General features: G+C 54.9%; 4 protein-coding genes and 1 pseudogene across 7 annotated transcripts; 3 read left to right on the top strand and 2 right to left on the bottom strand.

The window, feature by feature from the left end:
* Window positions 1-15,843: 15,843 nt before the first annotated feature.
* Window positions 15,844-23,794, top strand: LOC144941694 (leucine-rich repeat transmembrane neuronal protein 3 pseudogene; annotated as a pseudogene). Of its 2 annotated transcripts, XR_013639258.1 has the most exons (3): window positions 15,844-16,229; window positions 19,170-21,443; window positions 23,540-23,794. The product of XR_013639258.1 is annotated as a leucine-rich repeat transmembrane neuronal protein 3 pseudogene, transcript variant X2 (transcript). The 2 variants fall into 2 exon arrangements; XR_013639257.1 differs by lacking the exon at window positions 23,540-23,794 and having other exon boundaries at window positions 19,170-21,596.
* Window positions 23,795-25,548: 1,754 nt separating this feature from the next.
* Window positions 25,549-31,601, bottom strand: LOC144941872 (nucleophosmin-like). Its single transcript, XM_078868367.1, has 11 exons — window positions 31,434-31,601; window positions 30,656-30,741; window positions 29,818-29,937; window positions 29,189-29,282; window positions 28,203-28,321; window positions 28,032-28,060; window positions 27,827-27,863; window positions 27,014-27,073; window positions 26,627-26,716; window positions 26,356-26,430; window positions 25,549-25,796 (listed from the first exon to the last, which is right to left on the bottom strand). Exons 1-11 carry the CDS (start codon window positions 31,465-31,467, stop codon window positions 25,749-25,751), a joined length of 792 nt encoding a protein of 263 aa, XP_078724493.1. The 5' UTR covers window positions 31,468-31,601; the 3' UTR covers window positions 25,549-25,748.
* Window positions 31,602-31,764: 163 nt separating this feature from the next.
* LOC144941693 (glia maturation factor beta-like) lies at window positions 31,765-37,649 on the top strand. The gene is made up of 7 exons (XM_078868072.1): window positions 31,765-31,881; window positions 34,746-34,842; window positions 35,669-35,718; window positions 35,845-35,897; window positions 36,497-36,576; window positions 36,862-36,935; window positions 37,119-37,649. The coding sequence occupies exons 1-7, from the start codon at window positions 31,879-31,881 to the stop codon at window positions 37,188-37,190; spliced, it is 429 nt and encodes a 142-aa protein (XP_078724198.1). The 5' UTR covers window positions 31,765-31,878; the 3' UTR covers window positions 37,191-37,649.
* A 372-nt stretch (window positions 37,650-38,021) lies between these two features.
* LOC144941692 (protein cornichon homolog 1) lies at window positions 38,022-42,531 on the bottom strand. Its single transcript, XM_078868071.1, has 5 exons — window positions 42,375-42,531; window positions 41,286-41,354; window positions 40,126-40,238; window positions 39,399-39,542; window positions 38,022-39,160 (listed from the first exon to the last, which is right to left on the bottom strand). The coding sequence occupies exons 1-5, from the start codon at window positions 42,453-42,455 to the stop codon at window positions 39,133-39,135; spliced, it is 435 nt and encodes a 144-aa protein (XP_078724197.1). The 5' UTR covers window positions 42,456-42,531; the 3' UTR covers window positions 38,022-39,132.
* Window positions 42,532-45,792: 3,261 nt separating this feature from the next.
* LOC144941691 (WD repeat-containing protein 26-like) lies at window positions 45,793-68,637 on the top strand. Of its 2 annotated transcripts, none has more exons than XM_078868068.1 (14): window positions 45,793-46,417; window positions 52,907-53,006; window positions 54,615-54,671; window positions 54,857-54,993; window positions 58,294-58,412; window positions 59,657-59,813; window positions 60,083-60,221; window positions 60,524-60,664; window positions 61,236-61,355; window positions 61,517-61,662; window positions 62,047-62,125; window positions 63,041-63,170; window positions 63,777-64,004; window positions 65,450-68,637. In XM_078868068.1, the coding sequence occupies exons 1-14, from the start codon at window positions 46,233-46,235 to the stop codon at window positions 65,473-65,475; spliced, it is 1,764 nt and encodes a 587-aa protein (XP_078724194.1). In that variant the 5' UTR covers window positions 45,793-46,232; the 3' UTR covers window positions 65,476-68,637. The 2 variants fall into 2 exon arrangements, with proteins under 2 accessions (XP_078724194.1, XP_078724195.1); XM_078868069.1 differs by having other exon boundaries at window positions 45,795-46,417; window positions 58,294-58,391.
* The last annotated feature ends 356 nt before the right edge of the window (window positions 68,638-68,993 follow it).

The raw sequence follows: 68,993 nt of genomic DNA, 5'->3' as shown, positions 1-68,993 counted from the left end.
ATCATCACGATCTGGTTCGAGGTCTTCCCCCCTGATTTTCGGGTTGAAACACGTCTCGTTGGCCACGATGTCCGACGTTTCGCTCCGTGTGACGGGAGCTCTGGCGCGACGCTCCCAGCACGCGGAGCGAATCGTCGGACATCGTTCCCAGCGACAACCCCAAGACGTGGCAGCTGCACGGCCGCCGCTTGTGATTTGTGGGGCGCTTCCCCGCGCCAACCACCAGGGGGCGGCATTGCCCCTCGAGGATGGGAGACTCCGGACCCTCGTGATTCAATCCAGGCAATGCCTCCTACCCCCTCCCTGCTACGAACAATGCGCTCCGGGATCAAACAACGGCACGCAGGGTCGGGATATCGCACAACGGAGATCCTTGCAAGTACGAAGCGTAAAGTGACAAAACACGAGTGTATAAAGTGGGATCTGGATGTTAATTAGTGGATGTTAATTAGAAATGAATATGTCGGTACTACTTATTAATATATATATGTTATCTTCTTGGTTCTGTCGGTAAAATCACGTAGAAGGGAAATAATAAAATAATAATAATAATAATAAAACATAATAAAATAAAATTCTCACGACGTTTCGGCCACAACGCAAGCAGCCGTCCTCAGGTGAAGAACAGGGCTGTCGGAAAGACAGCGTCTGAATTTCATTTTATTATATTTTATTTTTATTATTTTATTATTTCCCTTCTACGTGACTTTACCGAAAGAACCAAGAAGATGAATCCCTGCAGTCACGAAAGCTTTAAATCGAAATATATGTTATCTGTTCATTCGTATCGAGATGGACGGAATCGTGGCACACGTGCAACATGATGAACCGACGCACTTTTAATCCAGATTGCACTTTTACTCATTCGGTGTTTCACTCATTCAGTGTTTTACTCATTCTTTTCAAAAGTCTCGATTGCAAACTAACTTCTTTAGAACTGCTGTTTGTGTTTAGCTTGTCCTACCTACCCCCGCACCTCCGATTAGCACGATTGGCTCCGACACAAGTCCAACATACGGTACGTACAACGCCCTCAATCACCACTCACCCCAACAGCAGAGTGCCCGTGGCTGGCACCTCTCTCGAAGAGGGTGAACGGGGCTCCACCACCTCCGCACAAAGGGGGGGGGGGACGTGGAGGGTGGTGGAAGGGGCGAAGACGCCGCGGCCGCCCGCGTCCCGAGCGGGGGATGACGAGGGATGGGAGGTGCCTCCACGTGGGACTCTCCCCACGAGTCCCAGACCGCGGGACATTTCGCATCAACATCAGTTGCGCGATGCGCTTCGCTTCTCTAGTCGGCACCTTCGAAAACCATCTTCTTGGTTCTTTCGGTAAAGTCACGTAGAAGGGAAATAATAAAATAATAAAAATAAAACATAATAAAATACCATTCTGAGAATTGTATTTTATTATGTTTTTACAATTCTGAGAATTGTATTTTATTATGTTTTATTTTTATCCTTTTATTATTTCCCTTCTACGTGACTTTACCGAAAGAACCAAGAAGATGAATCCGTGCAGTCACGAAAGCTTTAAATCTTCGAAAGCCATTCAAGTGGCTCGCTAAACTGGACGCCCCATTGCAATCAGCTCTTCCCGTTATACGACAGAAGACCAGGCCGGTGTGATTGTAAGAATCGCAATGTGTATTGATCGCGGTTGACTGAAAAAAAAGACGAAAGAGGGTGGAGCGGTGGCGCAGTGATTAGCGCACGACGTTGTGACCTCGGTTCTATTCCCAGCCACGGCTTACATCTAACTGTGGATTGCTAGCGGGTTGTGAATTCCGATTTAGTTAAAACGAACAATGTCTGTGTGTGCGAATGTGTTTGCCGGGAGCGGTGGCGTAGTGGTTAGCACACTCGTGTGCAACGGCCGTGGCGCGCGTGCACGTGTGCGCGTAAAGGTAGAGAAGGAGATTTAGCAGAGGAGGAGTCAGGGAGCACGGAGGTGGGGGAGGATGGTGGAGGGGTGGAAAGAAGTAGAAGGATGAAGGAGTAGGGTGGAGGGGAGGAGGAGGATGGAGGGGAGGCGGAGGATGGAGGGGAAGCGCCGCGTCTGCCGTCTCTGCTTGGGAGGGGATGAAGCGATTCGCCAAGGTCGGCGCGTCCGCGTGTCCCGTTCGTTCCCGGACCTCCCACACCCCACCCCCCAAACCTCCCACTCTGCACCCCCCTTTGATCCCCCGCTTCAGGGGTCGCGGGGCTGATTTGTGCTGCTGCTTGAGGTTTGGGATTTAATTGCTCCGCGTCCTGGCGGGAGGGGGCGAGAGGGAGCGAGGGTGAAGGAGTAATGGTGTGTGTACATTTAAGTGTGTGCAGGTGTGAGTGTGTGTGTCAATGTGCAGGTGTGCGTGTCAGTGTGTCGGTGTGTGCGTGTCAGTATAAAGGTGTGAGTGTGCGTGTCAGTGTGTAGGTGTGAGTGTGCGTGTCAGTGTATAGGTGTGAGTGTGCGTGTGTGTCAGTCAAGGCCGTAATTATAATATATATTGGGGGGGGGACACACCGCCCCCCCCCCCCCCAATATTCAAATATGCTCAAAATGTCCCCCCCAATATATTGGTATAAAATAAATTTCTGTTTATATGATTGTGGTTATGGTTGTACTTTATTAATCCCTAATCTCTGCCATTACATACAATGAAAAAAGAAAAGGTAAAAAAGAAAAAAAACAGAGCAATGTAATACAATACACTATTAGACGTTATTGTAAAAAATAAATAAAAAGTCCATCCCATGTGTTAGTGAATTGTAATAGTCTAGACAGGCAATGGCAGGAGATGAGTTTTCAAATTGAGATTGTTTTCTGGGGGGGGGGGCCCCCAGACCCCCTGGAAGATTTGGTCCCCCCCAATGTTGACTCCATAGCTACGGCCTTGGTGTCAGTGCGTGCGTGAGTGCGCGTGTCAGTGGATGGGTGAGTGCGCGTGTCCGTGTATCGGTGTGCGTGTCTGTGTATCGGTATGAGTGTGCGTGTCGGTGTATAGGTGTGAGTGTGCGTCTCCGTGTATCGATGTGAGTGTGCGTGTCGGTGTATATAGGTGTGAGTGTGTGTGTCAGTGCATGCATGCGTGAGTGTGCGTGTCGGTGTAAAAGTGTGAGCGTGTGAACTCTCCTGGAGCGCGTCGTGTTCACGTCACCGCCACTCAGTGCAGGATGAATGGAGACCTTTATTTAACCCACGTGACAGCCACTGGCTCAGAGCGGCTCCACGTGAGCGGCGGCGCGGGGGGCGGGTGAGAAGCAAAGCCGAGAGCGAGGGTGAGGGCTGTTGGAGGGCGAGAGAGTGCGCGTGTTGAACAGCGGGCGTGCGTAAAAGCGCAATAGGGAAGAGATTTAGAGGGACGGAGGAAGATGCATTGGGATGGAGAGGGAGAGAAGGGAGGAGATGGATATGGGCGGAGAGAGGGAAGGGAGGAGGAGGAAGATGTATAGGGGTCGAGAGAAGGTGGAGAGAGGCGGAGAGAGATGGAGCGAGGAGAGAGATGGATAGGGGTTGAGAGAGGTGGAGGAGAGCGGGGGAGAGGCGAGTGTGGCGGTCTCGCGCCCGTGGCCTTGGTTTGTTTTGGAGGCTTTGCCCCGCTCGCTGGAGCAGGATTGAGCCACGGCTCCCCCGCCACGGGCGACCTTCGCAACCCCTGGAGCATCCATTCCGCCGCGCTCAATCAACCCCCCCCCCTCCTTGCGCCTCAGCCTCCACCTCGCCCCACTCCCCCGCCCCCTTCCCCTTTATTTAAGCGGAGACCTTGGTCTCCGTGGAGATGAGAGAACAATCATCGCCATTCTCAATCAAACTGCTGCTCGCTCGCGGGAGGTATTCGCGTCTTCGCAGTAGAGAGGCCCCTGACCGCGGTTCACAATGGCCAGGTCGCGGTGGCGAGAACGGCTCCTCCATCCCCCACTTCCTTCCCTCCAAGGGCTGTGGTTCGTTATTTATGTGATTCATTCGCTCTCTGATTCATTCTCTCTGCGATAATTCGCTCGCCGATTATCTTGCGTCATTCGGTCCCCCCCCCCCCCCCCCCGTTATTCATTCCTGCTGTGGTCAATTTGTGTCTGCGATTCATTCCCGCTGTGATTCATTCCCTCTGCGATTCGCTCCCTCCCAGCGGGATACACCATCAATTTCCAGGGATTCATCAGTGCGGGTGGTGGTGGTGGGGGGCTGTGGTTAAGGGGGGGGGGTGCAGGGTGGGTGGGTGCAGGGGGGTGGTGTGCAGGGCGCGGGGGTGGCCGGGAGTGCCAATTCGAGTTACACGAAGGGTTAAGGGGTGGGGGGGGGCTAAATGAAGGGGAGCGGAGACTGAACCAACACTGGGACCGCCTTACCTCCCTTACCCCCCTCTCTGCAGCCCCCCGAACCCCCACGGCACGTGTCGCCCATCCGTCGCCGTGGTAACGGTCGGTCCGCGCCGCTAATGGGCCGGGTGACTGCGGGTTAATTTGATTTGGAGTCTGAGGCTGCACTCCCAATATTACCCGGCGCGGAGACACACACACATATAGGCAGAGAACACACAAAGACAAAGACCCCCCCCCCCCCCCCGTGTAGCCTCAACAGACTGTTGGGGCAAGTGCTGCTAGCGGCACGGCACACGAGGGGGTGGGTGGCCAGTAACCACGCCCGACCGCCTTTGTCTCCCCAGTGATGATGTTTACTACGCACCGCACCAAGTACTTATTTGAGGCTGAGTCGACCTAGGGAAGGCCCAGAATCGGTTCAGATAATCGTCACCGGTAGTCGTCGTGAGCGGGGATCGAATTCAGATCGACGAGTTCGAGTCCCAAGCGATCCCAATAACTAAACATCTACACACACACGTGTACACACACACGTGTACACACACACGTGTGTAATGCGGGCGTAAGCGACCTTCCGGATGTGACGTCACGGGGGGTGGAGTCATGTGACGTGGGTGGAAGGTTCGGGTCCTTAAGCGGGTAAACCGGAAGGGGAAGTCAGTCGGGGTGTGAGCGGAAAAGAGTGAGGCCACGCGGGCGGGTGAGAAGAGGGGGGGGGCACCGACGGCTATCGGGAGCCAACCCCGAAGACAAGAGGAAGCTGCGGAGTGGTGTGCAGCTGCAGAGGAGACAGCCAGAAGGGCTGCGTGTTAGAGGCAGCGGTGTGGCTGCCAGGAGGAGCTGCGGAGAGAGAGAGAGACAGCACGAGGCTGCCAGGAGGTGGAGAGAGAGGAGTTGCAGCGGGTACAGCCAAGGGGGGCTGTGTGAGAGAAACAGCAGCGGGGCTGCTGTTGTGGATCGGGCCGACATTGGGGTCAGCACCGTGGAGAAGCTACAGAGTAAAGACAGCCGTGTGGGTGTACAGCACGAACCGAATAAAGGACACTGAGCCAGACATCGTGGTCCAGTCGTTTATTACACTGGTGTCGGAAGTGCAACGGCATGTCGAAACAAGTGAGGAAGAAAGTTAATCCGGCGCCTGCATCGGCTTCTTCGTCCGACGACGACGAACTCCCTCCAACCTCGGATCCTGTTGGGGTGGTGGAGGAGAGCCCGGCTGAGGCGACCACGGGAACGGGAGTGGAGGATGTTGGCGCGGTGGCGGGTCCGTCGACATCATCAGACGCGGATCAACGATGGCAAGCGATGGCGGTACAACTGGAGGCACTTAAGGACGTCCTGGCGCATCTATGCCATCTCGTCGCGCCAGGGACGATGGATGATGCAATTGGTGCTCCGCGGGCCGCCACGTTGCCTGTCCTGCCGCCGCCATTGCCCACGCGGCAAGAGGCCGCCATTTTGCGCGCTCCGTGGCGCCAAACCGCCATCTTGGCCACGCCGCGGGCCGACGCCATTTTGAATTTGCCATCACAACCACCACCATTGGAAGACGGCGGGAAGAGGAGTCGGAGTCGCCACCTTACAACGGTTAAAGAATTTTCCGTCGGTGGGGACTGGAGCGCGTTCGCCTGCCGCTTCTTGGCGGCGGTACGCACGGCAAGATGGTCCGATGCGGAGGCTTTGGAGGTGTTGCCGACTCTCCTGGACGACGAATCTGTCCGATTCTTCCGTTCCATAACGACCGATAAGAAGGCAACTTTATGTGGTGTTTTTCAAGAAATGGCCGATGCTTATGAGCCACCAGATGATGCGCATCGGCGATTCGCTCAACGACAACGAGCACCAGAGGAGTCGCCCGTGGCGTTCAGGGGTGCGGTGCTGGAGCTGGCCATGGCAGCTTATCCTGAGACGCCACAGGACCTGCTCGAGCCTCTCATATTAGGGAAAATGTTGGAGCTGTCTCGGGATCTAGGGATCCCCATGCCTGTGTGTGGGCATGAGAAGCTAACTTCCCGGACGGCTGCTAAGTGTCTCGATGCGCAATTCAACCTCCGTCGCTGGAAACAAGTGACGGCGTGGACGGGGGGGCCCGTCAAAGAAGGGGATGCGCTGGGGTGGAACCCTGCGCAGGCTGTCTATGTTCCGGATGACCGGGGCCCTCAACAACTGACGGCCGCCTCCGCTCCATGGACGGGACGCGGCGGGCCGAGACCGCGCGCGGCGCTACCAGAACGGGGCCGTCAGGAGGCGAGGCCTGCGCTTCGGCGCAACGAGGCCGAATGTTTCCGCTGCGGGCGTAGGGGCCACTACGCCAGAGACTGCTGGGCCCGCTTCCCGGCTCCGCCGCAGCAGGAGGCCTCGGCACCGGTCAAGTCGGCTAAAGATCCTCCGAAACAGACAGGCCGGCCGTGACATTGCGGGGGACGAGGGGCCCTGCTCGGAGGACGCCTGCCAGGTCTGCGGGACCTTCGAGCCCTGCAGCCCTTCCGACCCAGCTGCGGGCACGGTCACAGGACAAGCCCAAGACTAACTCTTTAGGGACACGGGACGGCGATGGACTTCCAGCTGCGACAGGGGGATTACCCCCTGTCATTCCTCGACTTTCATCGCGTTCCCGTTCTGCGAGTGGGCCGCCGACCGTCCGGGACGGGCCGGCGACCCGCACACGTTCCAAATCGCTTACGTTTCGTTGATTGTTGCTGTCTTGTTATTTTTTTCTTACAGTTGTATTTATTGCATGCTTTTTGTACGTTCGTTGATGTTAATTGCGTTGTTGTTGTTGTTCTTGCTGTTACATTGTATGCTTAGTGTCCTTTAGGGGGGGAAGCTCGGTTCGCCGCATTACGATTTGCTATTGGTCAGCCGAGGTCGGCTGGGATTTTTCTACGGGGGAGGGTGGTGTAATGCGGGCGTAAGCGACCTTCCGGATGTGACGTCACGGGGGGTGGAGTCATGTGACGTGGGTGGAAGGTTCGGGTCCTTAAGCGGGTAAACCGGAAGGGGAAGTCAGTCGGGGTGTGAGCGGAAAAGAGTGAGGCCACGCGGGCGGGTGAGAAGAGGGGGGGGGCACCGACGGCTATCGGGAGCCAACCCCGAAGACAAGAGGAAGCTGCGGAGTGGTGTGCAGCTGCAGAGGAGACAGCCAGAAGGGCTGCGTGTTAGAGGCAGCGGTGTGGCTGCCAGGAGGAGCTGCGGAGAGAGAGAGAGACAGCACGAGGCTGCCAGGAGGTGGAGAGAGAGGAGTTGCAGCGGGTACAGCCAAGGGGGGCTGTGTGAGAGAAACAGCAGCGGGGCTGCTGTTGTGGATCGGGCCGACATTGGGGTCAGCACCGTGGAGAAGCTACAGAGTAAAGACAGCCGTGTGGGTGTACAGCACGAACCGAATAAAGGACACTGAGCCAGACATCGTGGTCCAGTCGTTTATTACACGTGTACACACACACACACAACAACAACAACAGCAGCCGCCAATCGTCACGAAGTGACAGTGACGCCACCACAGCGCTTTGTGGCAGGCTAGGTGCACTTTGAGGCCACGGGAAATGTCGAAGGCTCGCTGGCAGGAGGTCATGGAACAGACCCAGGTGCCATGGGTTGACCGATTGCGATGATTGGCAAGATGCACAACCTGTGCTCACCACTGTGCCATCTCGCTGCGTTTTAGCCCCACGGCGCCCCGCTCATTGTTGTGTTCACACGACCACGTGTACACACACACTGACACGTGTACACACACACTGACACGTGTACACACACAGACACGTGTACACACACACACACACTGACACGTGTACACACTGACACGTGTACACACACACACACTGACTAGTGCAAACACACACTGACATGTGTACACACACACACTGACTAGTGCAAACACACACTGACACGTGTACACACACACACTGACACGTGTACACACACACACCGACACGTGTACACACACACCCTGACTAGTGCAAACACACACTGACACGTGTACACACACACACTTACTAGTGCAAACACACACTGACACGTGTACACACACACTGACTAGTGCAAACACACACTGACACGTGTACACACACACACTGACACGTGTACACACACACACTGACTAGTGCAAACACACACTGACACGTGTACACACACACACACACTGACACGTGTACACACGCACACCCTGACTAGTGCAAACACACACAGTGACACGTGTACACACACTGATAAGGGTACACACACACGTGTACACACACACACTGACACGTGTAGACACACACAATAACACGCACACACATACTGACACGTGCACACACACGAACACGTGTACACAAAATGACACGTGTACACACACGCACATTAACACGTGTGCACACACCGACACATATACACACACACATACGAACACGTGCACACACTGCGAAGGGACGAGAATAATGAGCACGTGTGATCTATCACCGGGCGGTGGCAGAACGAGTGAGTGTGGGGGGTCTCTATGTGATGAGTGAGGAGGGGGGTATCTGTGTGATGAGTGGGGGTCTGTCTGTGATGAGTGAGAGTGGGGGTCTCTATGTGATTAGTGGGGGGTCTATGATGTGTGAGGGTGAAGGAGGTCTGTCTGTGATGAGTGAGAGTGGGGGGTCTCTGTGTGATTAGTGGGGGTCTCTGTGTGATGAGTGGGGGATCTATGATGTGTGAGGGAGGTCTGTCTATGATGAGTGAGAGTGGGGGGTCTCTGTGTGATGAGTGGGGATCTCTGTGTGATGCGTGGGGGGTCTATGATGTGTGAGGGGGGTCTGTCTATGATGAGTGAGAGTGGGGGGTCTCTGTGTGATGAGTAGGGGGTCTGTCTGTGGTGGGTGAAGGGGGTCTGTCTGTGATGAGTGAGAGTGGGGGATCTCTGTGTGATGAGTGGGGGATCTATGATGTGTTGGGGGTCTGTCTATGATGAGTGAGAGTGGTGGGTCTCTGTGTGATGAGTGGAGGCTCTGTCTGTGGTTGGTGAAGGGGGTCTGTCTATGATGAGTGAGAGTGGGGGGTCTCTGTGTGATGAGTGGAGGGTCTGTCTGTGGTGGGTGAGGGGGGTCTGTCTGTGATGAGTGAGAGTGGGGGGGTCTCTGTGTGATGCGTGGGGGGTCTGTCTGTGGTGGGTGAAGGGGGTCTGTCTGTGACGAGTGAGAGTGGGGGGGACTCTGTGTGATGAATGGAGGGTCTATGATGTGTGAGGGGGGTCTGTCTATGAGTGAGAGTGGGGGGGTCTCTGTGTGATGAGTGGAGGGTCTGTCTGTGGTGGGTGAGGGGGGTCTGTCTGTGATGAGTGAGAGTGGGGGGTCTCTGTATGATGAGTGGGGGTCTCTGTGTGATGAGTGGAGGGTCTATGATGTGTGAGGGGGGTCTGTCTATGAGTGAGAGTGGGGGGGGTCTCTGTGTGATGAGTGGGGGGTCTATGATGTGAGGGGGGTCTGTCTATGAGTGAGAGTGGGGGGGTCTCTGTGTGATGCGTGGGGGGTCTGTCTGTGGTGGGTGAAGGGGGTCTGTCTGTGACGAGTGAGAGTGGGGGTCTCTGTGTGATGAGTGGGGGATCTATGATGTGTTGGGGGGTCTGTCTATGATGAGTGAGAGTGGGGTCTCTGTGTGATGAATGGAGGGTCTGTCTGTGGTGGGTGAGGGGGGTCTGCCTATGATGAGTGAGAGTGGGGGGTCTCTGTGTGATGAGTGGGGGGTCTATGATGTGTGAGGGGGGTCTATCTATGAGTGAGAGTGGGGGGTCTCTGTGTGATGCGTGGGGGGTCTGTCTATGAGTGAGAGTGGGGGGTCTCTGTGTGATGCGTGGGGGTCTGTCTGTGGTGGGTGAGGGGGGTCTGCCTGTGACGAGTGAGAGTGGGGGGTCTCTGTGTGATTAGTGGGGAGTCTGTCTATGATGAGTGAGAGTGGCGGGGGGGTCCGTGTGCGATGAGTGAGAGTGGGGGGTCTCTGTGTGATTAGTGGGGAGTCTGTCTGTGGTGGGTGAAGGGGGTCTGTCTGTGACGAGTGAGAGTGGGGGGGACTCTGTGTGATGAATGGCGGGTCTATGATGTGTGAGGAGGGTCTGTCTATGAGTGAGAGTGGGGGGGGTCTCTGTGTGATGAGTGGAGGGTCTGTCTGTGGTGGGTGAGGGGGGTCTGTCTGTGATGAGTGAGAGTGGGGGGTCTCTGTATGATGAGTGGGGGTCTCTGTGTGATGAGTGGAGGGTCTATGATGTGTGAGGGGGGTCTGTCTATGAGTGAGAGTGGGGGGGGTCTCTGTGTGATGAGTGGGGGGTCTATGATGTGAGGGGGGTCTGTCTATGAGTGAGAGTGGGGGGGTCTCTGTGTGATGCGTGGGGGGTCTGTCTGTGGTGGGTGAAGGGGGTCTGTCTGTGACGAGTGAGAGTGGGGGTCTCTGTGTGATGAGTGGGGGATCTATGATGTGTTGGGGGGTCTGTCTATGATGAGTGAGAGTGGGGTCTCTGTGTGATGAATGGAGGGTCTGTCTGTGGTGGGTGAGGGGGGTCTGCCTATGATGAGTGAGAGTGGGGGGTCTCTGTGTGATGAGTGGGGGGTCTATGATGTGTGAGGGGGGTCTATCTATGAGTGAGAGTGGGGGGTCTCTGTGTGATGCGTGGGGGGTCTGTCTATGAGTGAGAGTGGGGGGTCTCTGTGTGATGCGTGGGGGTCTGTCTGTGGTGGGTGAGGGGGGTCTGCCTGTGACGAGTGAGAGTGGGGGGTCTCTGTGTGATTAGTGGGGAGTCTGTCTATGATGAGTGAGAGTGGCGGGGGGGTCCGTGTGCGATGAGTGAGAGTGGGGGGTCTCTGTGTGATTAGTGGGGAGTCTGTCTGTGATGAGTGAGTGAGGGGGGGGGGGGGTCTGTGCATCCCCCCTACCCCTTCTTCCGTTGCCCCCGTCTTTGCCTCCATCTGCTGCTGGGATCCATGCGTGGCCTCGGGAAATTAATCAGAATCGCGGCCTCTCTCTCACGCTCTCTCACACTCTCTCTCTCAGTATTTCTGTGGCTCTCTCTCTCTCATGCTCTTCCTCTTTTCTCTGCATTTCTCCATCACCACTCTCCCCCCCACCACCACCAATCTATCCACCCACCACCCCAGCTTCATCGCTCTCCGCCACTCTCGCCCATTAGTCGCTTCCTCGTCACTGCGCCCTCTCGTCACAGCGACTCGGCGTCGCACGTGGTGCACGTGATGCACCACGTGGCTTCCAGCAGCACGCGCCGTGCCGGCCCTGCGGCTGCCGCTGATGATAATGGCGATGCTAATGATGATCCTAATTAATTTATCAACGACAACGCTGATTCGTATATATTTTTTAATATATATATTTACCCCAGGAAGGCCACGCTGAGTCGCAAGATTATTTTCAGGAGGATCCTTGCATTGGGATGTTTGACCAACACCAGTGACATTGTGTGTGTTTAATAATAAATAATACCCCCCCCCCCATGTGACCCTTCAGTGAGCATGGGGGCCCTTAGCTCAGTGAGCGGCGGCGTTTGATGGATGGAGACGGGAGCGGGGCTCCTCATGCGTGTAACCCCCCTCCCAACACACACACACCCACATGTGACGATGTTTACACAGCGCACCAGGTACTCATTTAAGGCTGAGTCGACCTATGGGAAGCCCAGGGCCGGTCAGATAATCGTTACTGTTGTTCGCCGTGAGCGGGAATCGAACTCTGGTTGCCGGGTTCGTAGCGCATCGCGCTAAACGATGCACCCCAACACCACCACCACCCCACCACCACCACCCCCACCACCACCCCCACCCCCACCACCACCACCCCCACCACCCCCACCAGCAGTTTTTCACCCTCACACCCACCACAAAATCCCTCCACCACTGCGATATAATATATTATCACGATTCAATAGAATCGATTATGTTAAGTTGCGTTTATTTTGTCTGGTTCGTCCCATGGCATAGAGAGTTTGTGTTCGTGTGTAATGGGACACGTGGGGAGCGGTGGTGTAGTGGTTGGCGCGCTCCGCTACGAATCCGAGTTCGATTCCCGCTCACGGCCAACACCAGTCACGATAATCTGAACCGATCCTGGCCCTCTCCTAGGTCGACTCAGCCTCAAATGAGTACCTTTTTTAGTGTGTAAACATTGCCACTAGGGAGACAAAGGCGGTCGGGCGTGGTGCTGGTCACCCACTGTTATAAGGCTATATGGGAGATCGTTGTCTTTGTATCAGGGGACACAATGTGTGCACGTGCAGGACACGGAGCGCACTGCGCTACGATCCCGGCCACCCGAGTTCGATTCCCAGGTGTGGTGCTGGCCACTCAACCACCTCGCGTCCAATGCCGGCCTTCATATGTGCTGCTCGCTCACAGCACTTGCCCCGACAGTCTGTTAGGGGATGTTGGGGGATCTTTGCCTTTAATTCTAGATTTGAAGCTTTTGTGACTGCAAGGATTCATATTCTTAGGTTTTTTCGGTAAAGTCACGTAGGTAAAATATTAAAATTAATAAAATAAAAATAAAAATCACGACGTGACTTTACCGAAAAAACCTAAGAATATGAATATCTTTGCCTTTGTTCATCACTGCCCGGCACACCGTGAGCCCCCCAAGAGCTGAGCAGCAGCTGAGCCCACCTCCTCGTGACGCGATCCTCCCCCTCCCCCCACCGGCCAGTCGGAGGAATTAATAAATTAGAGATGATGGCGAGGGGGGCGGTAAAATAAATACTGCAGTGGAGTGGGTTCACGGAGCCTTATTAAATAATTTACTGCGCCCGCGGATTCAATCGCCTGGCAAAACAGGGGGAGAGGAGGGAGATGATGTAAATCAGAGAGAGGAGAAATGGAGGGGAGAGAGATGTGAAGAGAAGGGAGATGGAGATAGAGCAGAGGTGAGAAAGAGGAGATGGGGGGGGGAGCGGTGAGACGTGGAGAGAAAGAGGGAGAGGAGATCGCGGGAGGGCAGAGGTGAGAATGTGGAGATGGAGGGGAGAGAGACGATGTGGAGAGAGATTGGCAGTGGAGAGAGGTCATGGATCAGAGATGGCAGGTTGGGGGAGGGAGATGCGGAGAGATGGGGGAGATGAGAGATGGGGGAGGGAGGGGAGGAGAGCGGGGATAGATGGATGGAGAGGAGTCGGACCCGGCTCAGATCCGAGCCTGGATCTCGTGGTTCCACTTGGCACCTCGTGAGGCTCGGGAGGAGGTTGGGAAGGGGCCGGGATTTGAGCTCCGGCTCGCGGGGAGGGGGCGAGGTTCATCTCGTGCCGCGGGCGACGCTCGCGTGGTGATGGGGTCGAGCCCCTTTCATTCATAATTGACAGTGAGGCTGGGAGAGACAAAGACGGAAAGGCGGAGATGGGGAGAGCGGCCCTGTTCAGTCCTCAGGAGCAGCAGAGCAGAAGCAGCGCCCCCCCCCTCTCTAGCTCCACTGCGGGAGAGGCGAGGGGCGGGGTCCCCGCTGTCTCATTTATTTATCCGCTGCTCTTTCTCCTCGCCCGAGGTTTCATCCAAAGCCCCCCCCCCCCCCCCGGGCGTATGCCCACCCCCCCACCCCCCTCCCATTCGCCCTCACCTCATAGCTCCTCATCTCTCCAGCGCCCTCTTCCCACTCTCTCCTCCTCCACTCCTCTCTTCTCCGCGCTCTCCAGCGTAGTCTCCCTGCACTCTTCACTCCGTATGCTCATCTATTCTCGGCCCATTGCCCTGTCTCCTGTGCAGTCTATAGCCTATACTGCCAGTACTCTCCCCTCTGTACTCTCCACTCTGTACAATACTCTCTCTCTTCTGTATTCTCCCGTCTCTGTACTCTCATCTGTACAGATGCACTATCCCATCTGTACGTTCTTCTCTGTATAATCTCTTGTCTGTACGCTCCCGTCTGTACTCTCGCATTCATCTGGGTCACCGCCACACGCGCAATTAACGAGGAGGCGTCACCACGGCAACGACGTCTCCACGTGACGGGTCCTTACCCTCCGTCACCCATTGTTACGCCGTTAGCCGTGTTCATCTTAGTTACTCCCTGATACGCATAGCTCGTCCCCGTCACCCAATATAACAGGCGATAACTACGGGTAATCTAGACCATGATCGTTAAACGCCACAATCGGTGAACCAATAACCGTTATAAGAATCGATAACCGGGAATCGTGTCCAGGGGAATGTTAGTGGTGAATGTCAGCACCGATTGGCACGCGCAGACGTTCAAACTGCAAGGCGGCTTCAATTAGCGCATGGTCCACTCGCCCTCGTGTTTCAGGTGAAAGGCGCAGCCCTGCAATGTCTTACTCGCGTCACTGCTGGCGGAAGGGGCCTCCACTGGAGGCAGCTCTAGAGAGCCGTTCGCTAGAGGGAATCTGGCCTACTCTTCCACGCTGTCCATTCGTGTTGGAAGAGGTGGGCGTACCCACACGTTGCTCCACCACACGCGATCTGCCGCTCGACCAACTGCGATGAACCCGATGAACATTGCTGGGTGGACAACAATCAGTGAAACGTGCATTTTGAGCAGGGGTGGGGAACGTCCGGCCCGCGGGCCGTATGAGGCCCGCGAAATCATTTGGTGTGGCCCTGCCAAGGCAACCGCAGGCGGGACTCGAAATTAAATAAACCTAGGAGCAAACCTGGAAAAGCAGTTGCGAGTAGCAACATCATCAATACCAGCTAACATCACGCGCCTCGCCAAAGAGAAGCAGTTCCAGCCATCACATTAGGGGCGAGTTAATTAAATGTTTGACCAAATATAACAGGCACATTTTTAAGTTGATAATTTTGTATGGCCCGCGAATGATGTTATAAATATCCAAATGGCCCTTGGCAGAAAAAAGGTCAACCACCCCTGCTTTAGAGTATTTGGCTGCTATACATGTCCACACTATGATAAGCCACTTCGTTGAGCTATAATTTGTGGCCAGGTCTGAAAAATAGCTATAGCTTAGTGGGCCTTACCTGGTGAAATAAAAATAAATGGTTCAGTTTAATAGTTTTTATAACAGAGGCGAGGGGGAAGGGATTTAAGAAAAGTGCACGATTGTTTCAACTGCTCACCATCCCTCACCCACACACCACAGCACCCCTCACCCACCATCACATCCCTCATTCACACACCGAATAATCCCAATCACCCCCTCCCCTCGCGCTCCACGGTGATGAGTGCAGGTGTTGTTGTGATTGTGGAGGGTGGTTCATTCCGTGATGGTGAGCTGCAAGGGTAATCTCTGAGTTGATTTCAGAGTGTCCCTTAACGGCAGGTGCCCACAAATCGCGGGGAAGCCCTGCTGCACCCCCCATCCCACCCCCCACATCTCTCCCATTCCCCTGGCCGCATTTCCCGCGCCGTGGTTTTGCCTCTTTACGCGTGAAGTTTAATAAACGAGCCGCCTCCCTCCCTCCACCATCCGTCTCCCCCTCTCTCTCCCCCTCCCTCTCCATCACTCTCTCTCGAACGCGTCCTCCCCATAGCTCTCTCCCTCCCCCTTTATTCCCACCCTCCCCGTTCTCTGCCGCTCTCCCTCCCTCTCTCCTCCGTCTCCCCCTCTTTCCCCCCATCTCTCATCTCTCCGCCATCTCCCGCGCTCTCCCCCTCTCCTTCCTCCATCCCTCCCTCCCGCTCGCCCTCCCCATCTCCCCTCCCTCTCTTTCTCCCAATCTCCCTGCTCTCGCTGTGAGCGCCTCCACACGAGCGTTGGGCGTTTGGGCTGCGGGCGTGAGAGATCCGCTCCACGAATTCAATCCGCAGCCGGCTCCCTGATTATCGTATTCATTCCTTCCTTCATTGTTTATATTTATTTGCTGAGTCTTGTATTTGTTTTTCCATTCCTTCGTCGGCCCAGGTCCTGATCCATTCACAATTTCTCCGGGACGAGGGAAGCACTGAGAGGAGGAGACGCGCGCGATGGAAGGCGGCGCGCCGCGCACGGGAACCCGGGCGGTCCTCGCGAGGTGAGCGGGCGACTCTTCACCCCCCCCACCCCACCCGCCCCCAGGTCTCAGGTCTCAGGATCCCGGGAGCTCTCAGAGTCTCAAGGTCCGAGGGTCCGAAGGCCCGGGACTTGATGGCTTCAGCGTCTCAGGTTCTGGTAGTCCCGAGTCCCACAGTCTGGGGTTAACGGGACCCAGCCACTGGGGGTCTCAGGATCCAGTGTCTGACGGTCTCCGGGTTTGGGTGTCTCGGGGTATCGGTGTCTGGGAGGGGCCCGGGTTTCAGGATCGGAGGTCTTTAGGTTCTAGGGTTTGGGGAGGGGGTATCGGGGTTTGTGGGGGTACCAGCGTCTGAGGGTCTGGGGTTTTCGGGTCTATCGGTCCGTGGAGCCCAGGTTATGGGGGTACCTAGGTCCTTATCCCTGGTCGCGTTGAGACCCAAGCGGTAACGAAGATGAATGCTTGTGCAGAATGGTCGGATCTGGACCCTGATATTAAACGGGGATATCTCAGACTAGATGGGGGTCGTGGGTTTTACAGGGGGTCCACTTTATCCCCTTCTCCTGTCACCCTAGACCTTCCCAGCGGCGTTCGAGGGACGAGGAGGGTGGAGAGGTGAGGCGGTGTGGGCAAGGGAGGTGGAGTGAGAATTGCTGAGTATTGACACCGGGAGTGAAACCCAGGTGGTTTCCCTTACGGGGTGGACTCAACGTCGTGTTTAAACGAAGGGCGATGAGACGACTGGACCCATCCCCAGTATTCGTGTTGTCACGTGAATAACAGCCCACTCCGAACTCCATACCCACCATGAGCACAACGCCACTACCACCACCATCTCAACACTACCACCACAATGGCAACACCACCATTGCAAACCAGATTACCATCGCCACCACAACATCAACAACGATACCACCGCCAACCCCAATACGGCCACCACAACCCCAACAACGCCACCAACTCAACACAATCCCCACCATCCCACCACCGCAGCCCAGTGGCGAATCCAGGGTGGGAGGGGTGGGGAGCAATCACCCCCGTGAGACCCCAAACACTGGTGTACAATAGTGGTATTTAGCAGTACACACTTTTACATGGAATGTTTGCGCTGTGGGGCCCTACATAAAAAGCGTCATATTTCCGACCCCCTGCCACCACCGCCTACATCACGGCATCGTGGAAACGGGGACGCCCCCCCCACCAGCACCATTTACCACTCCTCCTGCCCCCCAATACCCCACCTCCCACGCAGACTCTGAGCTCTGATCTAAAACAACCCCCATGGCTCCGCGCCCAGGAGGAGGAGGGGTCCCCACCTCCTCCTCCCTCTCATCCTCCGTCTCGACCCCCCCCCCCTTTTCCCCCGCCCCCTTCTCCCCCCGCCCCCTTCTCCCCCCGCCCCCTTCTCCCCTCCCCACCACGTCCTCCACCACCGCCACATCCGTCTACATTTGGCTCGTTTATGGCGGCTCCGGAACATTTGTCTCTTTCTTGGAATTCAATTCTCAAATCAATTGAATTCTGCTCAAACATCGCGTGCGGAGAGGGCCGTGGGGCGGAGGCTCGCCCCCCAGCCCCCCCCGCCCCCCAGCCCCCCACCACCACCTTGCGCATCTCGCGGTGATTAGTGTCACGTGCCGCAGCGTCTGGCGGTAATTAGTCACGTGCCGGTGGTGTCCGACGGCGGTTAACGTCACGTGACGGCGGCTGATTAAAGGCTGTGATTAGTCACGTGGCGGTAATTAGGAACACGTGACGGGAGCTGCATGCTGATGGATTCCGGCTAAAATCGCGTGCGAGGCGAGAGCGGTGATGGTGGGGTCATGCTTGCTCCGCCTTTCCGAGTTATGCCCCAGCCAGCCTCACGCATTCTCGGTCTATCGAGACACTCGTCTCATCCGCAGTGTTCAACCACCACCACCAACAACACTGCAAGTCACAACAACACCCTCACTCATCCATCCATCCACTCAACCACACACCCACCCACTCCCTCAACGACTCACCCATTCACCCACCCACTCACTCACTCGCCCACCCCACTGAAGGTCACACAACACTCCTCTCTTTCTTCACGCGCACCGCTCCGCTTTGGAATCTCTTGCGGGGTTCACGAGGATCCAACGCTGAGAGTACCATCACCTCTCCCTCCCTCGTCTAATCACTCGGTTCTCATGCCGACACTCGACAATCTCTCCTCGATATTATTAGAACCTTCCTGCAGGTTCTTCTAATCTCCTGCTCCTCCTCTTCTCCGCCAATCCCGTCCCTTGCCCTCTTTCTCGACCCCTCATTCCCCCCCCCCCTTTCTCTCACGCGAAATCTCTCCCCCAGTCATTAGTCAATCCCCTGCTTTTCCCTTCCCAGCCGTGTCCCAGCTACCTTTCATTACTGACTCATGGTGTACCTACGTGTCCTGACGCCACCCCAACGTGTCCTTTCACAACCCTTACTCATGAATGAGCCTAATAGAGCCAATTGTAAGCAATTCCACACAATAAACAACCAATTGCAAGTGTCAAACGTTTCACCAATTCTTGGTCCATAACTCCTGATATGCGCAAGCACACGCCCTCGCATGCCCAGGGTAACCATCGTATTTGAGCACGACACTCATACTTGTCACAATCTGTCACCCCACACTTCACGGACTCGTGCCATTGCTTCACCGGACGCCTCCTGGCCCTGCCCCGTGCAACGGTGTCACCAACCCCACCACGTGGTCTCTGGAGAATTTAACCACTTGTTTTGGTTTCCATGTCGAGCGATCCATCGGGACGAGGATGCTGTGCAGACCTCGGAGCTGTCCCAGGTCTATCCTGTGCAGAGCAGTTCCTCGGCGTGGTACTCGGGGACCTGCCTCGTGGTGACATTCGTGTAGCTTAGGAAGGAGGCCTCTTATGGTCGGTGAACGCTTGGCAACTTCCGCTTTGACGTGGATCCGATGCAACTGCCGTGCAGGGCCCTCGGGGGGCAGTGAGGCGAGCAAGGGAGGGGCAGCCATGGGCCCGAGCTGGAGCCGCTGAGGGCCTCCGCCATGGGGCGCGGCACGGGGCCGCCCCTGTGGCTGGGCGCGCTGCTGGGTGCCGCGCTCTGCACTTCGGCGCGGGGCCCCGCGCGCCCTGCGTGCCCGCCAGGGTGCCGCTGCGACGGCCGCATCGTCTACTGCGAGTCACTGGGTCTGAGCGACCTCCCCGCCGACGCGTCCCCGCGGGCGCACGGCCTCTCGCTGCGCTACAACGCCCTGCGCGAGCTGGGAGACGGGGCCTTCGCGCGGTTCCGCCACCTCACCTGGCTCTACCTGGACCACAATCACGTGGGGCCCGTGGCCGCCGACGCCTTCCGTGGGATCCGCAAGCTCAAAGAGCTGATCCTGACCTCCAACCGCGTGTCGCGCCTCTCCAACTCCACCTTCTCGGTCGTGCCCAACCTGCGCAACTTGGACCTCTCCTACAACCGGCTGCGGCGCCTGGAGCCGCGCCTCTTCGGCGCCCTGCGGAAGCTGCAGACCCTGCACCTGCGCGCCAATGCCCTGCGCGCTCTACCGCCGCTGCTCTTCCGCGACTGTCGCAGCCTCGAGTTCCTGGACCTGGGCCACAACCGCCTGCGCAGCGTGTCGCGCCGCACGTTCGCGGGCCTCCCGCGCCTGGCCGAGCTGCATCTGGAGAATAACCGGCTGGTGCGCCTCAACCTGGCGCTCTTCTCGCGGCTGCTGGGCCTGCAGATGCTGTACGCGCAGTGGAACCGCGTGGCCGAGGTGATCCGCGGAGAGCCGCCCTGGGTGTGGAGCAGCCTGCGCAAGCTCGACCTGGCCGGAAACGAGCTCGTCGCGCTGAGCGCCGACACGCTGGCCGGGGTGCCCAACCTGCAGACCCTGCACCTGGACTCGAACCGCCTGCGCGTCCTTGGCGGCGAGGCTCTCGCCACCCTGCGCTCCCTGCGCACGATCACGGCCGCGGGGAACCGCTGGGAGTGTGAGCGGCCGCTGTGTCCCCTGGCCGAGTGGCTTTGGGAGACGCGGGGCCAATGGGAGGGCTCCGTGAAGTGCACGTCCCCGCAGCAGCTGGAGGGCACGACCGTGCTGGACGCCATGCACGGCCGCGCCGTGTGCAGTGCGCGGCCCGAGCCGCCCGCGCCGCCCGCGCCGCCGCGGCCTCGCGCTCCACCCGCGGCCCCGGAAGGAGGGGGGGCCGAGAGCAACCGCTCCGTGCTGCGGGCGCCCCCTCAGCCCCCTCCGCCACCGGAGCCCCCGGTGCCCCCGGCGGCTCCGAGCGCCACCCCCGGCTCGGAGGCCGACATGGAGCGGCTGCCCCTCCACAAGGTGGTGACCGGCTGCGCCGCGCTGCTTCTCTCCGTGGGCCTCATCCTGCTCGTCACGTACGCGTCGTGGCGCCGCTACCCCGACACGCTGCGCAGGCTGCAGGAGGCGCAGGTCCGCGGCCCCGAGCGGGCCGGCTGGGCCCGCGCGGGGCTGGTGGCCGGCCTCGGGAGCAGCCTGCGCGGCAGCGTCGTGGCCGCCGAGCCGCCCGGTATCCCCATGGAGTACTACGTGGACTTCAAGCTGCCCGGGGAGGCCGCGGCGGCCGAGCGGGCCCGCCTCGTGTTGCCCAACGGCCTCGCCGCGCCCCGCGGTCTCGGAGCCGACTCCCGGCAGTGCGAGGTGTGAGGGGCGAGGGGGTGGAGGTGATCCGTGGAGGTGATGTGTGAAGCCAAGGGGTGGTACGGTGTGCGGTGAGGGCGACGGGTGAGGAGTGGAGCTGAGGGGCGGTGTGAGGGGAGAGGTGTAAGGGAGAGAGGTGCGAGATGGGGTGGGAGGTGAGGAGCAGGTTCAGTGCTCTGCTGATGCGAGGGGGTGAAGTGTCAGGGGAGCGGCAGGGTCAGGGTGATGGCTCCTGTCCCCCACTACCACCACCACCACGCTGCCTGCTCCACGATACACCGCTCACTGACACCACCACCACACATCACAGCCGCTACTCGCCACCCTCGCCGTGCCGTTACGCACCGCTCGACACCGCCACCACCGCCACCACCACCTTGCCACCCTCCAACAGTGACGACCGCACCACGCGCCCTCTGCACGTCTCCCACTCCGCGCTCGCCGCGGGGCCACCTCCTCTCATGCCGAGTGACTTTCTACGGTCGACCCCCCCCCCCCCCGCCGGATTGAGGGGGTCTCTGTCCCACGGCGGTGTCCACTACTGAGCCATACGTCTCGTGCAGTTCCAACAACCAGTGAGTGCCACGTGTGCGCCATGCAAGTCGCTGGGGGTACAGCGGTGTGTGTGGGTGTGTATGGAGGGGGGGGGGTGCACCGAGCCTGGCACAAGCATCGTGATTACGTCACCGCCATTTAGTGGCCGACCGCGGTTGTTGGAGCTATAAGAGTTTGTGTATACGTGGGGGGGGGGGGGGGTATAGGGGCCTGTGTGTATGTGGGGGGGGGGATATAGGGGCCTGCGTGTATGTGGGGGGGGGTATAGGGGTCTGTGTGTATGTGGGGGGGGGGGGGTATAGGGGCCTGTGTGTATGTGGGGGGGGGGGGGTATAGGGGCCTGTGTGTATGTGGGGGGGGGTATAGGGGCCTGTCTGTATGTGAGTGGAGGGGGGGGGTATAGGGGCCTGTGTGTATGTGGGGGGGGGGGGGTATAGGGGCCTGTGTGTATGTGGGTGGGGGGGGTATAGGGGCCTGTGTGTATGTGAGTGGAGGGGGGGTATAGGGGCCTGTGTGTATGTGGGGGGGGGGGTATAGGGGCCTGTGTGTATGTGGGGGGGGGGTATAGGGGTCTGTGTGTATGGGTGGAGGGGGGTATAGGGTTTGTGTGTATGTGGGTGGAGGGGGGGTATAAGGGTCTGTGTGTATGTGGGTGGAGGGGGGGTGTAGGGGCCTGTGTGTGGGGGGGGGTATAGGGGTCTGTCTGTATGTGAGTGGAGGGGGGGGGTATAGGGGCCTGTGTGTATGTGGGTGTAGACCTCACGTTATCTTCCTGCTCGTTATCGGAATGCGACCCTCACCCGTAACGGGGCGCGTGTGAGGGGACCCCCTCCAGGGAGCGGTGAGGGGCCCCGTAGTCCTGCCCCCCCCCCCTTGTGCATTTGCCTCGTTTAACCGAAGTGCATCCTCGCTGTCTGAATCCCCCTTAAATAAATGGCGCGCTCTGCCTGGGTCACCGTGTCCCGTCTCCTTACGAGCCCCGCCATTCGGGTTGCAGGAGGCGACCAGACCCCAGACCGGGTCTCGAACCCTAACACCAAAGTCCGGGTTGGCTTGGGAGAGTGGTGTCTGTGATCTTGGTGTGGGTGGTCACTGGAGAGGGGTCGGGAGGTTGCGGAGTGGCCCAGTGTAGATCGGTGAGACGTTGGAGGAGCTATGGCCGTGAGTGGACAGCGTGGTTATGGTGGCGAGGGTAAGCTTCAATTTAATGGACCAATCTACGCATCGTGATATGCGTGGTGTTGATAGCGTTTGTGGGAGGATCAGGTGTGGTGGTTGCAGACTCCAGGATTCAGTTTTCTACTCGTCCTAAACAGCCTCGGCACCATACTCGACCAGAATTCCGTTTGATCGCCACGTGCAAAATCTAGTCGGGTCCTGCAATTTCTATATCGGCGCTCTACGACACATTCGGTCACTATTGAGTCGTGACATAGCCAACACGGTGGCATGTAGCATGGTATCGACAAGGCTCTTTTATTGCAACTCTCTACTTACGGGAAGTCTGGCAAAACAACACCAGCAAACCTGCATCGTGGACAATATTATTTGGCATCTTCAACGGGTACTGCAAGATCCGACCATGTCAGTCCGGTGCTCGTTGAGCCTGCATTGGCTTCAGGTTGCTGAACGAATACATTGTAAGGTCGCACTCATTACACACCAAGTGCTTACCACAAATTAACCTTGCTGATCTCGTCAAGGACTATAAACCATCGCTCAACTCCGGTCACCTTGCAGCAGCTTTTGGCCAACCATCAAACAGACGGTCACTGCATCGCGTGTTTTCAGATGCGTGTCTGTGGCCGTCTGGAACGCCCTCCCTTCTCATATTCGGAAGCCACTGGAGCTATGCACTTTTAAATCTAGATTGAAAACTCTACTTTAGAGCTGCTTTTTGTGTGCGAAAGATGGTCAACATACATGCATACATTGTGATATTAGTGTTTGTGCTATTGGTGGTGGTGCTATAGAGATGATGGCGTCGGGCTGGCTAACATGGTAACTCAGAAAAAATATCTCATTTAATATTCTGGGTCAATGGTAAACTGGAGTAGGTGACACGCGGCTCGTAACCAAGGCCATAGTGAGTGGCATACTGGACGTGGTGTGCCAGGTGCGGAGGTCCGTGGATTGTCAACCCGGAGAGGCTGGCCGGCTGGAACGCAAGCCGGGATAGCGACTCACGAGGTGTCGCCACGTGGGGATTTCCGAGCGTGGAGGCGGCGGTGCAGTGCGGGATCCTCGTTCCCGACCGCGCTGGGAGCGATCCTGGCTCTGGTGCCCGCACACGGTTCGGAACAACTCATTTGGCGACAAACCTACGGCCGGCGATGTGAGCGTGCCGAACACCCAGGTCTGAACACCACTTTCGCAGCCGGAACAAATTGTATTATTTAACAGGGGCTGTTTGAGGCTGTTACGTGAACAAGAGCCCAATCTGTCACTGCACAACTTGTTCAGAATTGAGGGGACGTGCCATGAAATATTAACTGCCACTTGCGCACGCCGTGTTCGCTGGCACATTTGGACGATGGAGAAACCTTCGTAAGGTCCCTCTATCGCCTCTCCCGCAGCGCCAGCGGTAAGCAGCGAGGAAACTGCTGAGCGATTCCATCCTTGCGTACGATAGCAGCCAAAATCTGTTCAGGAGCTGAGTGCCAATGTCGAGGTCTGCTATCCATGACGAGATGGCTTCAGCGGAGAAGTTTGTGTAATTTTGCTTAACCTCCAGACTACAGTAGGTCAAGGTATGGTCCATAGTTTGGGTTGCATGGCCACTCACACTGGTTTGTCTTTGATTTTCCATTTATGAAGATGTGGCACAAAGGCCAGTTGATGTTCCACCAGTGTGTTCGAGGATTGTCAATGCCAGGATGGTTGGTGCTCAAATGAGCCGTTTACTCGACGTCGGCGTTCACCATTCTTCCAGATCTGGGCGAGATTCTATTCCGGTGGCAGGGCGATTGCACAATGGGGATCAGGACCCGAGTAGACGGCGAGGTATACTGTTGAGATCTTGGTTGATGGGTAGGTGAGCGATGACGTTAGACGGAGGAATGTCAACGTTATACAGTGTGAAGTTTGGCATCCAGTCGCCAGTTCCTGTAGATTAATTTCAGAAATATTTCCATGGAATAACAATGGAGTATTTGATGTGCGCCATTCTTATCATGCACGGCCATCATGCAGGATGACAATTTCAATCTGCAGTAGCTTCAAATGAAGGGAAGATATTGCCATATAACCCCAATGGAGTTGTTTGGGGCAATTTTTTAAATATGTACGGAGAGGCCAACACAACGGCCTACTATTTTGAATGACATCACAGAATCTTTTATTGCCCACTGCAAAGCCGACGGCGCATTTTCTTAATACTTCCACAGCAATAACCAGGGTGGCCTCCCGCCAGATTTCAATCTGCAACGAGCTGAGCCATGTCATCTCTCCAGGTACGAGTGCGCTGCTGTCGAAATTGTCCACCACATTTGCACCGGTGAACAAAGGGGCTATCGGATGCTTGTAAGGTACAGGGAGTGGACAGTTCGCTCAAGCGCCTTGAGAGAATGTGGGCCTTGTACGAGCACCGCGAGCATTCCATTATTCGGTCCTGGCCAAAGGCTCTCGTTTGGACTCCAACGCACCAAACGTCGTTTGACAGAAGCAGTGTTCACCGTGGCCAGGCTGCTGCTCCCTGGCAAAGGCGTTTTAATGCAAAAACTTAAATTACTCAGGCGAGCACACCTCAGACCAATTATTGACGGAACCTGCTCAGCCACCCGCGTTCTGCATTCAGAGCGTGCCCTGACCGCCAGAGCCATCAGCCTTGCATGACATCCAATTACTCTCATCGCACACACCATTACCATCAAACACTTGTGTTTACCAGCACACCACGACAGTTGCATGTGCTTGCCAGCCATTTCCTCAGATCAGCAACTCACTGGCAGAGTTTGTGGGCTGGTTCATGGCAGTGCTGGAAGAACTCGACTGATCCGCAAAGCTGCAGCAACAGATTCTGGCATCCATGAAAGAACCCCCCCCCCACCTTTTCCTAGCCCAGCTCATAGGCCCCAGCTAATAAGCACCATCCACACTGGAAGCTGACACCACTGCCCAACATAGAACAGCAAAATGTAAATGTTTATTCACAAAAATGTTTATTCACAAAAATGTTTTGAAAAGCGCACAGATTATGGTGTGGAGCTTGCATGTTTCATAAAATTGGTTCTTGTCGGACGGATGGGTAACTGGCAGGTTGATGGCCGAGGAGCAAGGTGGCTCAAACAGCATTCGAACAGTAGTGGGTCCACTTGCTTGTCCTCCTATGCTGCTTTCAGGGTCTCGGTGAAGGCCCACAGCTCGCTCAGCACCTACAGGGGTCAAACATATGTTGGTCACTACCCCAAGAAGACTGATGGCACAGATGACCAAAGACCCAAAGGTTAACAGGACCTTCTAGACAGCAGATTAAAGCTCCACTGAGAAAGTGAATGGTGTTGTGGTCGTTATTGTCTATTTGACCATGGAAAGCCAGGGAAATCAAGCACATCCAGCTCACAGCACTCTCTCCCCACCTCCCCAAGCTCCAGTGCCTGGAATTCTAATGCACCAAGAAATATTCTTAGTTCTTTCGGTTAGTCACTATATAGAAAATAAAATTAAGCAAAAAACCACGACGTTTCGATTGCAACACAAGTGGTCTTTATCAAGCCTGATGAATACGGCTTGTGTTGCTTTTATTTTAAATTGTAATTTATTTTTTACATTAAATTATTTTTTATCTACATGACTTTACCGAAAAAAGCAAGAATATGAATTCCTGCAGTCACCAAAGTAAAAAAGCACCAAGAAATGTTTTAACATGTGCTGCATCCTGCACTTAATTAACTCAATTTCAAAGTCCCCTTGAGGTCAGACTTGCACTCTCACCTTTGGATCCTCAACCTTGTAGCTGCTCTTGATGAAGTTGGAGAATTTTTCTTTGGTCTTGGGCAAATTCACCCCCTGAGGGTGACAAACAGCCAATTAGGACGGTATCAGCTGCCATCCAGCCCTGGGACACTTCTCCCCAAAACTGCTCGTTTGTGATTTAACGTCGAGATCAAATTATAACTTGACCTTATTAACCCCAGTGACGGTGCACACTCAGGAATGAAGGTGCAGAGCACACACAAATATTGGCTGCTTTTGCAAACGTTACCTTCTGGACCTTCTCCTGCAGTGTGGCCTTGATATCAGCAACTGGCAAGGGGCCCTTGGGGGTTTTGGGTTTGGCAGCAGAATCTGGAGTCTGGGAAAAAAACCCCAAACACACATTAGACACAGCACACAACACACACACCTACCACTACATGCGCCCAAGCATACATTACACAGCATTGAACACATACTTATACACTAGCAGCTATACACCCAAGATTAAATATGAAAGCACAGCTATTTACAACCCACTAGCACATACATTTACATCCACACGGCTACTTATAAAGAATGTAACACCTGCGCAGCCCCTAGACAACTATCTCCACACACACACCCAGCACCACATACACGCGGCTCCACACACGCAGCCTGCTGAGATACACACCTTGGTCTGGCTTGGGGTGGACGGAGTGCCCCCATTCTGTCCGGTCTTCGGCGCTGCCTTCTATAGAGAACCAGAAGCGCAACGCAGCTCAGCCTTGGCGGCCACACATGCACACAATCATACCCACACAAGGACACCCCCCCCCCCAACCATGGCGACTATTGGGGCAAGTGTCGTTAGCCAGCACCCAATGAAGGCAAACGGTGCACAAGCGGCTGGTGTGGCTAGCCCCACACCCAGCCACCTTTGTCTCCCCAGCGGTTGACACCATACCAGGTACTTGCTTGAAGAGTCGACTTGGGGAGGCCCAGAACCACTTATATTATTCCTCACAGGTGTTTGCTTTGAGCAGGAATAAAACTCATCGCCAGGTTCGTAGTGCAATCATCACTGCACCACCACTCTGCACACTTATTCAAAGACCCCCAAATAAAGGATGAACAGACTGTTGACGCAGGTTCTGTTAGTGAGCACCTATAAAGACCATAACAGCACACCGGGGTGTGGGTCGTCAGCACCACGCCCAGCCACCTTTGTTTCCCCAGTGCAATGTTTTTACACATCACACAGGGTACTCATTTGCAACTGAGTCGACCTAGGGGAGACCCAGGACCAGTTCAGATAATCCTCACTGGTTTTTGCCACGAACAGAAATTGAACTCGGGTGGCCGGGGTTCACATCGCGGTGCGCAAACCTCTGCACTACCGCTCACCACACTAACACAGGTGCACAGATACACAGGTACACAGATACACAGGTACACAGTTACACAAGCGCACACAACACCAGCAATGCCTTCCCCTTGGCCTCACCTTGGTTGGCGTCACGGTCGCTAGTTTCTTGTCTTGCCTGGAAGAGAGGGAGAGATAATCTAAGTGGCAACGCACGAGCAACTCTTTCTTCAGCAGCAACTCAAGGAGCAGCTGACCCTCGTTAGGGCACCCCCGCCGAGCCCCCCCATCACCCCTCCAAATTCCCAAAAACGTTGACCCAACAAGTGTAAGTTATGACACGTACCCTTCATTGTCAAGCACCTTCATCTTTTTCTGCAACGATAAAAATGCCCGGAGATATCAGCTGTGAGTTGTGCATAACAGTCGCCATAGAGTTATTTTCAGAGTAAACCATAACACAGGAATGATTTGAGGTGACAGGGGGGGTGCGGAAGAGTTGGGGGGGGGCTCATACCTGCGTGCCCCCCACGGGTGATGCCTCATTAACACGTTTCCTGGCCGGCACCACGGCCTGTTCCTCCTCCTCCTCCTCCTCTTCGTCGCTCTCCATGTCAGAGAACATTTCCTCCGAGGCTGCACACACGAGGGAGGAGACGTTCGGTTCAAGGCCAGTACCATTCAGCACCACAAGGGAATAGTGGGGGACTGTGGACCCCCACAAACATGATGTTGAGGGGGTGCAACGAGTGACTTGTTTCACCCACAGCGTAATTTCTTAGAAAAACGATTCCTGGTGGCTAGTAAACTGGCATAGGTGACAACGACGGTCACTGCATCGCGTGTTCATGCACTTCGGCCGTCTGGATATTAGGAAGCCACTGGAGCCATGCACTTTTAAATCTAAATCGTAATTAATTTTTTTAGAACTGCTGGTTGTGGTTAGTTGTCCTTCCCCCACACCTCCAATTAGTACGGTTGGCTATATATGGTGCGAAAGACGTTCAACATACATACATGTGACTCGCTGCCAAAGCTATGGCGAGGGGTATACTGGATGCGGTGTGCCGCGTGAGGATGTAGTTTCCGGGTCGCTGGCCTAGACAGTCCCAGCTGAAATTTCAAGAACAACTCCCCGTGGAGAGGCGGCTAGGAGCCAAATGGTCTCAATGTGAATACGGAGGAGCGGCGGTGGTGCTGTTGACAGGGTTGTATTAACGTGCAGGACATGTGAGCGTCTGCTCGTTAAGAGGCAGCCAATTCACATTACGCGTGGCCCAAGCTGGGGTCCATGTTGCTCACGAGTTAAACCAGGCTGCCTCGAGCCCCAAAGCCCTCAGCTCTAGCTCCACAAAGCCACTTACTTAACGCCTGCAGCTTCACCACCCTCACCCCACCATACGCAACCCTTTTAGGATGTGGACCCGAGAGAAAAGACACCCCCCTGTGGCAGGACTCGTGTGCGACGAGGACCCCTGTGGGCCCTTGCGCAGGGATACTCACTGAGCACGTGCTGGCCACAGATGTGCACGGGGCCCGTGCCTGCCGTCAGGCGGAGGACCACGGGGGGGGCCAGCTCGAGCCCCGCGAGGGACAGCTGCACCGCACCACACACACATCAGCAACTCGTCAACGTCGCAACACCATGTCATAATCATCATAATTACCAATATGACAAAGCACATTCTCACAACCCACAACACATCACACGCAGCACGACATCATCACCATCCTTACTTCACCAACACCACAATACCAACACCATCACCAGGGTCACAGCATCAAACATCACCAACATCATCATCATTACATACGTCACCACAAATAATCATGCACATCCCACACAATCACCATCTCACCACATCATCAAACACATCACAATGCATTGAACACCCCACTGAAACATCAGTGTTTGTCGGCGATCACAGGAATACATTGCCTCACCATAGCTATCACCACACTAGCACTACAATAATACATCACCTCACCATATCTATGACCACACCACAAGACATCACATCACCACCATGACTATGACCAAACCAGCACCACAGGAATACATAATCTCAACACCATCACTATGACCACACCAGCAACACAATATCACATCACCGCCGTGGAGAAGCCCGTACCGAGGCCTGCACGGAGGGCTTGAGCGTGGCCACGGGCACCGTCGTCATCTTCCCCGAGTGGTCCAGCGCCACCAGGCTTACCGAGTGGAACTCGTCAGGAGCCCCTGCCCCCAGGCATACCTGAGCAGCAGGGTGGGTGGGGAGGAGGCACGCATGCGATGAGACTGCGCCCCGCTGGGGTCGCTGAGCAGTGATTGTGCGCGTGGTTGCCGTCATCACCCCCCACAGCATAACGGTTGTGCGAAATAATTACCCAAAAATATCGGCTTTAGAAAAAAAATATTTTGTGATAAAAATGTACGAGCTCTATTAGTCAGTTTGTGAATTCGCGTTATTTAGCACGACAATATACATGTTTTCATGAATCGGTAGACCCCTCGAGTGTCTCGGAGCAATTCTAGATTTGAAGCTTTCGTGACTGCAAGGATTCACTCTTAGGTTTTTTTCGGTAAAGTCACGTAGGGGAAATTAAATAAAAAAGAAATAATTCGGATTCTATAAATAAAATCATAAATCACGACGTTTCGGAGGCAACACAAGTCTCCGTCATCAGGTAGGACCGTCACAGCTGAATTTACCGTATTAAGTGAGTATTATTTCTATTATTTATATTATTTACTATTACCTACATGACTTTACCGAAAAAACTAAGAGTATGTCTCGGCGCAACCTCAGCTTTAGCCAGATGTCGACTCGACATGTCGACTCGACATCTGGCTCAAGCAAAAAAAAAAAGCTTCAGAGCTCATGAGATTTCTCCAGGTTAAATTAAAGTTTCTGGCCAAGTTCGCTTCGGTCGAGCGGTGCCTCCGGCGGGCGGCGTGGGTGCGCGCCGCACCGTGTGCAGCAGCAGGTTATGCTCCACATTCGGGTCCTCCTCCTCCTCGAACGAGAACTCCTTTTTTGCCGCCGTCAGCTCGCAGCCTGTGGGAACACGGTGGTGGGGGGGCACATAGCGTGGCTCAGTCACGGCGCTCCGGACAGCACCGAAGGGCGCGGAGCTACGAGGGATCCGGGGTGAGGGGAGGAGAAAGCGGCAGGGCCCACGAGGTGGGGGGACCACGAGGTGGGGAGAGACCCTGGAGGAACTCAAGACTGGGATTCACGGAGGGACTCGGGAAAGAAGACGTGGAGGGACCCGAGGGTGGGGTGGGTGGGGGGCGGACACGAGCGGGACTTAAAGGGGGGCCAGGGTGGAGAACCGAGGTTGGGGGGCACTAGGGGGATCCGGGAGGTGGGGAACACGGCACAGGATGGGGGGGGACCCCCAAAGCGCATGCCGGGGGGCAGCCAAGTGGGAACTTAAAGAGAACCCCCAGGGCCAAGACCACGTGCGCAGCAGCCGCCTCAGATTTCGGGTTTGTTACCCCACGAAGTCCTGGTTAAAGCAAAACATAAATCCACGCCCGACCGCCTTTGTCTTCCGAGTGTTGATTTTTATACAGCGCACCCAAACACAGTACTACTCAATTGAGTCCGAGTGGACCGAGGTAGTCAAGTACGACACGATCGCAGCCCCAAAAAATAGTCGGATTAGGGGGGGTGGGTGCCCCCAAATTCGGGCGGCCCCTCCTGTCCGTGCTAACGCAGCCTCGGGCCCGGGGGAAGGTACTCACCGAAGAGAAAACTCAAGTGCTTGGCGTCTGCCATCGTGAATCCCGGGTTGCTGAGGAGAACACGTGCGGAGCAGCTGCAGGGGAAGCGGCGACCACGTGTAAGAGACTCCCGGCTTGCAGCGCGGCGCCTTCCGGACAGCCCCGGCGAGGGGCGGGACCTCCGCAAACCCTCCCCGGAAGTTAGGGGGCGGGCCCCGGATTGCTGACGTCACTCGCCACGCGCGCTGACGTCACCCGTATTTTGTAGGCGGCGCGCGCAACTTCGAGTCGTGGTTTACGCCTCGTGACCGCGCGCTGATTGGCCCCGGTGGCTTTTTCGAGAGCAGCCAATCAAAGGAGGTGCGCGCCTTCGGGGATCCCGGGCTGATCCGCCGCGCATGCGCAGGAGGGGAATGAGGAGTGTGGAGGAAGCGGCGGCGGAGGCGGCAACGGCGCGAAACTCGTGATGGTGAGGGGGGGGCACAGGGGAAAGGGGGGCACAGGGGAAAGGGGGGCACAGGGGAAAGGGGGGCACAGGGGAAAGGGGGGCACAGGGGAAAGGGGGGGCACATGGGAAAGGGGGGACACAGGGGAGGGGGGGACACAGGGGAGGGGGGGACACAGGGGAGGGGGGGACACAGGGGAGGGGGGGACACGCGGGGGGAGGGACACATGGGAGGGGGGACACAAGGGAGGGGACAGGCACAGGGGAGGGGGGGCACAGGGGAGGGGGGCACAGGGGAGGGGGGGTACAGGGGAGGGGGGGTACAGGGGAGGGGGGGGTACAGGGGAGGGGGGGTACAGGGGAGGGGGGGGTACAGGGGAGGGGGGGGTACAGGGGAGGGGGGGGTACAGGGGAGGGGGGTACAGGGGAGGGGGGTACAGGGGAGGGGGGGTACAGGGGAGGGGGGGTACAGGGGAGGGGGGGCACAGGGGAGGGGGGGCACAGGGGAGGGGGGGCACAGGGGAGGGGGGGGCACAGGGGAGGGGGGGGCACAGGGGAGGGGGGTGCACAGGGGAGGGGGGTACAGGGGAGGGGGGGTACAGGGGAGGGGGGGCACAGGGGAGGGGGGCGCACAGGGGAGAGGGGCGCACAGGGGAGGGGGGGGCGCACAGGGGAGGGGGGGGGCACAGGGGAGGGGGGGCACAGGGGAGGGGGGGCACAGGGGAGGGGGGGCACAGGGGAGGGGGGGCACAGTGGAGGGGGGCACAGGGGAGGGTGGGGGCACAGGGGAGGGGGGGGCACAGGGGAGGGGGGGCACAGGGGAGGGGGGGCACAGGGGAGGGGGAGCACAGGGGAGGGGGGGCACAGGGGAGGGGGGGCACAGGGGAGGGGGAGCACAGGGGAGGGGGGGCACAGGGGAGGGGGGGTACAGGGGAGGGGGGGCACAGGGGAGGGGGGGGCACAGGGGAGGGGGGGGCACAGGGGAGGGTGGGGGCACAGGGGAGGGGGAGTACAGGGGAGGGGGGCACAGGGAAGGGGGGGGCACAGGCGAGGGGGGGGCACAGGGGAGGGTGGGGGCACAGGGGAGGGGGAGTACAGGGGAGGGGGGCACAGGGAAGGGGGGGGCACAGGCGAGGGGGTGCTGATTGTTTGGTTAATGCCTCGCCCCGGGGAGGCTCGGGATGGAGTAGTTACGGGCACCCGTGGAGCGAGGTGGGTCGAAGAGAGAATGAGGTGGGGGGAGTGCAGGGAGCTAGGTAGAGAGTGGTGGCTACGGTTGCGCGGACGCCCTAATTGTGTTTACTTACGTAGCGCACGCTACAGGATGATGAACACTGACCCTAACGGGATGACCACCCACGATGACCCAAGAGTGGCCATCTTGGCCACCGGTCGCCGCCGCCCCACTGGGTGGAGGTGAGCGGTGTTCAATCAGCCGTGCGTGATGATCGGTAGGAGGGAGGCGTCATCTGTGATCAAGAGTCCGCGAAGTGGTCACGCGACACGCGGCTTTGCTCACGGGGCGACTGAGCGGGTTGTACATCAACATCACCCCTGGTGCACTTGGCTGGTGACTGGGGAGACAAAGGCGGCTGAGCGTGGGGTGTTGGCCATACACCCTACCGCCCCCCGTGCGCCGTTCCGCCCTTCATAGATGCTCGCGAACAACACTTGCCCAACAGCCTGAACATGCAATACTTGTGATATTTGCGTATATTTGTATACGTGTGTGGAAAGCTGTCAGTGTGGGATGTGTGTGTAAAGGAGAGCCGACACAAGGTTGCAGGGGGTTCGTCTTTTAATCCTTTTCTCCCATCAACACCTGTCCCCAGCCGTCCCAATCTCGTTTCCGCTAAAGGCCCCTTCTTCCCGCCCGTTCTCCCCTTATATCTCCTTGATTACCCCTCCCACTAACCCTCTTATTGGTGGGAATCCTTCCCCTGACACCCCTACATGTGTATAAATGTATGCGGTCTAGGTGTGTGTTGCCTGTAAGTGTACGGTGGCTAGTAAAAATGGCACAAGTGAAAACTATGAAAAAATTGCACAACAAATAACCACCGGCGGTTAGGGTCAGTGTTCATCACATCTTTCATTCAGATGTGTACATGTACGTACGGTATGTTTAACCTATTTCGCACAGTACGTATCCAACGGCGCTAACTGTTCGTACAATACTTATCTGTTAATACAGTCCTGTTTTATGTTGCCATATTTTACAGTTTTTTTTTTATCTCAGTAAGTTCGCTGAATTGTCGACGAATTGTCCCCACAGTCTGTATAACGGTTGTTACGGTGTGTACCTTGTATGTATACATGGCATGGTAGGGAGCACGGCATCTCCCAGTCATTTCACAACACCCCTGGGTCTGTCCCGTGACCTATCAGCAGCGAGCCTTTATCACGTCACATGATAGCCTTAAAGTAAAGTGCACCTAGCCTGGCACACGTGCGGTGGTCACGGAACCATCACTGAAAGGCGAATTCCGGCTATAGACATCTGTGTATTTGTATGCATTGCAGGATGTCCACGTGCTTTCTACGTAGTGGGGAAAGATAGTGTCGTGATTAGCACGCTACGCTGTAAATCCAGCGACCCGAGTTCGATTCCCGTTCACGGTCAACATCGGTGACGAATATCTGAACCGGTCCTGGGTGTCCCCTAGGTCAACTAAGCCTTAAAATGATGAATGGTACAATGTGTAAACATTGCCACAAAAGCATCTGGGCATGGTGTTGGCCACCCGCTGACCTCATGCCGGCCTTCATATGTGTTCGCGAACAGCACTTTCCCCAAGTCTGTTAAAGGCTATACAGGAATATTTGTATCTTTTTATGGTATAGATGTGCGTGACTGTAAATGTGTGTATGTGTGTGTGTGTGTCCAGGCAGAATCCCTGGTTGTCTGCGATGTGGACCCTGAGCTGGAGGGAAAAATCCAGAAATTCCGTTTTCGCAAGGAAACCACCAATGGCGCCATCATCAGTACGTGCCTCGCCCATCCAGCTCCTCCCTGTCCGAGCGGCACTCTGTCTGGCTGCTTTACTGTCAATCGAGTCTGTCTCACTGCATATCCTTTGTCTTTCTGTCTGCACATGTATATTTCTGACTGCCTCTTAATTTGTCTGTTTGTCTCACTTTCTACAATTTTGTCATCTGCTCAAGTCTGCTATCATTCCAATGGAGAGGGTGTTAGTGTTAGGATTGTTGGGGAAACACCTGTGAAGGGGGTCTTCTTGTCCTGCTTCCCTGTGTTAGGCTGGGAGTGCTGCTGGCTGGAGGGAATGCCACTGGCTGGGTGGTGGTGGTAAATCGGCTGAACAATAACCTGTTCGCGCGCCAGTCCGCGTGGCGGTGATGCATGTTTGCGATAACGCGGTGGTCGGATGATGGAGCGTGGCGAGCAGTTGTGAAGGGATGGCCGCCGGGGGCTGTTAGACTCTAACGCCGTCACCACGACAGCAAATCCATTGACAAACGAGCGCAGTCAAGCGAGGTCATTAGTGGCTGGCCACCCCCTCCCACCATCTCCACCCCCTCCCCCACCACCCAAGGATCTCACGAGACCCCCGCCTGACCCCACATCCATCGGACCCCACACAGCCTCGCTCCGTATGTCGGTTACCGCTCACGGCGGCGGCAATGAGATATCGTCGCTGTCTTAACCCTCATTAGCGGTGTGAGTGGATATCTGTGTTGATTATTGAGTAGGTGATAACGAGATATCTCGATTCTTTACTGAGTCGATGGATAATAACGAGGTGTGTTGATTCGTTAGTGGATGATGACGACGTGTGTTGCTTTGTTCCAGTGAAGATTGACAAGGAGCGGAGGCTGGTGGTGCTGGATGAGGAGCATGAGGTGAGCGACACGGCCCGCACTGTGTCCCCACACCCCTCTCCATCCCTGTAATTGCAATTTGATGCCTCGACGGGTTATCACTGGGAGGGGGGGTTTACAGCCTCTCCTCTGCTGCACTGTCTGCAGGACATCACACCCGAAGACCTGAGGGAGGAGTTGCCAGAGCGGCAACCTCGATATCCTTCCAGGGCAAAGCCTTACAGACTGCTGGGTCACGTGCTGTTAGTGAGCACCTAAGGAGGCCAGTATGACCTGCATGGGGGTGATGTGGCCAGCACCAGGCCAGTTCGCCTCTGCCTCCCTTGTGCAGATGTTTACACGTCGCACGAGAGTGTTTAAGCCTGCCCCAAGCTAAGGGAGGCATAAGCATGGTTCTGATATAATTTGCCACCTGTGTTAACTGTGGCCAGTTCCATGTTCTTAGCGCAGTGCGCGAACCACTGCATCACAACTCTCAGCAGGACACGTTCACACACCTGCTCTCCCACACCCACTAATGTTCATTCGCAATCACCAATATTCTCTCATAAACACACACACCCAGTCTCCCATTCTTGCACATTTCCACGCACTCACACACCCACCTACACTCTCACACATCCACTGACCTACACACACCCCCACTCTATGACCCACACTTGTTCACTCACCCATACTATCTCATACACCCACTCGCTCGTTCACTCAGTGGTGCAGGACTGCTGCTAATGGGAACCCCGGTTTCATTTCGCTGGTGACACTGACGGACGAGTCATCCTTGACTGCGTCGCGACACATACCTTCTCTACAGCTACAAGTATCAGCACGATGACGGGCGTGTGTCTTACCCACTCTGCTTCATCTTCATCAGCCCCCAAGGTGAGCATGGCAGGCCCCACGCAGCCACATACACAGAGAACACAGCTCAACACACCACCACACAGCGGAACAGACCATACAGTGGGACACGTGCCACACACCACCACATACTGCACAGCATACACGGAGTGGAACACCCCAAAACACACTTAACTAAGTAGAACATACTTCACTAACACCCTCACACAGCTGAACACATTCTGTAAACCACCACCACCACATACTAGCACATCGTCATACACCCCACTGCACACTACATGTCTGTGTTGCCATGGGTGTGTGCAGGGTGCAACCCAGAGCAGCAGATGATGTACGCTGGCAGCAAGAACAAGCTCGTGCAGACATCAAAGCTCTCCAAGGTATTAATTCTAGATTTGAAGCTTTCGTGACTGCAAGGATTCATACTCTTAGGTTTTTTCGGTAAAGTCATGTAGGTATCTTCCCAGAGGGGCCCTCGGTGGAGGGTTTGGGCCCCAGAAGAAAGTTGGACCATGTCTATTAGTGATATGAAAGATATAACATGCTTGTGTGTGTGTGCACAGGTCTTTGAGATCCGTAACACGGAGGAGCTGACAGAGGAGTGGCTCCGGGAGAAGTTGTGCTTCTTCCGCTGACCAAGAGGGGAGATGGGTGGGAGAGCAGGGCCCAGTGGCCCCTCCCAGAGGTCTCGTGCTGGGCCCCATCATTCCCCCTTCCGCACCAGCCGCTGTCCATTGTCTAACTTGCTGCACGTTTTCTAACTTTTTACCCTTAAGGGACCAAAAGCTTTACGGGTAATCAAGCCATTAGCGAGCGCCATTCTCGCCGCTTGGCGAGGAATGGAGTCCGTGCTAGCGCTGCCTGGGTCATGTTCGGCCGGGGCTGAAGGTCGCCGGCATGGCCATTTGATTTCTCCTGGGCCGACTGATGCACGCGAAGGCAGCTTCTTAACGCTTTCCCCGAGCCCATTTTGTATTCATGATAGGGAGCAAAACCCACCACTGGCTTTTCTCACTGGAATAAATGTTGCAGGGAAACTAATTTGTGGGCTGCTTTGGTCTGAGATTAAATGAGAAATGTTCACGAGGTGCGAATGAGCTGTTGTGTACTATTCTCTTGTGTGCTTGTGCAGTGAATTGCCATTGGGCAGTATTTTCATCTCGCCACTAGGCGCAGATTAGTAATGGGCCCAGGGCCCATTTTGGATGCCACTCGCTACCAACGTTAGGCACGTTCCTGTAAATTTCACAAATCGCACCAGATCACATTTTTTATTCTTTCGCCAAGCTAAAATAACTCTTGACAAATCCCAAGAGTAGCGGGAGAAACATCCCAAGCTGTATTGCGTGGCTGCCTCATGCGTGTGCTTGTTCCTCCACTGGAGATGGAGGCTGGTGTTGAGCAGGTGCAGCTCTGGCCAACTTGCGGTGGACTGTGCATCATGGCATGAGAACAAGACTACGCAGCATATTAAACTGTGTTTTATTGGCATGCAATTGTACACATTTACTCAAAAACAAGAATTGAAATCGTTGGGGTCAAAGCACACGTAAGTCGTCGGGGAAACGCACACTCTTAACCAACAAACACAGTGCCTCCCCAGGTAAACCTCTGTAACCTCACAGAGCAAATTGCATCAGACAGGGGGGGGGCTGCCGCCATGCAGAGTTTGATCCCTGCGCTCAGTTCAGCACCTCGTGGCTGCCCTGACCACAGCCAGCAGATTTCACCACCCCCTGCCTGTGCTGTGGGGAGGTGGTTACATAACCGACACATTTGTGATTTTTTTTTTTGCACAACTGATTGGCTGACGATTAAAACAATAACTCCAAACGGGGGTCTCAGTCCAAGCGCTCTTAGTAAACCAATTCACACAGCATACTGTCCCCCCAGCCCTCACACAGGTTCTGTGCAGCCACTCCGATTCAACGTTCATGAGCATTAGGTGCGGTACGGTTAGAGCTCCCCGTGGCTTCATTGGAGGAGTCCCGATGCCGCTACTGCTGAAGTATCACCTCTCCTTACCTGCCCTGCCCCGCCACACCCACCACCTCCTCCCACCTTAAAGTTAACACCAGAGGCCGTGTCATCATCTGATTAGGGTCCATCACTGTGGTGGGGGCGGGGGTGACTGAGGAGGCCGATCATTGGTGTGAACTACATCGGGCTCTAGCCTCACTGGCAGCTTCTAATTAAACTTGACAAACAATCTGCTTTGTGTTTGTACATTAATGAGCATTCCTTCACGAACGGGTTTGCGTAAAAGGTAAAACGTAAATGGCCTCTGGACAACGGAGTGGGGATCGGCACAGTCTGCGGAATGTGACGCCAGGCTGCGGGAGTGGCGGGTGGTACAAGTGTGTGCATGTGAAGTGTTTTATCCACGTGAATGTGCTGTATCTGTGGAAGTGCGCACGCGGAATGCACGTGTCATTTGTGCACATGTGAGGATGTGTATGCACGCGAAGTGTGTGTACAGGTTAGGCACATGTAGGCAGTCTGCATGCTTTTGCTGTAGTGAGTGCACCCTGTGCTGGATCTCTTGAGGCCAGGCTGGGCGTGGAGCTGTGCTCCATGCTAGTAGCTCACCAGCACGTAGATCATGCTGCAAATGGAGCACACAAGGGTGGTAACTCGCACCAACCGCACAACACAAGGCACACCCCCCCACTCCATCAAAACACCATACCAACCACATAGCTCTTCAGCAACATGCCCAAATGAACCACACACCTCAGCAACCACAAACCCTCAGCAACCACAACCTACCACAGGAACTGCACACAAATTGCAACCTTCACGACACTAGGTGTGGAGCCCCTGCGGAGGGGCGGTGACTGCACCTGTATAGGTAGTAGAAGAAGGACAGCAGGTAGAAGGCGAGCTTGCACCAGCCTTCCTTCTGGCAGTAGGCCAAGACATCGGCGTTCATGATGGTGGTGGGGTCATAGAGGCCAGGCACGCTCATCACCGGCCGATGCAGGTACCTGTCATCGGCAGCCATCAAACAGGAACCATCAGCCAACCACAACACCCACAGTGTTCATTAACATAAACGTATCGCAAGTGTTTGTTGCCACACTGATAAAGGTTGGTATCGTCATGACTATTGTTAGTGGTGAGAGTGAGGAGCGTTCCTGAGTGTTAGCATTGCCCGTGCCGTCAGTAGTGTTAAAGACAACATGAAAACAATGGGTTTGTAGACACCATGTGTTTTGGGGCTCTGTGGGCCCAGACTGACAGAAATTTGAATTTTTTTTTCAAAATAAACGGCTTCTTAACGTGATTGATGTGATCAGAGGCATAAAAGGAGGGGGGGGGGTACAGCATGTCCGTCACATGCATCATCATCGCGTTCTTCAAGCACATTGTAATAGGTCAAAGCAAAGCGTGTCAATACAGTGCTCTGATGATGTGCCTGACCTTGATTTTCAGTTTCGCATGAAGAAAACGCATTGTGTTTAACAACCCAGGTGCACATGTAGTAGAATAAGGGTTTTGTTTGGGTTGCATCTTTCACGGTGCTGGGAATTTGGGTTGAGACATGGAGACCCCAAGGGAGGTGCTCACCTCCAGATGTGGTAGGAGAAGAGGGGCACATTGAGCACCAGCGTGAGCCACTCGGTGGCGCACAGAAACATGACGCAGAAGAGCGCGTGGATGAAATACTCGGGCAGCACCAGCTGGGGCAGGGGCAGGGGGCGGTTGAGCACAAGCACCTCATTACGACACGTCGAGGCCCTCATCACCAGGGCTTCACAGTCTTGCATTCAAATCCATCCATGGCATTGTTCACCCTCGATACCTCTGCAACATTCGCCCCCATGTCCCAGCCGCTCCCTCCGCTCCGTGGACTCTGGTCTCCTTCGCTGCTCCATCATTGGTGGCCACTCGATTAGCCACTACGTGCCCACTCTTTAAAACTCCCTCCCCAGGCGACTCCCCCTGGTCCCTTCTCTCTGCTTTCAATTCTGCTAAAAATAACCTTCAACCACATGCCCTTCGACCCTTCATTGATTATTTTCTCTCCTTCTCTCGAGTGGCTTCCTTTCCTGTGCCTCCTGTTCCCTCCAGTTCCCCCCTCCTTTGTACTTTTGTGCTGAGACGTTTGTTACGTTACGACCACGTCATAAATGTTAGTTGTCACCGCGATCCCGACCTGCCCGTGTCTGCCTGCCATGATGGCCTCCAATTCGGACATCTCATCGGGCAGTGGAGCATTGCGAAACTCCGAAATTTCAACGAAGGTATTGAAGCAAGTCAACCGCACCTAAACCAAAGTAATTTCCAGTTTAACTAACCTGAACACAAACTTATAATATTCTTGGTTCTTTCGGTAAAGTCACGTAGAAGGGAAATAATAAAAATAAAACAATAAAATTCTCACGACGTTTCGATTGCAACACAAGCAATCGTCATCAGGTGTGAAAACCACAGCAAGAAAATTTGAAAAAGGTGGCGGTTTTTTAAAAAGCACATCGGTGCAAAAGACCGCCACCTTTTTCTAATTTTCTTGCTGTGGTTTTCACACCTGATGATTGCTTGTGTTAGAAATCAAAACGTCGTGAGAATGTTATTGTTTAATTGTTTTTATTTGATTATTTCCCTTCTACGTGCCTTTACCGAAAAGAACCAAGCATATGAATCCCTGCAGTCACGAAAGCTTTAAATCGAAACAAACGTATAAGTTGCTATTCATGTAGGCATGTGCAAGAGACAGTGTGTCTTACCGGATTGAGCGTGTTGCATTGGTCTATCGGGTTCTTGTAGTCGGTCTTGAGTTCATCGAAGGCGATGATCTGAGAAGAGAGCGGGAACGCATGTGACTGCCTCAACGGCATTAGTGCAATAGCACTACCGATGTGTAACTAGACGTATGAGTAGTTTCAGCACAGTTCATACAACTTACAAGTGTTGCTACAGTCTTCTGGCAATGTCAGTGAATGGCCGCTTTACCAGGTCAGAGAGAGATGGGAGTTCCAGACTTAACCCATTCATTAAGAGAGCCAGACTGAATCCCTATGTTCCTGTTTCTGTGTCCCTTTGTTCCAATGTCTCCTTTTTCTGTGTTCCCGTCCGTATCTTGTCTCCTTGTCCCAGTGTCTGTTTCCCCGTGTCCCAATGTCTCCTCCCCGTGTCCCCATGTCTCCTTGTACCTGCGTCCGTGGCCCCATATCTCCCTGTCTGTGTCTCCTCGTCCCTGTGTCTGTGTCTCCATTTTTCCTTGTCTCTGCATCCGTGTCGCCATGTCTCCTTGTACCTGCGTCCGTGTCCCCAGGTCGCCTTGTCCTAGTGTCCATGTCCCCATGTCCTAGTGTCCATGTCCCCATGTACCCTTGTCTGTGTCCCGTGTCCCCATGTCGCCTTGTCTCTATGTCCGTGTCCCCATGTCTCTACGTCCATGTCCTCATGTCTCCTTGTCGCCTTGTTTCTACGTCTGTGTCCCCTAATCCCCTTGTTTGTGTCCCCATATCCCCTTATCCCTGCGTCTCTCTGTCCCCATGTCCCCTTGTCTCTCTGTCCCCATGTCCCCGTGTCTGGGGGGCACCGCCGCCGCCTCTACATTCCCCAGACTGGACACGCATCGCGGCCTCCTCGCGGCTCGCCATTGGCCACAGCTGGCAGCTCCACCCAATCGCGTGCCGCCTACCGGTCACGTGCGCACTCTCAGCCAAACGCGGCGCCTATCCGCGCTAGGAAATCCGAGGCCCGGGCCCCGCGCAACCACGAAATGCCCACCGCGCGGGCCGAGGCCCCGGGACAAGCGGGCACGGGGCGCTGGCTCGGGGAGGGAGGCCGCGGAGTTTGGCACCACTCACATGCCAGATTGCGAAGAAGATGAGCGCGGCCGTAAGCAGGAGGGCCAGCATGTAGCAGAAGGCGGCGAGCGTGAACGCCATCTTGACGGACGGGGCGCCAGCCGCGCATGCGCAGTTCCACTCCGCTGAGCCGGCAGCGCCTGCTTCCTCGACGGTCAGACAGAAGTCATCCGACAGGAGTCGCTCGCTCAGACAGAAGTCATCCGACAGGAGTCGCTCGATCAGACAGAAGTCGCTGGCTCAGACAGAAGTCATCCGACAGGAGTCGCTCGCTCAGACAGAAGTCGCTCGCTCAAACATAAGTCGCTCGCTCAGCTAGAAGTCATCCGACAGGAATCGCTCGCTCAGACAGAAGTCGCTCGCTCAGACAGAAGTCATCCGACAGAAGTCGCTCGCTCAGACAGACGTCGCTCGCTCAGACAGAAGCCGCTCAAAGCAACTTGGGTGGCATTGACGCTCTGGTGGCCACTGTAAGGTCCCCGCGATAAAATATCATACAATATGTCAATGATAATCGTATTGTATAGTGTGTAACTTACAACAAGTGCGTTTCTATTGCACCTTTGCGTACGATGGCAGCAATATGTGCAGGAGTTAAATGCCAATGTCGAGGTGTGCTGGCTACGACGAGAGGGCTTTAGGAGAGTTCGTGTCGTTTTGCTGCTCCTCCTCCAATGTAGAAGCGCAGACTACTACAGTGGTTTTGCTGTATGGTCCATAGGTTGGTTTGCATGGCCGGTCACACTTGCTGTGACTTGCGTCTTTCACTTTCCATTCATGTCGGAGATGTGCTACATCAGCCTGTTGAAGTTCTGATGCGGTTGATATGACACCGGTGCCTTTGAGGAGGAAAGCCAAAGCCAGCAGGTGTGCGTGCGATGTTTGGGTCTCGAACAAGGCGTTTATTCTGGACGTACGCGTTGTTCCAATCTGTTCACCACGGAGTGATCTGGGTTCTATTCTAGGATGGTGACTTCAGTGCGGTCCCAGAAGGGGGGTCGGGACTATGAGCCGGCGGCAACGAGGAACGTTGTTGAGGTCTCGGTTGATGGGCTAAAGTGGTTGATGGCAAGAAACGTGTAAACTCCTCTTCTTGGTTCAAAATAATTATCACGACGTTTCGGCCACAACGCAAGCAGCCGTCCTCAGGACGGCTGTCGGGGAGACAGCGTCTGAATGAAACACCACCACGCTTGGAGCGTATATTTAAGCTGGGTTGGAAGCTTAAATATTGTTGTTTTATTTTTATTATTTTATTATTTCCCTTCTACGTGACTTTACCGAAAGAACCAAGAAGATGAATCCCTGCAGTCACGAAAGCTTTAAATTGAAGTGTAAAGCCTTTTCAGTTTGTATAACACGTACGTACTATGCTGTGAAGGACAGCCACAGTCGTATCCCTCGTGCTCCACCTGTGTGTATTACTTGGTACGTCCATCCCCTTGCTCTACATCTCCGTTCCTGTAGCTTGCTTCTTCTTGCGGCTTCAGATAACCTGGATTACTTTCGTCGTCTTCCGTTCCCTGTGTCGTGCGAGGACACCTTAAATAACTAATAAAGGACGGCTGGGAGGACAGCCAAGGGGGAGGAACCATGAGAATGGCTGACTTGGAGATATGTTGAGAAAGTGGAACGAGGAAGAGAGGACAGAGGGGGAGAAAGATACCAAGCGACAGTGTTGGTGGAAAGGGTGTGATGAGAACCTTGTGGATGGTCCCAGAAGGAACGAGAACGCGTAAAAGCACGGGGCTTGGCTGGAGAGAGCTTCCTACGAGTGAGTTGTGTTGCAGAAACAATTAAGTTCCCTTGCGAAGACGACTAGTGTGGAATTCCCTTTCACTGTGTTAAAGTCGCCACATCCATTTATAATTCACTTCACAGTTACTTAATACTGGTAGGAACCTCCTGGTTACACCAACCCACAGGGGATTATTGTGTCCGTCGTGCAGGGAGGGCCTGGGTGGGGAGTGAGGGGCTGGGAGGGGAGGGTGGGGAGGGGCTGGGTGGGGAGGGTGGGGAGGGGCTGGGTGGGGGGTGGGGCTGGGTGGGGAGGGGCTGGTCACCCCGTGGTGCCCTGATAAAACTCAACGTTTAACCTACTCACGCCGGCTTGTGCCCGCCCTCACAGTCGGGCATATTTGCGGAATACACCACGCCGCCGTTGACCCTGGCCATTGACCGAGCAACCCAACGTTCCTACCAGCTCCCTCCGCAGGAATGTGTTTTTAGTGACCACAATAGCGACAACGACCTCTACTGGCAGACGGATTTTCACGAACACCGTTGCTGAAACACCTTGTGCCGCACAAGGACAATTGGCATTGCGGGTCCCCTAAAGATGAACAAATACTGAAATATTTCATTATGTAATGGGCTCAATATAAAGGCTGTTATTTCATCATAATTTGTATTCAGCATCAGCTTAAATATTTTTTTCTGCCGCCTTACCCATCTACCCCATGTATAATTCATAAATAAAAACTCAATCGTCAAAACTTCCTTTAAAATAGCAGGTATATAAGAGGTGACGTTTTGGTAATGGAACTTATTCCCAATAGAGGCCAGAGAGGACGCCCACCACCGCGCCCCGTGAGTCACACGGAGTTGTGATGGCCAATACCATGGGGACTATTTTAAGGCATTTATCGTAGCTTCCTTTTGCCGTTATCATGACTCAGCGTTAAAATTATTTCACTCCGCCATTGTAAACGCGCCATTACGGATGACGCGCCACAAATGGCCCTTCAGAGTTGAGCTCTTTCAATTGACAGCCCTGACTGACAAGTTATCCTTTCCCGAAACGTAGGCCTCCATGCTTCACTGGTAACGGTTGACACTGCACTGAGGTCCAGCCTTGAGGTCCCCCTCTACCCCTCCACGTGCCTCACCCCTGTCCTTCCACGTCCCCCCTCTGTCCCTCCATGTGCCCACCCCTCTGTCCTTCCACAAGCCCCGTCCTCCTTTCCATCCACGTCCCACCCCCCCTTTGCCCCTCCACATGCCCCACCTCTTTGTTCTTCCATGTACCGCACCACTTCTGCCCTTCCACGTGCCCTACCGCCCCTCCAGGTGCCCCACCACCTCTCCTCCTCGACGCTCCCCACCCCTCTGCCACTCCACGTGCCCCATCACCTCTGCCACTCCACGTGCCCCTCTCTACCCCTCCAGGTGTCCCATCACCTCTGCCACTCCACGTGCCCCAACCCCTCTGCCCCTCTACGTGCCCCTATTTGCCCCTACCTCTCTGCCCCTCCACGTGCCCCACCCCCTCCGCACCTCCACGATGCCAACCCCACCACCTCCACCCCTCCACAATGCCCCACCACCACACAGCACCTCCACGCCGCAGGCCACGTGCTTCGTGTTTACTTCCTGCCCCGGCACCCGGAAGTCACGGGGGCGGCGGTGTGTCCCGGCGAGCCCCGCGCGCGGCGCGCGACTCGCCGTGTTGTGATGACGTCACTCGGCAAACACAAAAGCCGAGAGGGGAGCGAGAAGGCGGCCGCGAGTGACCGGAGCCGCAGAGACCCCCGGGGGCCGCGATCAGCACCAACAACGAGTCAACAACAGCCCCAGCCGTGACGAGTCAACAACAGCCCCAGCCGTGCCGAGTCGAACCAGAACCTCGTCCTCGTGCCGAACCCGAATCGTAGCGCGTTCGAGACCGAGCCGAGCCGAGCCGTGCCGATCGAGGCCGTCGCGGGCTCTCTGATCGCGGGTTGTCGAGCTCGGCGGCGCGGGCGGTGAGAGAAGCCGGAGGCGGAGGAGGGTACCGAGGGGACACAGGGCACCCAGGGGACCCGGGGGGTTGTGTAAAGGCAGCGAGGGGGACCCCAAGGGGGGCCCGGAGAGGCCGCGATGCAAGCGAACGGCGCGCCTGACGCGGCGCCGCTGCAGAACGGCGAGGCCGGCGGGGGAGGCCTCGTGGCGAATGGGCTTCCCAAGGAGGAGGCGACGGCCAAGAAGAAGCGGCCCTCGCTCTCGCAGACGGAGCAGGACGTGGTGAGGGTCATCGGCCAGTACCTCCACGGCCTGGGCCTCAGGTGAGCGGAGCGTGGCACGCACCCCCTGGGGGCTCGGGGCTTTACTGCTCAGGCTGACACGTCGGTACCTCACCACGAACCACTCACCATGAACTACTCACCCTGACACCCTCATCACCCTCGCCACTCACCCTGACACCTTCACCCCGCCACCCTCACCACTCACCCCGCCACCCTCACCCCGCCACCCTCACCCCGCCACCCTCACCACTCACCCTAACACCCTCACCACTCACCCCGTCACCCTCACCACTCACCCTAACACCCTCACCACTCACCCCGCCACCCCCACCACTCACCCCACCACCCTCATCACTCACCCTGACACCCTCACCACTCGCCCCGCCACCCTCACCCCGCCACCCTCACCACTCACCCCGCCACCCTCACCACCTTCACTACCCTCGCCACTCGCCCTGACACCCTTACCACTCACCCCTCACCACTCACCCCGCCACCCTCACCACCCTCACCACTCACCCCGCCACCCTCAACACTCACCCCGCCACCCTCACCACCCTCCCAACTCACCCTGACACCCTCACCACTCACCCCTCACCACTCACCCCGCCACCCTCACCACCCTCACCACTCACCCCGCCACCCTCACCACTCACCCCGCCACCCTCACTACTCACCCCGCCACCCTCACTACTCACCCCACCACCCTCACCACTCACCCCGCCACCCTCACCACTCACCCCGCCACACTCACCACTCACCCCGCCACCCTCACCACTCATCCCGTCACACTCACCACTCACCCCGTCACACTCACCACTCACCCCGCCACCCTCACCACTCACCCCACCACCCTCACCACTCACCCCGCCACCCTCACCACTCACCCTTGTTTATAATCGTGAGTGAAGTAGACGGGAGGGGGTGTAGGGTCTTACGAGGTACGGGCTCGGGGTCGAGGTGAGGGTCGCGAGAATTAAAGCCCAGCATAGGGCTTGTAGTGAGTGAGTAAGACGGGTGAGGGACGGAATGAGACTGAGAGGACTACGGTCATTGTGTTGGTGATGTTGGCGATGAAAGACGTGGTGAGAGTGATGCTAATTTGACGGTCACGGTGAGGCCCTCGGTGAGATTGTGTCGTAGTGAGGGCTGAAGTGAGGGGTTTAGGGTCGTGGTTAGGTGGAGGATGATGAGTGTGTCATGGTGAGGGCCGTGGTTGAGGGTGAAGGTCGTGGTGAGTGAGGGTCGTGGTGAGGGCATTAACGTCCTTTATTAAACCAGCAGATTAAACACATGCCTATTGAGACACTTGATACATGGCCTCTTTTGCAAGGGCAACGTGGGTTACACAAAGTCACTTAAAATGCAACAGAATATTTTAAAACATTTTAAATGTATCAAATCTAGACTATACAGTATTGAACAATAATTTAACACACATTCGAATATAAACAAGTAAATAAGACGGGTTGCACTTTACTGGGTGATTGTCCTGGTGTGGGCGAATGTAATGGTAATTTGGAGGTATTGAGGATGGCGTTGTAGTGAGTGAGGTGAGTATTCGGGTCATTGTGAAGATGTTGTGAGTGTGAGGGTCGTGGAGGTGAGGGTGAGTGACGTGGTAAGTCTGTTGTGTTGAGGTTTGTGGTAAGTGAAGATCCTGATGAGTGTCTCGGAGAGGGTGAGTGTGAGAGTCATTGTGATGTGATGAATGAGTGTCGTGATGAGGGTGAGTATCGTGGTGAGTGTGAGGGTCATTGTGTGCTTGAGGTTAGTGTGAGTGTCTTGGTGAGGGTGAGTGTCAGTGGTGAGGATCATTGTAAGGTGGTGAGTAAGTGTCGTGATGAGGGTGAGTATCGTGGTGAGTGTGAGTGTCATTGTGTGCTTGAGGTTAGTGTGAGTGTCTTGGTGAGGGTGAGTGTCGGTGGTGAGGATCACTGTGAGGTGGTGAGTGAGTGTCGTGATGAAGGTGAGTATCGTGGTGAGTGTCATTGTGTGCTTGAGGTTAGTGTGAGTGTCTTGGTGAGGGTGAGTGTCGGTGGTGAGGATCATTGTGAGGTGGTGAGTAAGTGTCGTGATGAGGGTGAGTATCGTGGTGAGTGTGAGTGTCATTGTGTGCTTGAGGTTAGTGTGACTGTCTTGGTGAGGGTGAGTGTCGGTGGTGAGGATCATTGTGAGGTGGTGAGTGTCGTGATGAGGGTGAGTATCGTGGTGAGTGTAAGGGTCATTGTTTGCTTGAGGTTAGTGTGAGTGTCTTGGTGAGGGTGAGTGTCGGTGGTGAGGATCATTGTGAGGTGGTGAGTGAGTGTCGTGATGAGAGTGAGTATCGTGGTGAGTGTGAGGGTCATTGTGAGTGTTGGTGGTGAGTTGGTTTTGTGTTCTCAGCTGTAAACAGCCCACCACGTCACGTGCGCGAGTCTAATTAAAGGCCGTGGGGACGTATCATCATCATCACCACCACCATCACCACCACGCACAGCAATCCGCGTCTCACTCGCCTTGTGCCAGACTCCAACCCTATCATCCACACCGTGGGACCTGGGTTACAGTCACGGCTCAGATGACGGTGGATGTTGAGGAAGATGTTGATTATTGTGCTAGTAATTTTTCTGTTTGCTTCTCTGATAACGCTGGTGATTATATAACAGTGACGTGTGCATTCAGTGCGTGACAACAACAGCAGCTGCATTATAAGAGTTATTCATCACCAAGTGGCAGTGATCTCACCAAAGCCTGGTACAAAGTAACTGGTACAAGGCACTGGTACCAGGCTAGGTGCGCTCTCAGCCTAAGGCCCCCGGGCGCCGTGACATGTGATGGGCCGTGTATACATTAGTCTGCTCCTTCGCGGGCAGTCAGTGATTAACGTTGTGCATACGTACATCCGAGTGTAAACACTTTGTGGGTGGAGTTTCAGGTTCGTGTAAACACTGTTTGTCTAAACGGGGTGTGGGGAGCGGTAGTGTATTGCTTAGCGCGCTGCGCTGTGTACCTGGCATCCCGAGTTCGATTCCCGCTCACGGCGAACACCAATGACGATTATCGAAACCGGTCCTGGGCCTCCCCTAGGTCGACTCAGTCTCGAATGAGTACCTGGTGTAGTGTTTAAACATCGCCACTTGGAAGACAAAGGCGGCCGAGTGTGGTGTTGGCCACCCACCCCTTCATGTACCCGTGGCGGCCTTCATAGGTGCTCACGAACAGCACTTGCCCTACAGTCTGTTTAGGCTATAGGAGGGATTTTTTTTAATCTTTGTTAACACTGGGTACAAGGACATGTTTATATACAGCCCCTCTTGCCATTACACTGGTGGATGGGTCGTGTTGATCATACTTCACTGTGTTGGTCAGCGTGGATTGGTGAAGGCGGAGAGCACAATTGGCTTGTGGCACTACCCACTGCAGTCCACAATGCAGACCTACAGCAGCCTATAACACCTGCTTTATGCACGGACGGTTGCCCATTCATCCATACACTATCCAGGCCGAACCCCAATAAGTTCCCGAGATCTAACGAGATCAGGGGAATTGGTCATATGCACGGACGTTGTTTATAAGGACATCTTTGTCTAAGCTCTGTGGAAAACGTGCAAATGAGTGTTGGCCCTGTGAGTGTCAGCAGAGCTGATCCTATCCTCAGCTCTGTACACTCACTGCCCAGGCTGGGATTAAAGCTCCCCTGATGTGGGTCCGTGGTGCCGGGTTCCTGCGTTCTCCACAAGCTCCCAAAGCATGTAGTAGTGCCGGCACCAGTTGTGGGAGAAGTTCAGTTTTTAAATCGCTGGTTGATGGAAAACAACCCGGTTCAGGCAACATGAGACACAATTCCTTTGGCAAGGGTGCCTAGCAAGCTGGTGTACACCGATGTGTACACCTATATGTGTGGCGCTCCATGTGGTTGATGAACACAGACCCAAGGGCCCAAAATGCCAAGTAGCCAGCAACAGCAGCCGCCACCATGATCTGGACAAATAAAACCCACCTTTGGTCTGGTTTCTACTCCTTGTGCGAGATATTTCGAGTGAAGTCATTGTGTATATGCATTTGTACTGCGCTTAGTTTCGCGTGTCTGTGTGTACTTGAGAGTACGATTGTGCGTGCGTGTGTGTTCCTGTGTGTACACTTTATTTTACCTTTGTGTGTGTCAGTGACGTGCGGTGAGGTAAATGGCTGGGGAGGCACTGGCGACTGTCAGAGCCAGATTCACACACTGAGGGGGGCGTGTCCTCACTGAGGGGGCGTGTCCTCACTGAGGGGGCGTGTTAGACACGTCCCCCTCAGGTGAGGCAGATGTGATAGCAGCCTCCCCTGGTGCTTTTTCATTGCAGTTTCATGACGAGACCAGCGAGGCAAAATATTTTTTATACACATACGTGAATCAAGTTACCTGGAGTATGGAAGACGAGGACATGAAATGAAGGGGTCTACAAACATTACATTGGTGACATACTGAGATAGTAACAGACACACGCTTATTGCCCGCGCTCCATCCAGTTACTGAGGGGTTGCGCAATCAGACGGGAGGCTGAGTTCGTCGCTGCCTCACCTCTCGTCTCTTCCTGTATTTTCAGCGGAGCTCCGCAAATTTGGTGAATTTGACTATAAAAATGATTGGAATCGTACATAAATGACATTTATAAAACAGATCAGTGGAAAAATCTTTATATTTATTTTATTTGAATATTCTTTTTTTTTTACCTTTCGTAACAGCTATTTTCATTGGAGTATGACAGGTGAGGCTCTGCCTCCCATACCTCCCCTGACCGCATGTCCCTGGTGTGTGTGTACCTCTGTGGACATCTGGGAGTAAATTTGTACACTTGTTTTTGCATGTATGTGTGTAGCTGTATTATCTATGTACACCTGTGTGTATGTATCTTTGTATTCCTGTGTGGTGCCGTGGTAAGCACATTGTGCTAAGAATCTAAGTACCAGGTCGCCTATGTTTAAATCCTAACGACAGTTAACATCCGTGGTGATAGATGAACCCATCCTGTGTATCCCCTCGGTCGACTCATAATTAAATGAGTAACAAGTGTTGTGTGTAAACATCAGCATAAAGGTGGCCATTGCGTTGGCCACACCACCGCCACATGCACAGTACCGACCTTCATAGGTGCTCACTAGCAGCACTTGCCCCAACAGCCTGTGTCGACTATATTGGGGGTTTCATATTTGTACCACAACCTGTGTGTGTGGCTCTGTGCTGATTTAACACCTCTATTTATCTGTGTGTCTGTGTGTTGCAGCGTGACGCACATGGGTGGCAATTTCTCCATTATGAGCAGCTATGGGTCAATCTCCCTGCCCTCTGTAAATTATGTCTTTTGCCTTTGACTGTCCCCTTCCCCTCCCCCTTTGGTGTCAGTGGCTGCATCACCACCCACCTAGATTCCAGGTATTGCCCCCGGGGTCCGGGTAACCGAGCTGAACCCCAGGATGGAGGATGGAGGGTTGGGTCATTGAGGCTGTCGCGTCTATGACGTACAAGTCTCTGAGCCTCCACCATAATCGGGCCGATTGAGCCCCACCTCGAGTCTGGTTTCCACTCATTGTGTGATCCGGGCAGAGAGTGTGTGGGGGAGCCACAGACGGGGGTCATGGACGTGAGATTGACAAAACTAATTAATTTATTGACAATCGTGCACCACAGCTGAATGGAAGCTGGATACCCTGGGGCAAATGGGGATATAAAGCCGAACAGGTTCGAGTCGGGGTCAGGATGTGATGGGGCAAGATTGTCTCTGGGACGTGGGAGGTGCCAAGGACTTTGGTGAGTTTAATGTGGGGGAGTTGTGTGAGACTGCTGTTGCCGTGGGTGTAGTTCGAGTTCACGTCTCAAGTTTATTTCGTTTAACCAGGTGATAACTCAAGAGACCAGGATAAGTATCATTTGCATGAGTGACGTGAGTCACCAAATTCGTGGGTGCCACTGTGGGGAGTGCGAGTGCAGTGGTGAGGAGTGTGGCGAGTGAGGGTGATGAGTATGAGGTGTGGTAATTGTGAGTGTGGTGAGAGTGGTGTTGTAGTGAGTGAAGTTAAAGTGCAAGTATATATCGTATATACTTGCACTCTTCTGCAGGAATGTCCTGTATTTGGATGTTTTACTAACACCAATTACATGACATGTGTTTAGTTATGTGAAGAAACCAGAAAAACTGGAGAAAACCCATACAAAACTTACTCCACACACAAAAAAAAATCCCCCATATATTTAATAGACTCTTGGAGCAAGTGCTGTTAGCGAGCACCTATGAAGGCCAGCACAGCACACGGGAGGGTGGGTGGCCAACACCGCGCCCGGCTGCCTTTATCTCCCTGGTGGCGATGTTTACTACACACACACTGCACAACAGGGGGAAAAACACAAACTCCACACAGGAAGGTGCTAACGTCATGAATTGAACCCCGGTCTATCTTGCTGTGAGACCCAAGTGTTACAGCTGCACCACCCTCTCACCCAGTTTGCAGTGTGACGGGCGAGTTAGGTGAGCGGATGAGTTAGTCTCCAATCTGTTGTGTTTCCAGCCAAACCGTGGATCTGCTCATGCAGGAGGCCGGGTGCCGGCTGGAGCACCCGACCGCCGCACGCTTCCGCAGCCACGTGATGGACGGTGACTGGGAGAAGGTGACGCACACACGGAACGTACAGTACACACACGGCACGCAAATACCCATGTATACAAAGACAAAGATCCCCAGTGTAACCTGCACAGGCTGTTGCAGCTGTTAGTGAGCACCTAATAAAGGCCGGCACAACGCACGATGATGTGGTGTGGCCAGAACTACGCCTAGCGCCTTTGTCTCCCCAGTGCTGATGTTTACACCACAATACAAAGACAAAGATCCCCTGCATAGCCTTAACAGACTGTAGAGGCAAGTGCTGTTAGCGAGCACCTATGAAGGCCGGAACGGTACACGAGGGGGTGGGTGGCCAGCACCACGCCCGACCGCCTTTGTCTCCCCAGCGGCGATGTTTACACACCACACCAGGTACTCATTTCAGGCTGAGTCAACCTAGGGGAGGCTCAGGACCGGTTCAGATAATCGTCACTGGTGTTGGCCGTGAGCGGGAATCGAACCCGGGTCGCCAGGTTCATAGCGCAGCGCGCTAACCGCTACACCACCGCTCCCCCCTACATAGAGTACACACCAACACACACATGGGCACTCTCACACGTGCTCGTTTGTGGTAACCGTGGTAGCCTTTCGCCACCCTGTCCTTACTGAGCGCTCGAGTTGTGAACGAGCCGCTTGTTGGTTTTGATGGAGACTTCCTGTGCCGTGGCACGGCTCGAGGCGGGTGGAGCAGCAGCAAAAGGGATATATGCCGCGAGTGAGTGGAGCTCTGTGAAACGCAGGCACCGTGAAATGGCTGCGTGAGTTTCTAAAGGAATTTTCTGCGACCCTCAATGTGGCTCTCAAGCTCGGTTACTGGTCTGGCTCGGTTACCGATGCCCAGCTGCAGCAGCCCTTGCGGCTGTTTATTGTTTTTCATCGTTCTAGTAACGGAGGGAGAGTGTTTGTTTTATATTTTCGTGCTGTTGCTGTAGGCGAGTGGCTGAGACATCTGTGGGCTAAATTTAGCCTCAATAAACCAGTCGTGACCCCAGCCCAGCCTTGTGCTCACTACCCCTCTCCCGCCCAGCCGGCGTATAAATGTTCCCGGCAGTGCCAAGGCTGTTTTCATTTAATATATATTTTTTAATCGTAGCTGTGAGCTTGTCTCAAGATTCTGCGTTCATTTCCACTTCCGCTCGACTGTGAGACACAGGAGCGTCACTCGTGTGGAAAGGGTTTCTCAACTCTAGCCAGATCTACAATCAGAGACGCTTCCAGTTGGACAAGAGACACCTGCCAGGCATCAGTCGGAAGCTGCAGGTTCCTCCCGGAGTTTCCGTTGGGAATCTGGGTGCAGGACTCTGGAAATGTATCCATTTGGCTTCTTGCAAATGACACTCGGCTCTCGTCTCACACAGACCCCGGGGTGCCAGCATATATCCGCCACTCATTAGTATTATTCCCCTCGTTTACCCAAGAACGTCCCGCTGAGTCTCGAGACTATTGCATGACTTTGTGCGCGGCGTATTGCGTCATCTAATTGTGCGGCTTGGAAAGGTTACCGTATTGTCACGATTTGAATACGCCCAAGGACGACGCATTTTGGAGGGCACTTGAGAATCTGTGGATGATGTTTTCTCCTTGCTGCTTCTGCTGTTGTCTGTTTGTACTGCAGGCAGAAGCCGACCTCAATGAGCTGAAATCTCTCGTCCGGTCTGCGCGGGGGATGCTGGTGAGTAGCTGAACTGCACCACTCGCCTACATACTAACCTGTGAGCACACGTGTGTTCACTTGTGTGTGACGTGCAGTTCCGTGCATGATGCGGTGCGAGGTATGGTGCATTGTATGGTATGGTGTGGTGCAGTGCGGAGTGTGGTAAATGGTGTGGTGCCACCTAACGTGTGGTGCCGGTGCAGCGCATGCGCTTCCTGCTGCTGGAGCAGAAGTACCTGGAGCGGCTGGAGGACGGTGCCGTGCTCGAGGCCCTGCAGGTGCTCAGGCACGAGCTCACACCGCTCAAGTACAACACGGAGCGCATCCACGCGCTCAGCGGGTACGCACCACGCACTGCACCGCACACTGCACTACCTGTCACGTGCTGCACCGTACACTGCACTACTTGTCACGCGCTGCACCACACACTGCACTACCTTTCACGTGCTGCACCGTGCGTGCGCCGCACACTCGGTGGGTGCACACCGCACCACACGCGTTGCACTGTGAACCACCCCATGCGCCGTACAACACTGCAATGCATACTGCAATTAACTGCAATTAACTGCGTACCACACACACCACACCATGCAACACACACATCGCAGAAACTGCAGCACACACCACACCACCCCAAAAGCGGCTCCAGGTGCCGCAAGTCTCCACACAGCACCCCGCACACTCCCTGGCCACACCGTGCCAATGCACACACCGCTCCACTGTACACACCGCTCCACTGCACACCACACACTGCCCCTACCATCCCACACCCTGCCCGGTGATAGCTCTGCAGAGCGGCACGCACCTTGCCAGTTTCTCCCCACTCTAGTTAAGGCTCCTTCACAGATCGCTTGCCCAGCAGTCATTCGTTGATTGCATTCACTGGGCAACTCGTGTGTGAGATTAAATACGCAGAGCACTGCAGTCAGTTGCAGCCATATTGGGGAGTTGGGGGGAGAACGTTACAACGGTGTGGTGTCACTCACTTTGACGGCACCACACTATCTGGGATGACCCAGGAACGTGGACCCCTCGCCCTTCCTCCCTTGTGGCCGCCCCCCCGTGATTCCAGGATTTCAGGGTCGATGGTGAAGGTGATGGTGGCCCAATGGACTCTGCTGAGGCCTTGCGGCCTGGACCCTTTGGTTTCCCTGATTGTGTGCGACCTCCTTGCCCACCTGACCCCATTGCCCACCTGACCCCCGACCCCTGCCCTGCAGGGGTCGGGGGTCAGGGGGGGGGTGGGGGCAGCTCGGTCATTAACCCAGACCAATTACTTGGGCTGCGGTTTGACCTGCAGACCATCCTGCTCAACAGGAAAATGCAGTCTCGCCCCCCTCCCCGCACACCCGCCCAGCCATTCCCTCCCTCCCTCCACAACTACCTCCCCTACCCTGCCAGCCCCTCCCCACGTTCAGGTGGAGCCGTTTGTCTCTGTTTCCTTGGTTAATATTTATTCGCTCGTCCTTATTTATTCATTTCATTCCCTCGCCCCTTTCTCTGTCTCCGCATAACAAATAGCGACCTCCCCTCGCCGCCACTGGCGGCGCGTGCCAGGGAATTTAGATTCCTCCTGCTTTGCCTGTGCGGATTATTTTTTAGTTTTTATTCTCGCCTAAGTTTCATCGAAACTGAAACAGTCGTCTGTGCGTGCGTGGTCTAACCAGGGTTCAAAAGGGTGAGACGTTGAGCTGCTGCATGGTTAGCTGAGATCTCCACTCACAACCAGGAGTAAAACCTCAACAGTGGCTCCTGAACAAACCCAGTTCCACTCAATAAAATTATGACCGAAGTGGTGGCACTGTGGTTAGAGCACTGTGGTTAGAGCACTGCACTATAAACCCAGCGACTCAAGTTCAATTCCTGGCCATGCTTTGGATATCACTCGGTGGCGAGTGATGCTCGAACCGGTCTTGGTGAAGGATGGTCAAACTTTCACCACTGTTAACGTCGCCTTGATCCAACAATGGGGTGACATATTATGGATGGGAATATTATGCAGAACATTTAGTAATACTGTGTTGGCTGTCGTGCACAAGCAAAAAAACAAACTCTCAACACATTCGACGATTACATCGCCCTGAGGAGGGAATATTGAACAGTAAGTGATGAATTGGGCAATTGCTCTGCTTCAAAGCAGAATTGACAATAGTTGTTAGATGGTGATTGAGCACACGGCCCCGGTGCATGCTGGGACCTAGCTGAGAGGGCGACCCACAGGTGGCTCCCCTGCCCGGCTCTTTGTGCATAGTGAGCGTCAGCACAGTCCCAGAGGCTCATCCATCAAATCCGAACTAGATAAATGTTATTAATTCCTGAATCAAATCATGGGCATTCATCGAATCGCTACCAATGCAAATCGATAGGTTCGTAATAAATAGGTGTTTGAATCCTTCTGCCAAAGCGATCGCAAGAGGCGGTGCTGCCCTTATCAATGTGGCCCTTAGAATCTCAGGCAATGCTTGAAGCAGCGCCCTTCCACTCTGGCCACAGTCCTGGAATCACGGCGCTGCTGCTGCCGCACGCAAGCGCCGAGAGCCATTGGCCAGCACTACAGATGGCGAGGTCGGAATGACGACCGCTCACGGCGCCATCTGCCACGTGCAGCTGGCACTGTTCACTTTGCCATGGGCGCCGTCGGTGATCTCACAAAGCATCAACCCACGCTGACTGCATTTGTGCAACGCCGTGAGGGTGCATGGGCGTTTGTGGGTGTTTTTGACGCGACAGGTTGGTAAGCGTGACGATGCGCATTGCCCCTAGGTGGCATTTCCTTCCCGTGGTGCCGCTTCCGCTGCCAATTGGAGTTGTGACGCTACACGCTTGTGATTCCACGAGACTCCAGCTGATGGAGCTGGCGTGGGGGGGGCTGAAACAGCCGGCGTCGGCCCAATTAATTTCCTGGCTGAGTTTTATTTGCACCGTCTGATTGCGCTACTGATTAATGTCCTCGGCAGCGAAGCAACAGTGGAGCTTCAACCGTCACGCGCTTGGCTTGTCGAGCCGTGCTCCCCTGTGCTTGTGATTGTTGCTCTTTGCTTGGGGTGTGCGTGCGTGGCTGTGTGTGTTTTGTTAATCCTGTATATATTTGTCACTGTTTATATTCTCATTGCTTTCCTATTTGATCACGTGTAGGTGTGTGCAGGTGTGTGCGTGAGTCTGTGTGTATGACGCATGTGTATTTTGGTAAAGCTGTATGTGTGTATGTATGTATGTATGCGTGCATGAATCCCTATGTGTTGGCTGTGTTTTCACACGCGCGTGTTTTCTGCGTCAGTATTTGCCAATTGTGTCCCAGTGTTGTTACGTGTGTGTGTGTTCATGTAAATGTGGGCCCACGCATGTTTGCTTGTGTGTCCATGTGTGAAGCGGTAGTGTAGTGGCTAGCGCAATGTTCTACGACCAGAGTTCAATTCCCGCTCAAGACCAATAACAGTGTCTAATATTTGAACTGGTTATGGGCCTGCCCTAGGTGGACTAGGTCTTAAACGAATACCTGGTGCAGACCAAGGCGGCGGTCATGCTGTTAGCCACCCACCCCCTTGTGTGCCGTGTCGGCTTGAATAGGTGCTCGCTAATGGAACTTGCCCCAACAGTCTATTAAAGGCTACTGGGGGGATGTTTGTGTGCGTGCGGGCAGGTATATGATGTGCAGCGATGCAGCGGGGCTGCGCGAGAAGGCGGCGTGGGAAGGGAAGGGCTCCGCCTCTCGCTCCAAACTCCTGGAGAAGCTGCAGAGTGAGACCGCGACCCACAACCGTGCGTTTCACTCGCGAGTAGAACTGGACTCTCATCCCACTCTCCCTCTCAAATGCTAGGCTCTCATCCCATGGTCTGAGCGATTGACTCTTATATTGATTGTTGATTTGATTATTGATTTGATTATTTGCTCAATCGGATAACTTTAAAATAATTTTGAAAAAAAATTCACCCTTCTGTTCCTGGGTGTGACACTGGAAGGGAAGTGATGGGGCGGGGCTTGGTGACGTAATTGGCAACATCTCCCGCATTGCGTCACGTTGGCTGTGGCTCTTTGGGGAGAGTGGGGGTTTCCCACCTTCAGGAGGCAGGATGTGGGGGGTGGCCACCGTTTGTAAGGGGGCCCGAGTAATTGACTGCAAGAAAAACGTAGTCTGTTACAATGTCTAGTCGATTCAGAATCAAAATCTTTATTTAAACTGGAAGAATCCGACAAGCCACGAAGCTCTTTTTTCACATGTCCAGTCGGGGCGGGTCAAAAAGTTACAACAGCAAAAAATACAAAAACCGATTGGTGTACAAAGTATAGGAAAGCCAAGCAAGTCACTAAATATAAATAAATTAAGTATATAAGTATCAATTGCACAAGTACATTAATTCCTGCCAATTTTTTCCACCAAATGCAATCTTGGGCAAGGCAGCAATACAACAACAAAAACAGTCCCAGACCACACCAAGACAACACACAGTCCCTCAATAAAACTGCATTTTAACATTTAACTATCGGCCTCACCACTAATCGCGCCGCCTCGACGCAGCGTGTCTGAAGAATACAACCACGTACACTCAGAAACAGCAGGCATACGCAACTGTGCACACAAAGGTGTACACACAGGTACGCTTGCAGAAATGCTCACGTCCACATGCAACACACGGGCACGCACCCACAAACCCACGTCGCCTTTTCCCAAGTGACCTAACGATAAAGGGATCTGAAAATAAAAAATTGGAGATAGATGTGTTTAAAAACGCACAGAGACGAAACAAAGATAAAAGATCCCGTGTAGCCTACACATTGCTGTAAGAGCAGGTGCCGTCAGTGTGCTCTGGCTTGCCGGGCACCGCTGCGAATGAGACCGTGAGTCACATTGCTACAATCGGGTTATGTTCCATTTCTCGGTGAAATAAAAGTGAATTACTACCGGCCCGACACCCAAGGGAGGTGGAGGAAAATGCATAGCGAGTGCGACGGTGCTAACTGCGCCTCTCCCCGTGTGCGTGCTGCCCCCTGTTGGTGTCGCTAGCGTACCTGCCGCCGTCCGTGATGCTGCCCCCGCACCGGCTGCAGACGCTGCTGCGCCAGGCGGTAGAGCTGCAGCGTGACCGCTGCGTCTACCACAACACGCGGCACGAGCCCTCGCTTGACAGCGTCTCCCTCTACTCCGACCACTCCTGCAGCCGGTAGCGCCGCGTGGCACCACACCCCCCTTCTGCCTTCCCCACTATTAGCCCCCCACCCGTGCTGGTATACGAGAGTGCCTGAGCGAGTGCATGCTACAGTGGTGGTGGTACTCGTGGCGGTGAGTGAGTGGGCATCTACGCTCTTAAGGTGCGCGTGTTGTCGTGCCGTGTGCTCGTGCCGTGTGCTCGTACGTACTCCTGCCCAAATACTTCCATTGAGGGCTCATAGCCTGGCCCTTTCCATCCCGTGTGACCCCATGTGAGCATAGGAAGCAGTTCCCATGCTACACGCGGCAGATCCTCACCGAGCACTGCAACGAGGTCTGGTTCTGCAAGTTCTCAAACGACGGTAGCAAACTCGCGACGGGCTCTAAGGACTCCACCGTCATCCTGTGGGACGTGGACATGGTGAGAGCACCGCACCGCACACCACACTGCACTGCCTTGCACAGCACACATCCCTACACACCACCTTGCACCACACTTCATACCGCACTGCGCACCACCCTGTACCACTTTGAACTGCACTACACACGACCCTGCACCGCACTGCCTGCCACCCTGCACCACACTGCACCGTCACGCACACCACGCTGCACCATAGGAGGCGGCAGTGTAGACTTTAGCGTGTGATGGATGTGTTGCGTGCATCGCGCTGCACGTGCTCTGCGCTACATGTCATGTGATGCGCATGGTGTGATGCATGGCAGGAGAGCCAGCAGCTCAAGGTGGCGCGCACGCTGGAGGGACACACGTATGGAGTCTCCTACCTCGCCTGGAGCCCCGACGATGCGCACCTCATCGCCTGCGGGCCCGACGATTGTTCCGAGCTCTGGCTGTGGAACGTGCAGGTGTGCGTACGCAGCCATGCCCGTCTCTCGGCCTGTTGCTGAGCACAGACCCAAAGCGTCGGGCAGCCAGCAACAAATATGGACTATCAGAGAAGTATTAGATAATAGTGAATGCATTTCTCAAGTAATCACACAAGATTATTATAGGAGCTTGGGAGAAGATGATGATGATGACAGTGAATTCCACAGGGGAGCAATGAGAAGGAATAAGCCGAAGTATATGTGTTGTAATCTGCAGTGTAGAGAGTGAATGAGTGAGTGGGTGAGTGAGTTGTGAACTTCAGTCAGTGTGGGTGGGACGAAACAGTGTCTGGCAGACCGAGTCCTCAACATGGGAGGGAATGGAATCAATGACAAGTTCACAGGGACGATAACCATTGTAGTAGCAATAGAAGAGTGAAAAGGAGACGACTGACCACCAGTGAGCAGAGTTACTAGAGTGAATCGATGAGTTCTGGATCATTCATCAATAACCCCCTCTGCTTTATGTTGAATTCTAAAATTATTTGATGCGTGTTTACTAACGTGTTTGGACTGACGGAGCTGCTGCTGCTGTTGTATTCCCCTGCAGACCGGGGAACTCAAGGTGAAGATGTCACAGTCGCACGAGGACAGCCTGACCTGCGCCGCCTGGAACCCTGACGGCAAGCGCTTCGTCACAGGCGGCCAGCGCGGGCAGTTCTACCAGTGTGTGAGTACTACGGGCAGTTCTATCGATGTGTGTGATTACTCCGGGAGCCAGCAGCACCACACGGCGAGCAGCACAACCGAGCATGCAGCCCAGCATACGGTGCCCATCGCAGTACATCGCGTGTCAAACCGTGGTGGCATGCTGCGTGTGCGTGTGTGCAGGACCTAGAGGGGAACGTGCTAGACTCTTGGGAGGGCGTGCGTGTACAGTGCCTGTGCTGCGTTGGTGATGGCAAGACGGTGCTGGCGTCCGACACACACCAGCGTATTCGCGGATACAACTTCGAGGAGCTCACGGACCGCAACATGTAAGCATCTCGCGCGCTTGCTCACTTGCTCAAGTAATCACGTGCTTATTTGCTCACTGGCACGCTCGCTCGGTCACACTCGCTCACACCCTCGCTCCCACATTCACACGGGACCATGGGAAGTGCTCCGCGGAGTTACTACCGACACCAGGTGCAATGATGACTACAAGTAGTTTCAACTGCCCTTGAGCTTGCTGCTCCGTGATATTCACCTCGAGGGTTGGCAATGGTTGGAGGGGTCCAGAGAGGTTGCGAAGCACTGCTCTAGACGAAGTTCCTGTGGAAGGAAAGCCCTGTAGGGGATGGCTTCGTATGGAAAGGCCCTATAAGGCAAGGCCCTGTGGAAGGATGGCCACGCAGTAACCCTGCCCCTCCCTCTTCTAGTGTCCAGGAGGACCACCCCATAATGGCCTTCACCGTGTCCAGGAACGGGAGGCTCGCGTTGCTCAATGTGGCCACTCAGGTGAGTCTCCTACTCAGGTGAGCCGCTCACTCAGGTGAGTCACTCGCTCAGTCTCTCGCACAAAGCGGGGGGGGGGGGCTTGTTAGTTGGTTGTGGGCGGATGAGATCACCAGGTACCTGTATGCGTGTAGCGCTAGTGTCGTGGTAATCACTCTGTGCTATGAACCCGGCGACCCAAGTTTGATTCCCACTAATGGCTAACACCAGTGACGAATATCTGAACCGGTCCTGTGCCTCCCCTAGGTCCACTTAGTCTCATTGAGTACCTGGTGTGGTGTGTAAACATTGCCACTAGGGAGACAAAAGCGAATGGGTGTGGTGCTGGCCACCCATGCTGGCCTTCCTAGGTGCTCCCAAACAGCACTTTCTGTATCATTCTGCGTACTGTATCCTACCGCTCAAACACCACATAACGGGTATGTTCTGCATTGCGGAAGAACACGCGCTCCGTCTTGTCTCCGTCTTGTCTTCCAAGCGGCCCATCGCGGGTTCCAGGTCACGCAGTGTTCCCAGCCTCTAGTGAGGCTGTGTAGTTCGGCCGCACAAAATGTTCTTCCTGCAATGTACAGTGTTGTACACTACATTATTTTATTTATTCTATACATATTCCGTGACAGTTATATTTAAGACTCGAAAATATTTATAATTTTACATTCAAAATACTTCGTGATTAATGTTTGGGTTGATGTAGGGTAACATAAAACAAAAGGTGGTGTCGGGAACAAAACCCGAGTTTTCCCATTTGGCTTTGAGTTTGCGGTTCGCGAATTTGCGGATTGTGGCGGGCATGGTCTGTGTGTGGAGACAAAGGTAGCCGGGTATGGATTTGGCCACATCCCCACCCCTTTTGGTGTGTCGTACCGGATTTAATAGGTGCTCGCTAACAGCACTTGGTGTGTGGTTTGGGGCGATTAGGGCGTCCACCTCTGGGACCTGCAGGACCGCGTGTTGGTGCGGAAGTACCAGGGAGCCACCCAGGGTTTCTACACAATCCACTCGGCCTTCGGGGGCCTACACGAGGACTTCATTGCCAGTGGCAGCGAAGGTTCAGGCACACCCGCGCACACTCACACACAAACATTCGAGGCAATGACCTCGTAGAGGTGAATACATACGGACACATGCGTGCGCATATACAGCTACACACCTGCTCCAGCAGCATACACACCTAGATCCACGTGCTTGCGCACGCATACACTCGTGTACACGCTCGTGCAGACACATGCACTTCCATTCAATGCAGACACACGTACTCATTCGCACGCACACAAATGTACAGGCTCGTACATTCACAAGTGTGCATACGTGTGCACATGTCTACGTGTGTGCGTATATGGGTGTCTGTACACGTGTATGTACATGTATGTGTGTGGAGAGAGCAGTCGTGCAGTGGTTAACACACTGTACTGTGGACCCGAGTTCGATTCCGACTCATGACGAAAGGCGGTGGTGAATATATGACCGAACCCTGGGCCTCCCCTAGGTCGACTCGGCCATAAATAGGTATCTGGGGTGTGGTGTGTAAACATCAACACTTGGGAGACGAAGGTGGCCAGCGTGCTGTTGGCTGGCTACCCACCCACTTCGTGTGCCATGCCAGCCTGCATAGGTGGTCGCTAACAGCCCTCGCCCATGTCTCTTGTCCCCGCAGACCACAAGGTGTACGTGTGGCACAAGCGCGGGGAGCTGCCTATTGCAGTGCTGGCCGGGCACAGCCACACGGTGAACTGCGTGAGCTGGAACCCGCGCCTACCCGCCATGCTGGCCAGCGCCTCGGACGATGGCACCGTGCGCATCTGGGGCCCTGCACCGCCCACCCAGCCTGCCGGAGAGCGGCTGCCGGGCGAGCACGCGGCCCACGACGAGAGCGACTCCCACGGTGATGTTCACCGCCCCTCACATCACCACGCCCCTCACATCACCACGCTCCTCACATCACCACGCCCCTCACATCACCACGCTCCTCACATCACCACGCCCCTCACATAACCACGCCCTCACATCACCACGCCCCTCACATAACCACGCCCCTCACATCACCACGCCCCTCACATCACCATGCCCCTCACATCACCACACTCCTCACATCACCACGCTCCTCACATCACCACGCCCCTCACATCACCACGCTCCTCACATCACCACGCCCCTCACATAACCACGCCCTCACATCACCACGCCCCTCACATAACCACGCCCCTCACATCACCACGCCCCTCACATCACCATGCCCCTCACATCACCACACTCCTCACATCACCACGCTCCTCACATCACCACGCCCCTCACATCACCACGCTCCTCACATCACCACGCTCCTCACATCACCACGCCCCTCACATCACCACACTCCTCACATCACCACGCCCCTCACATCACCACGCTCCTCACATCACCACGCCCCTCACATAACCACGCCCCTCACATCACCACGCCCCTCACATCACCACGCCCCTCACATCACCACGCCCCTCACATCACCACGCTCCTCACATCACCACGCCCCTCACATCACCACGCTCCTCACATCACCACGCTCCTCACATCACCACACCCCTCACATCACCACGCTCCTCGCCTGTCGCCCCTCAACCGAGACAAGCCACGATGCCGCGTTTGTCATAACGTCATCCGATAGTGAAGCACGATAGATCGTCTGTGTTCCTTCCATGGAGGAGGAGCAAAACTACACAGGCTCTCTCTCCTGAAGCCGTCTCGTCCTTGCCAGCAGACCTCGACATTGGCATCGAGCTCCTGAACATATTACTGCCATCATGCGCAGGGATAAAATAGTTCCTCCTCAACCATCGCCCCTCATTGTCATCCTCACTGATTACCGGGAACAGCCTGGCTGGCCATACCACTGCATTGAGCGTGAAATCAATTGGAGTACAACGTCGAGGCACTTATAAATTATTTGTGAACAATTACTCACGCGTTGACCCCAGACACAGACGAGACAACACATTCTCATTTTGTGTTTTTTTATTTATTTGTATTGCTTCTCGCAGTAATTGGTGTTTTTGTTGTTGTGGTGATTCTGATTCTGTGCGCACTTGGTCGACATGTTTGAATAATTTTGTGTACGTTCTGAGATGTAATGACAGGTGAAGATAGATTACAACCCTTTACCAGTCGCCATTCACCTGTGACCCCTCACTGCACCTCCGATTTTCACGGTTGGCTAAATACGATGTGAAATAAGTTAATCATAATACATACATCACCGCCCCTCCCCACCACGCCCCGACTTCTACCCCTGCTGTTTGAGCAGTCGCAGCATTTTCCTCAATCCTCAAACCGTTACTCGTTTGTGATTTTCAGATGAAGGCAGCAACATGGACAGTTAGCTAAAGGAGAGCACTGCCATGGGGTGGGGACAAGTGAGAGAAGGGAGGGATGGAGGAAGGGATGGAGAGAGGGAGGAGGGAGAGAAAGAGATGGAGAATGCGGGGAGGCGGGGGGAGGAGGGAGGAGGAGAAGAAGAAGTTTGCACACGGTGATGGCGTCCGAGCGGGGGGATACCTCTGCACCCCGGCCCCGCGCGCCCGGATGCGTCAACTCATGTCAAGCGGTGGCAGCAGCAGCGTTTGGGTTGGGCAGGGGAGGCGGGGGCAGACTGCGTGGGAGGGAGCGGCACCATCGGTCTCCCCCCAGCCCCGTCGCACTCTGCCGGTCACGTCGCACGTCGCCACCGCCTGGGTTGGTGATTCCTCGCGCAGCCCGGCGGGGTCCCTGGGTCTCCACCTCTCGCTCACCTAACCTTGCAGCAACCACGCGGAGGAGGAGCTGTCGCAGGCTACGCAGATCCGTCTGGAGCAATGTGGCGCCACATGGAGCCATGTGGAGTTGTATCGCCCGCGCACGGAGGCTATTGCCGCATGGGGGAAGTCGTTGGCGCTGTAACGCAATGGCGCCCGGGGCTGCTGAAGTCACGGAGTTGAGGGGGGGAAGGGGGGGGGGCGTGCACGAGAGGCGTGTGTTACTGTAGTCGGTCTATTGTAGTCGCCTGCTGTTCCCTTCTAGCCAGTATTGTGGTGGTGTGGTTGTGTGTTGACGATGATTTACACGTGTAGCGGAGGGCGGCGATGTTTTCCTTCTTGTGAGGGGTCACGGTGGAGTGGGGCGTCACGTTGGGGGAGAGACGGATCGGGGGGGTCGTGGCAGCTGCTCCTCACCTCGGGACTGGTGAGAGCGGGTGAAGCCGACGTCTGTGCTGGGGCCTCGGTGCGCTGCCATGTGCCGCCGCCGAGCTAGCAGGAGCTGCCGTGTGGCGCCATATCCTGGACACGGCACTCGTTCGGTCAATGGGTCAGGTCGGTCCGCTACAACCGCACTTGTGCAGCCCCGTCAGATGGGACAAGCCACCCTGCTGCTGGACAGTGCTTGTCCAGCAGCTGCAGGTGTTCCTTGCGAGACAGGTACTGCGGTGCTGGTGAGGAAGGCACAGCTGTCGCCGTGAGACATGGGCATTCTTGGGTCGTGGAGACGAGTCCTTGGCATTGTGGCTGGCTTGGGTACACTTTCTCGGCTCTTTTCAAAATAACCCAGCCTGGACTCTGGCCTCGACCCAGAGGCTCCGGCTTCGACCAGCCTCGACACTGGCCTAGACACTTGCCTAGACACTGGCCTCAGCCTAAAATGTTTCCAGTCAATGCCTCGGCCTGTTCTTGGGGTATTCGGCCTTGTGTCCAGGACTGAAGAAAGGGCCATTGGACCTAGTGAGACAGCTCACCGGGAGGCAGGTACGGCTGTACGAGTGAGACGGTCCGGCTGTACTGGTGAGGTTCACTGTGTAGCGGGTCCGGCCATACTGGTGAGGTGGGGATGCCTGTTGCCTGGGGCCTGGGCCCATCTTTTGGGGTTGAGTGTTGGAACCGTCCGTTGGCCTCATTTTTGTAGATGGCGAGGCAGAAGAATGGGGGGGGGTCATGCACCCTGGGCCCCCCCCCCCCCTACGTCCCCGCCCCGGCGCAGTCCTATGCATGGGGTCTGTGCCACGAAACCAACCGCAGCTTGCGCAGGCTGCCTCCGCAAGCTCGCGCAAGCTCTTAACGACATAAATCTCAATGAAATCACATTTTCTACTAATTTCCCTTATGCGGCGTGATTCAGGTATTATGTTTTTATAAGTGTCCGCTGTTTGTGACTATCAATGTTTTAAACTCGTTTGACTCATTCAGGTCGCTGGTTGTCATGGTTTTTTGGTGCTGCAATAGAGTTTTTTCTAAAAGTAAAAGCTTAATAATCTGTGCGTAGCAGAAGTTATCGATTTGCGTTGTGTTTATTATTATTATTATTTGTGTTTCCTCCTGGAATTTGTAGCTCTCTTAGAAGACGATCAAATAAAATGAGACGCAATCTGTGTGTGGCGCGCGGCTGCCTCGCATGTGGGCACGGCGGTCTCCATTGGCGCACGTGGGGGCCATGTGTGACCCACGTGGAGTTTGTGACACGTGCGTCTCCCCCCCCCCCCCCCAGGCTCTGCTTGGACTTGTGTCTTGGCTTGTGACCGAGTTCCTGTTTCTCTGGTGGACCTGGGTTATTGTTGTTACAGCGTTTATGTTGTATGGGCTCGTGTCCCAGTGTTTGTTCTTGTGTACCTCTGTGTCACTGTGTTTGTGTCTTAAGTATATGTGTTTTATCTCGGTGTGTTTGTGTCTGTCGCTGGGTTCGTCTGTGTCTTTGTGTGCTAGCGCCTCCCCACGTATCCCTGGAGAGACCCCAGCTCCAGAGGGGATGTCTTCTTCCCCCGTTACTCGGCCCTAGGGACCCCACTCATGTGATAACACCAGTTTACAAAAACGAGATGACCACGCACACGGTATAACCACGCACGTAATTGCAGCGCGATAACCACACACGTCACTCCGCTGCTGGATGAGGGCCTGCCCACACCGTGCGTGTAACAGGTTTTTTTTTTACCATACTTAGCCACGCTGGTGAGTAGGGGATGTTAAAGAGACGGTGAGCACGATCTTACAACTCGACAATGTTGCTGCACCGCGCTCTGCTTTCAACCCCCGCACTAGAGTCGCCAGGCGGCGCTGAGGCGTCCACCACCACGACCGGTGTCCACCATGGGCAGAAAGATTGGCACAAATACGTTCTCAAGTATTGACACTTGATATTTGTAACATTGTGTAGAGGGTTCAAATCACATTCCTTACTCGAAAATAATATTCTCTCCAACACACTGGTAACCCTTTAACAATTATTAAATCACACGTCTTTGTGATTCGGTAGTAAAACGCTGCAAGAAAAAGTTTGTTCTTATTTTTCACCCTGGCGGGTCCCGATAAATACACGTTTGGGCGAATGGCTACATAAGGAATAATAGCAGAGCTCAGCTTTGTGTGCGTGCAGTGACTGTGTAATTGTATCGATCACAACAGTGGTTGTATTGTCCAGCTGTGGATTGGCAGAGGCGGCTGCATATGACTATTATAGGCATGTATTGTTTGTGTTGTGTGTGTATATTGTGTGCGATTCATAAAGATTTTTGGGTTTGGTCATGCAGTGATCTGGCCATATTTATGTCGTAAGAACCCCTCCATGGTACTGTTGATATCGGTTACAAACCCCCACGTGGTGTGAAATAAGAGTCTGTGCGTTTAGTGCTGGGCTTAATGTCAGCCGCGGTTTATTTGGGTTGACCCGGAAAACATTTCGAACTGGGCACACCACATCCAGTATATCTATCTCTGTGCTACTACTCGCCAAGTTGACACCGACTCAAATCTGCTAACGAGCCGGGAAATAGTCCTGTAGGAAATGAAGCCCCCACCGATAGCAGTACCCAGCAGTGCGCACGTATAATCGTACACGGCACGGCACTCGCAACCAAACCGTATCGAAGGCAATATAC

This window comes from Lampetra fluviatilis, chromosome 25 (genome assembly GCF_964198595.1).
Source record: "Lampetra fluviatilis chromosome 25, kcLamFluv1.1, whole genome shotgun sequence".
NCBI lineage: Eukaryota > Metazoa > Chordata > Hyperoartia > Petromyzontiformes > Petromyzontidae > Lampetra > Lampetra fluviatilis.
This window is presented reverse-complemented; position numbering and strand designations above follow the sequence as displayed.

Excerpts from the sequence above, each read along its gene's own strand:
- LOC144941872 (XM_078868367.1), bottom strand. The coding sequence starts at position 31,467 with ATGGCAGACGCCAAGCACTTGAGTTTTCTCTTCG. Across the intron at positions 29,938-30,655 it reads ATAACCTGCTGCTGCACACG|GTATGCCTGGGGGCAGGGGC; the intron begins GTGCGGCGCGCA and ends CCTGCTGCTCAG. Across the intron at positions 28,322-29,188 it reads CTGTGGCCAGCACGTGCTCA|CCTCGGAGGAAATGTTCTCT; the intron begins GTGAGTATCCCT and ends TCGTGTGTGCAG.
- LOC144941693 (XM_078868072.1), top strand. Across the intron at positions 34,843-35,668 it reads CACCAATGGCGCCATCATCA|TGAAGATTGACAAGGAGCGG; the intron begins GTACGTGCCTCG and ends GCTTTGTTCCAG. Across the intron at positions 36,936-37,118 it reads AGACATCAAAGCTCTCCAAG|GTCTTTGAGATCCGTAACAC; the intron begins GTATTAATTCTA and ends GTGTGTGCACAG.
- LOC144941692 (XM_078868071.1), bottom strand. The coding sequence starts at position 42,455 with ATGGCGTTCACGCTCGCCGCCTTCTGCTACATGCTGGCCCTCCTGCTT. Across the intron at positions 40,239-41,285 it reads AATGCAACACGCTCAATCCG|CTGGTGCTGCCCGAGTATTT; the intron begins GTAAGACACACT and ends CCCCTGCCCCAG. Across the intron at positions 39,543-40,125 it reads TTCTCCTACCACATCTGGAG|GTACCTGCATCGGCCGGTGA; the intron begins GTGAGCACCTCC and ends TGCCGATGACAG.
- LOC144941691 (XM_078868068.1), top strand. The coding sequence starts at position 46,233 with ATGCAAGCGAACGGCGCGCCTGACGCGGCGCCGCTGCAGAACGGCGAG. Across the intron at positions 54,672-54,856 it reads GGTCTGCGCGGGGGATGCTG|CGCATGCGCTTCCTGCTGCT; the intron begins GTGAGTAGCTGA and ends GTGCCGGTGCAG. Across the intron at positions 61,663-62,046 it reads GAGCTCACGGACCGCAACAT|TGTCCAGGAGGACCACCCCA; the intron begins GTAAGCATCTCG and ends TCCCTCTTCTAG.